This window comes from Meleagris gallopavo, chromosome 10 (genome assembly GCF_000146605.3).
Source record: "Meleagris gallopavo isolate NT-WF06-2002-E0010 breed Aviagen turkey brand Nicholas breeding stock chromosome 10, Turkey_5.1, whole genome shotgun sequence".
In the NCBI taxonomy this organism is placed as follows: domain Eukaryota; kingdom Metazoa; phylum Chordata; class Aves; order Galliformes; family Phasianidae; genus Meleagris; species Meleagris gallopavo.
Window position 1 is genome coordinate 4937317 of NC_015020.2, and position 72089 is coordinate 5009405.

At 38.1% G+C, this 72089-nt stretch overlaps 2 protein-coding genes across 4 annotated transcripts; one reads left to right on the plus strand and one right to left on the minus strand.

The window, feature by feature from the left end:
• Positions 1-1145: 1145 nt before the first annotated feature.
• PLPPR5 (phospholipid phosphatase related 5) lies at positions 1146-22996 on the plus strand (the record flags this gene model as incomplete). The annotated part of the gene is made up of 5 exons (XM_019618358.1): positions 1146-1305; positions 3648-3898; positions 11025-11201; positions 13186-13305; positions 20845-22996. Coding segments are annotated over 5 exons (741 nt in total), but the record flags the coding sequence as incomplete, so codon positions are not given.
• A 27592-nt stretch (positions 22997-50588) lies between these two features.
• SNX7 (sorting nexin 7) lies at positions 50589-71965 on the minus strand. 3 transcript variants are annotated; one of them, XM_010715614.2, is made up of 8 exons: positions 71753-71965; positions 69986-70096; positions 69468-69632; positions 68526-68727; positions 66776-66975; positions 63927-64013; positions 57194-57346; positions 50589-50779 (listed from the first exon to the last, which is right to left on the minus strand). In XM_010715614.2, exons 1-8 carry the CDS (start codon positions 71948-71950, stop codon positions 50699-50701), a joined length of 1197 nt encoding a protein of 398 aa, XP_010713916.1. In that variant the 5' UTR covers positions 71951-71965; the 3' UTR covers positions 50589-50698. The 3 variants fall into 3 exon arrangements, with proteins under 3 accessions (XP_010713916.1, XP_010713917.1, XP_019474036.1); XM_010715615.2 differs by lacking the exon at positions 63927-64013; XM_019618491.1 differs by lacking the exon at positions 57194-57346.
• Positions 71966-72089: the final 124 nt, after the last annotated feature.

Below are 72089 nucleotides of genomic sequence, written 5' to 3' on the forward strand. Positions count from 1 at the left end.
AGTAAGGCCATTAATTGCGTTCTTCTTGTTGACAACAAAATGTGTATATGAGCCGAAGCCCATAGTTTTCTTTAAACTGTTTTACTGTGTGCTCTTTGTTTTGTGCGATGCTATGTGTAGAACTATTAAAATCTATAGTAATACATGGCAAAGTTTATAATTTCCTTTTAGTAAAAAGTTTAGGAAGACCTAGGTGGTTATCTAATTTGATAACAGTATTTCTTGAGTTTGTGTGATGTTAAGACTTTAATTTGCTGATTGTCTTCCTGATTATCCAAGTGCTATGTACCTTGATGTATCAATAGTATTTGCTGCTTTTCATATAGAAGAGAGGAAATACCTTTCCTTTAAGTTCTGCAGTGAATCAAAGTTGAAATATAGTGATTCTTCTATGCCACTTTCAATCATACATGTTCTACTTGCAGTAAAGCTTCAACATCATTGACTTAATATATGTTTGCAGTTTGTAGTTGGCATTAGAGCTGAATAGAATAACTGTCGTAAGTAAATTAGGAGTCGCATTTTTCTCTACAAGTAAATACATGTCTTATAGGGAATATTTTACATTCACTATCTACATTTTTGTTTTCTTATTTGTGAGCCCTTTTAATTTTCCCTAAATGTAACATGTATGATCTATAGACAAAATAATTAAAGTCAGACTTAATAAACTTAGTTAGCAAACTATGAATCAAATCCTGTAGAGTACTTACTGGCAAACCATTCCTTCAGCGTGGGCTGGAGCTCTGCTGTGAATGTTTCCTCTGTGGTCCAAAATCTAGAGTCCACCCTTGTGAAATGCTGAATGTCAGTGAGAGCCATGAGGGGAAGTGCTGAGCATCTTCCAGGATTGGCCCTTACTTTCATTCCCATCCTGTGTGTTATGCAGTTTGTTTTTCTTGAACTAATACCTTTCTTTTTCCTTTCATCCTGAAAACTAGGCTATGTTATGTTGATTTCAAGCCCTCTTAATGCAAATAAAGTATAGAGGGTCATATGGCCTGTTTGCCTCATAAGAAGATTAACATACAGAACTTGGTTCACTTATGTTGTCTTTTGGTTTGGTTTGGTTTGTTTCCTTAAGATGAGATAGCCAACTCTGTAATATTAGTGTATTTTATTTACTGTAATCTGATGTACCATTTCTCTCCCCTTTTTCTCCTCCCCCTAAGATTATCGTTGGAGAAACTGCAGTGTTTTGTCTACAGTTAGCTACAAAGGATTTTGAAAATCAAGAAAAAACAATATTAACTGGAGACTGTTGTTATATAAATCCACTGGTGCGCAGAACCATCAGATTCCTTGGTATGAGCAAAATTAATGTTTTCATTTTCTGAATGCTGAAAGTAATTAAATATGTCTTAAGTTTGACCTGGAGAAGCTTCAGATAACACTACAATATTTCATGTATAGTCCTAACTTGGGTGCAATGAATTCTTTCCTTTTGGACAGCGAATTAAGTGTCTTGGAAGTCTGTATTAAAACAAAGAAACAAAAAAAACACTTTGCAGAAACAGTACTAACAACAGGAAAACTTGGGATCACAAGAGAGGGGGAAAAAAAAAACAACCAGCAGGCCTTGACCAGTGGGAGGTGGAGAGGGGAAAGTATCTTTACACCAGATCTATAGCTAACAGTTCTCTTTTGGCTATGCACACATACAGCAGCCAAAGCTGAGGACATTAGTGTATAATTGTGTGTTTTCAAAGCCTGCCTAGTTTAGGTACTTTCTTAGCCTGGAGCATGTATTATAATCTATAATAGATAGCTGCATGAAAACCACTGAGGTCAGCTGTAAAACCCACCTCCCCTGACTTCACTAAATTTGAGATGTTGTGCTTTCTACTTATTTCATTGTAAATGTATTTTGGAGAGGGAAGTACCACCTCTCAGAATGTCTGCTAAATACTCACAGATGCTGATTTTTAGTACGTGCAGGGATGTTGCAGCCAGACTCCATTTGTCTGCTGTATGTTTCTCCCTCTTGGCTGTATTTGAGGGCAGCAGCTGGGGAGCAAAGCTGCAGGGCAGCTCATCCCGTGTGGCCCTGTGCAGGGGAGGGAGGGCTGCAGCTGGGTCTGTGCATGCTGTGCCTGTGCCACAGCCGTGATGCCGTCTGCCAGCGCAATAGCTTACTGTCACACGGGAGTTCTGGAGTTGTCGAGTGGGAGACTGCCCTGCATAGAGCTGGATATGTGGGCAGTCATACTGAGGAGCTCCTATTGCTCTGTACAGAGGTTGTGTGTGGCCAGAGCCCACCTGGTGGTGGTGGGCTCTCCTTGCTCAAAGAAGTGAAGCCAAAATATGGTGGATAGGGCAGGGATGAGTATGGCTTCCGCACTGTTGCATCAGAGGAGGTGTCACTTCATGTTACTCTCACAGAAGTGATGTGGCTGCCTGTTGTGGGTTTGCACACACTTTGGGGATTGCTGGAGGGCCATCCTGCACAGCACCTGGGCTGGGTACAGGCCAGTGCTCATTACTGTTGAGCTACTCATGGTGAATCAACACTACTGTGACACTGTTGACCATACAGAATCCCAGGAACCATTCTTGGGCCTCCAGCTTTGCAGAGGGAAAAAAAACTGGCCTTGAAAGTTGCACATGCTTCTGTGGTATCACATCTGGTGTGGTGTGCATCCATTAATGTCCTCATTCTCATGGTGCTACGTGAATTGGGAGCTGACAGAATTCACATTATATTCACAGCTAGCTATAGGGTTGAACTAGGGGAAAGGTAAACTGATTTGCCCGTGGAATCCAGGAATCCTGTAGAAAAGGTGGAGTTTGAATATATCTGCTGATTTGGCTTCCCAGTCAGGGTGGTTGCTGTGGTTGTATTTTCTTCCAGAGTTTGCTTTCTGCTTCCAAAAAAATAGAAAGAGACATCAGAATAAGATATATCTAATTTTGCTTTCTTTTTCCTCTAATCAGATAAATGCATTTTTATTCTTATGAACAAATACACATGCTTAATGCTTTGCTGATGTGTCTGATTAAATAAAAAAAAAAAGCGTTAGTATAAGTAGCTCCTTGAATATAAGGATCTTTAACTCATGGTGTTGATATTATGATTAACATGTCGTGCATAGAGATGTGCCCAGTAGCAGGCAGATAAAGACAACTTGTGCATGGCAATATTAAATTATTCAATTTACTTATAACTGAGAGAGAAAGGAAAATGTTTGTCCAGTATGTGCGATGACTTTTCAAGTTACTTCACCATTCAGTGCTTGACTTTTCTGGCTTTCAAACAGGGCAATAGGGTGGAGAATTTGCCTCTGTTATTTCTGTTAAGTGAACGTGGGCAAAGGCTAGATGTTTGGCTAACTGCCCCAGATAGATGGGCATGCATGGCGAGGGGACCAGGAAAGCAGGCTTTTTCATGAAAGATGAGCGTACTCCTCTGAAGAATGGAGACAGAATCAAGAGTGTAGGTATGTTGCAGTGTTGCTTCTGCCATTGGATAGGAAGATATCATCTCCAAAATCATCAAGGATCCTTAGGGCATGGTCTTGTCCCTATGTGCTTGAGGATAGTTCACATTCTTAAATGAAGGGAACTGATTTATTACTGTGATAAATATTATAATGTGTTGTCCTGGACTGAAATTGTCAGGAAATTTAACTCTCTGTTTCCCTCTTTAGGAATTTACGCGTTTGGACTGTTTGCTACGGACATCTTTGTAAATGCTGGACAAGTAGTAACAGGGAATCTTGCACCACATTTTCTTGCACTTTGTAAACCCAACTATACAGCACTTGGATGTAAACAGTATACGCAGTTCATCAGTAGTGCACATGCCTGTACTGGAAACCCAGACCTTATTATGAAAGCCAGAAAGACATTCCCATCCAAAGAAGCAGCTCTAAGCATATATGCAGCTATGTATCTGGCTGTAAGTATATTGTACTGTTTAATATCACTGTATTTTTGGGAGAATATTGACTCAAGCTATTTGGAAGGGGAAGAAAGGAGGGAAGGTAAGACAGCTATTGACCAATTTTATGTATGTAATCCTTCTATGTGTTACTGTGAAAGCTCTGAGAATTTGGTTCATTGGACTTAATTCTGACAATTACAGATGTACTTATCCTTACAGATGTAGTAAGCCTTAAAAGCTAAAAAAAAATGTTTAGGGCCATGCTGAGAGGATAAATTGTTCAGGAATGGTTATAAACTTAGGATAACCAGGTTCTCAGTTTACTTTTTTCCTGTTTCCATCTAGTAGAAGGCTCTGTTGTGTGGCAAAGGGAAGGGGGAAAAGATTGTCTGTAACCAACTGGTAGTAATCTCTTCCTCTGTTTTAACCCAGTTCAAATTAATGGAATTGCATGTGGCAGTATTTGTTGGTGGGGTGAAGCAGAAGACTGGGCATATGCAAATGTCTGATCTCTACAACTTTCCTGAGGAATCATGTATATTCACAGATACCAAAAATGATATCTATAGGTACTGCAGTTCTCTTGCAGTGAGCTTGGCTCTTATTCTGCATTTAAGTGGACTACAGGACAATCCAGCCCTTCTTCCCTCTCTTCTTTTAACACTGACTAATGAGTAGGGCTGGGATAAACTGCTGTTTGCTAGGTAGCATCAGAGCTGCTGCTGAGGTAGTTCAGAAGTGAGAGCAGTAGGAATGAACCTTGCTCAGGTACCTCAGTGCAGTACTCTCTGGCTTAGTTTGGAGTGCAGGTTGTTCCATCTGCAAGCAGCAGCACATGTTCTTCACCAAATTTTCCTTGGGGCACCCTTGTGGATATCTTCCAGCTGACCTGTGCCTGCAGCCATAGGCCTTTATAGCCCAAGGCTTTCCTTATGGTGTCAGTGGGGAGTAGGGCAAGTGTGTGCCTCTAGTAATTTCAGGAGTCAGCCCTTCAATTCTTTCAATATGTGAATAGAGGTGTGTGTGTGTGTGTCTGCATATGTATGTAGACACATGTGAGTGTTCATCAATTTTGAACATGCATATTTAATTAGCTGACTTTTAATTTTTGATTGATCTGGAAGCTGATACATGCCAGCTGATACTTGATATATGGCAGTGCACCAACGTCATGCTTCTGGGTATGGTTTCAGTGCCAGTGCTTAAAATCTGCATCCCTGACAGTAGTATTTACTTAAAGTTCCTTGTGGGCAATGCTTTCTTGGAGATTTAGATTAACAAATCACTCAGGAAGGTGTTAGCTGCAAATTAGAGATGAGCAATAGTATTCTATTCTAACTTGTGGTAAATGTAAGACTGCTAATAGTATCATCTTTATCTGGGAGATATTTGAGGCTTTGCTTCACTGAACTGTACATCCAAATTTGGTGCAAACTATTTTAGAAAATGTTCAGCATTCTACATTTTAATTGTTCCTATTTTTCTCATCCATCTGTAAAGTTGGATTTCCACTGTTGCCATGAGTCACAGAAAACTGAAGGAAACCAACTGTTCAGCACTGCAGAGCAGAAAGGAAAACAGTATTAATACATTTTAAAAATAAAAAGTAGGCAATTACTAAAACTTAATACCTAGTATCATGGCTTTTGTTACAGCTACAGTGCTTTATACAAAACTTATGTTGTCTGTGATAAATAATCAGTTAACATCAAAATTGGAAGCTGGTGTGATCTGTTTCATGACTTTATAGTCTTTCAGTAACAGCAGAAAAGGATATATCCTGTGTCATTAGTGTATCACTGTGATGCATGACAGCGTCATCATTTAACTAAAGCACTGTAAACTGCTGACAGGTCTGATGAGTTGTTCTTGTAGGCTGCCTGATGAACTAATTACTGTGATGTATCTGCTGACTGCTAGCCTACACATTTAGGTCCTTAATGTGATATTGGCAGTCTTTTTTTCTTTCTTTTTTTTTTCAAATCCAGTTACACTGCTGCTGCTAAAAATATTGTTTGTTACACACCAGGCAGAGAAATGCAATGTTCCAGTATCTAGGGTCATGTCCTTACAGTGTCATGATATTTATTGAGAAAGTTGGCTCTGAATAACAACTTTCTCATCATTATTCACTGGAGTAGAATGTTTAAACAGTAGCCCAGTCTTTGTATGAACAGTGGTACAAAAGTTATTGAGAGCATGGACATAAAGACCTTCATATATTACTCAGCTAGTACTTCATAAGCATATAATTTCTGATACAAAGTGTGCTTGCTTTTTGTTTAACTGAAATGTTTGGGTGAGAGGGTGAGATTTTTAAAGAATCTTTCCTGGACATTTCAGCCAGCTGTGCACAAACCAAAACCAGCTTAAATATACAAATAGGCAACATGCACCTAGCATCTTGTTAGCAACAGCTTTTTCATCTAAGTTCTTAAGCCTTCCTTTTTCACTCCTCCCTTCTTTTGAGAGTGGGCGGCTGCTATGGTAACTCTGAATTCCCTTCCTGCTGGAAGTACAGGCTTTTGCGAACAATTATACTGCTAATATTTAGACCTTTCTAGCATTTGCCTCCACTGCTTTTCTGAGTACCTATCAAGAAAGACTTAGCAACTGAAATGTTAAATGGCAGCAATGTGCTTAGGTTTTTTTTCTCTACCCTATCCAAATGTGGATGCTTCCAATGATTCATAACTTATTTTCTTAAGACTTGCAGGTTAGTTTATCCCTTGCATACCTGAAACTTCAAAATGAACTACCATAAATATATTTCAAAATCTCTACCCAAAATGGCTGTTATCTGGTTATTTCCTTAGCTAATTGCTCAGCTAATCTTAAGTCTCCTTTGTGTGTGAATGAGCTGGAATTGGATTACTAAGTTCAGTGCAATCAGTGTTCACTTCTTATCAGCATTGCTGTTCACCCTTTCTCAGTTGGTACAGCATCTGCTGACATGGATATTAAGGCAAATACTCCAAATTCATTAAGTTGATATAACTGTATAAGCCACATTTCAAGATGCGTAAGCTAACACAGCCTGGATGATTAGAGATACATTTTGAATTTATGAAACTGTGTATATATTTCCATGGTGGTTTTGTTTGTTTGTTTGTTTTCCCCAACAACCAACATTCAGAAATGAGAAGTCATGAGTCTTTCCATTGGTAGGGTTTCAAAGTGATCTGTGAAGATGTAGTCAATCTATTCCCATGGATTCAATATGAGACTAGTAACTAACAGTTGTCCTTTGATGTTACAAATATAGGGGATTGTTCATTTCTAGCCGTAGTTTAAAATAAATTTTAATTAATCATGCAAAACTTTGCATTTCTTGCATTTTCTTCTTGGATGAGAAGAATTGACAGCTAACCTATCTGAAGCACAGCTTTTGAACTTGGTGCTATCAGATACATTTTAGACTTGCTTTAGATTTGTAATGATAGAGGAGAAGGTTTCATGTCTTGATAATTAACATAGCCCTTAGATGTGCAGACTGTTTGTTGCTTTGAACTGGCTGCAATTACAGCCTCAGGCAGGGCTAGCGAATACAGCTGACAAATAATTCCTCCCTATATGCAGAGCTTTTGTTGAGATCTTGATCTTCTGCTTGGCAAGGTTCTGGCTTCTAGCATGCTGCTGTATCACCCTTGCTGTTCAGTTTGTTTCTAAGTCACTGGGAAAAGACATCAAGGCATTCTGGGTCACAGTGTTGGCAATACGACACTGCCTACTGTCACTCCTTGATCCGGTCTTTGAGTCTTGAGGTTTCATGTAATCTGTGAAGAGCTTGTTCTTTAAGTGTCTTTATGGGTCCCACTCAGTGGGTAAGTGACAATGGTGTGGTGAGCCTCTGTTTGATAGGCTTTGAATATTGAGATTTGAGAGAATCATCGTATAGAATTTGCTTTGTTGTTGTTGTTGTTGTTTAATAAGTTAAAGATTAAAGAATTCTTTTGGCTGCTTTTCAGGGATTTTCTTTTCACTGTCTGTGTCTCAGTGAGCAAAAGTATCCACTGGCACTGGTTGTACAGCATATATAATGGTCTTCATCTAATAGATGCATTGGTTGCTTTGGATTGGATAGCAAATTAACATTAAATTTTGTTCCAGAGATTTATCTAAAGACCACTGGAGATTTCTTGTCAGTCAGTTCTTTGTAACAATTCAGTTGCTCAAGATGATAACCTCTGTAGCCTGAATCAGTTCTAGTTAATAGTTTGATGATCTTATGGTCTTGATACATCGGAGAATATCTGTCTCCTCCAGTTGTTTCAAGTTGCATCTGTAAGAAACTCTTTATGGGACAATTTACAGTGAATCCCTGCGTTTCTAGAAGTTTATTTTCCTTTTTCTAATCCACAATCTTGACTTTGAAACCCAAGTCTGCCTGATGTTATCAATAGTTGCTGCAAAACATATGAAAGAAAAAGGAGAACAACAAATAAATCATTGAGCATTTTTGGTTGCAGTATGGCTCAAATAATATGAGAATAGGACTGTTCTTTGCTCTGGTAATAATTTGACCAAATAGTTACTAATCAAGGGAGCTGAAGAGCTTTTTCATTGTCAGGCAGGATTCTGACTAACGATTTAACTTGCTTGTAGTCTGCAGTCCACTATACCTACTACTTTTTCAGCTTTTTGATCTCTGAATATCTCTTTTCCTGTACCTATGATGAGGAATGTTGAAATCTGTGCACTTCTAAGGTGGAAGTTGTACAAGTTATGACTTATATTTCTTGCTACTAAATTATACAAGCAAAACAAAACTTGGAAATGTATATTTGGAGCTCTGCCTGGGAGGAATCACTATACAGGCACTGCTCTCCTTTTCACTTGTCACTTCATGAGTCATTGTTCTCTGCCCACTAACAGACTGGTTTGTCCCTTTGTCAGTTTCCCCCGACCACCTGCTTCATGGAGGACCAAAACAGCAAGCATGGAGGACATCTTCTTCCCCATATCCTGGGAACTCAGTCTAGTGAATCAGATAGGAAAACTAACCTTCCTCTTAATTGGTGTGTCCAGCCTGATGACTAGCTCCACTCTAACCAAGATTGGACTCTGGCACTTGCTGCATGTGTGCATGTATTGCATTCCTTTTCCTCTAGAATCAAGAAGAAAACTGCTTTATTATATTTTATTCTCAATGCAATGCAGAGCTTCAACTGAACTGACTGCATTAGTATAGTACTTGAGCTGTAAGTTTAGAAGTGGATGTCTGTAAGTCCTGACTTGCAGAATTCTGTTTCTTATGCAGAGCTTTGCAAGTGTATAGGCTACATTTTTCCAGAAGTTTTGCTGTACTTCTCTCGACTTTTTAGTGGAATACAGTCCTTAGCATCTTGATGGCTGTTTTTTAAAGAAAAATAAAAAGTAATCTGTGCTGTCAGAACCCTCTGATTATTGTTAATAATGAACTGAACATGGCAATCTTGACTATGTATATAGGAAGGGACTTGGCACATGGGAGTCTTTGTTAGTCACCAGAAGCAGGAGTTTCTGCAGTTGTTTCTGCTTGCTGAGTGCTTTGTCTAAATAAGGATTTGAAGGATGAGCTTGACTCTAAAAAGTGGTTCAGAGAATTTTCTGCAGTACTCTTCAGTTTAGTTTTGTATTAAAAATGTTGAAGTTTAACTGAAATACTGAAGAATCAATTACTAGTATTTGCATTGCAATGCATTTTAACTTCATAAAAATTTAGGTCATCATCTTAGGTGATGACTAGTTGTTATAGATAACTGAAACACATTGCTACTACCTACCTGAAATAAACTAACAATTTCTTATCAGTTGATTTTTCCTTCTCAGTAATCATTTTGATTTTGCTTACCCTAAAACAGGATTTCATGCAGGATAGCCTACTGCCAAGTTCTTGTGTCATCTTCACCCAAACAGTATGTGAGATTTGATGATCTTGCTGCCTATTCAAAATGTTTTCTTGAGCACCAGGTGTTCTAATATACAGCATTAATGAGTGTAATGGTGGTATTATCTGGAAGGACAGTGAAACAGAGAGCTGCTGAGTAACTCAGCACAGGCTGCTCTGTAGCTTGAAAAAAAAAAAAAAAAAGTGGGGCTAAAACAGTGGAAGTGAGATTTGAAGTCATCTGGTCAGTATTCCATGTAACTCACTGAGAAGAGTTTGCTAAACTGTAAGGAGCAACGGTAAAAGCAGTGGGAGAGCAATGGGAGAAATACTATGTCTTAAATTAACTAGTGAGAGGAAAGGAGAGATATTTGAAACTTTAGTTCTTCATTTTTTGAACTATAGTACTTTACCTAAACATGAAGCTTAAGGACTTCACTGGGTTAGCTGCAGATGCTGCGGAATGTAAATACTAATTTTCCTCAAAAGCCTATTTAGTTGAAGTGTTATTTTACAGGGTGGAACTTTAAAGCAGCCTTAATGTCAACATTGAATATAAACAAGAGAATGGAAGTTCAGAATTTTGAAATTCATTTCCTCCGTTGGCCTGTCAGAGCTTGGAAAGCACTGGCTCAGACCCTGCTCTTTAATGCATCTGACCTTGGGGCAAAAGAGCTGCTGTACCTCCAGGCACTGCATTTAATCCAGCAGTACTTGTAGAACATAAGACTGCAAGCAGGGCAGAGGTAGAGATCTCAGTTTCTCAGAGGATGTATAAAAAAGCTCCTACACTAGGATTGGTTTTGTTACTGTGGGGAATTGGTACTAAATATCCTCAGATAGCCTCTGTGAAGTATGGGGATGTATTGTTTAAGCACTGGTTGAAAGTGCTGCATTTCATTTTTAAAAGCAGATATTGACACCTAGTTCAATTTTCACTGCATTTTGATAAGTATCAAGCTAATCACATGGAGAAGCTGCATGTGAGGAAGAAAGGCATTTGCTAATAAAACTAAGGGTCTGATGTAGCCCCTGTCAGGATAGGATTTTTTCTATCACTGCCAACACTAGGCAGTGAAAAATTAGTCCCTCTATTTACATCTCTGCATAAATAAATAGCTTGATATGATAGGGTTGTCAAATAAATAAATAAATACAAACCCCAAGATGCATCGTCTATTTAAACTTCTAATATTTCTCTAATATTCTGTTCACCGGTTAGTGGGATGTATTATACACTGGTATTAAACTTGCTTCTTTTCTGATTTTCAGATGTATATCACCAGCACGGTAAAAGCCAGAGGAACAAGGCTTGCAAAACCTGTTCTGTGTTTGGGCCTAATGTGCTTGGCTTTCCTTACTGGAATCAACAGAGTAGCAGAGTATCGAAATCACTGGTCAGATGTAATAGCAGGATTTATAATTGGAATATCTATAGCAGTATTTTTGGTAAGTGTGTATTTGTCACTTTATTCTTTGAAAAATATCAATATATTAGTTAGCATTTCCTAGCCCATGTTGGTAGACTTGACTTTTCAGACAAATGTCCACGAGTGTTTCTATTTTTTAATTATCAATTTCTTTAGGTATATTTATGTACACTCAGAAATGTCAAAAAAAAAAAAAAGATCAAATTATCTATTTTGATTCCCTTATAAACCAAACTGTAGAGCTTCATCCACTAATTTATTTTACATTAAGCCCCACATTAAACAAGTACATATTTCTTAGAATAATAACTATTCATATTTTAAAGTATTACATGCAATAGAGGGATGCCTACACTGATCAAAGAATGAGTAGCGTTTATTCTCTGGCTTTCAAGTAGCCCACTCTGTATTTTTCTTTTTTTCTTTTTTTTTTTTTCATACTAATTCAAGTTTAAATTGAAATTCCATTTTATCCAGTCAAAAATTCCTGTTTAGTCTTCTCATTTTTCTGGAGTTGTGTTCCAGTACTGAATCTATAGTCCCAGTTATTAATGACCAGTTTCTGCGTCAGAAAGCTGCCACTAATGTATTAATCACCTTCACCAATAACTTCAGTGTAAAACTGCAGCATAATGTAGTCATTGCTGTTTACTGTCTCTAAGTTTGTCTGCCTGGCAGTTTGTATTAGTACTAAAAATAACTGATTTTTTTCCCTGTGAAAATACTTTTGATATTGATTCTGGGTTCTCAAGATCTTAAATCTCAAGCTTGCACAGGCATAGCTGAGCTGGACTTTTTCACTTATCTGATAAATGTGAAGGCAGTTTTTAGTCTCCTTTAAAACATACTTGCTTGTGTTTCCAAACGTTCCTTTCCACACGAGGTGTCCTGGTGTAGTATTTGGTTGTGTGCTCCTAAGTTTTTTGTATTATGTTTTTGCCCCTAAAGTCATGAAAGAAAAGAGAGTAGACACGAAGTCTGTTCCAGAACTTTTTCTTATATTTTTTGATGTGTGCAGCATAAAATTCTCTAAGTAGAATGGCATCAAATTTAGTTGTGTTTTAAAGACAATATAATTGGAAAAAAACTGCCTTAGTTGAGTGTCTGAATTAGTAGAGCCCCCTTCCCAAGCAAAAGAATGTTGCACGTCACTTTCCTAAATGCCTGTGTGAGTCTCACTGCTACACTGCTGCTGCCCTGAGCAAGTTTAGAGTTTAGTTCAAACCTGGGGACAATCCTTGCCTTCTCGTCCTCCCTTTCTTACTCTGCTTGAGAAATTCTTTGCCGGTCAAAACTTACATGGCGTTAGCCCTGTGTAGGAGCATAGGATTGCCACATATTTCATACATACCCTGGACATCACTCCCTCATAAGGAAAGACTGAGTCCTGGGGCTGTTCAGCCTGCAGAAGAGAACAGTGGGGATCTTATCAATGCTGATAAATATCAGAAAGATGCAGTCAATTGGATGGGGCCAGGCTCTTTCTGGTGCTGCCTCGTGACAGGACGAGGATAATGGACCCAAACTGAAATAAGTCTTCTTTACTCTGAGGGTGATGGAACACTGGAACAGGTTGCCTAGAGAGCTTGTGGAACTTTTTCTTTGGAGATATTCAAAACCCCCCGGATGCCAACCTGTGTGACCTGCTGTAGGGAACCTGCAGGATGATTTCTAGAGGTCCTGTCCAGCCCCTGATTCTCTGCTTCTGTGGCATCAATTCACGACACTGATGATAATTAGTATTATATTGTTTAGATTGGGTAATGGATTTGCTTCTAGATAAGAGAGATTTCTTGTTCTTGGATGATGCACATATAAAAAAAACTGCTTAAAAATCTTTTGTTTTGTAATATTAATTGTTTCCTATAAAACATGAACTTCACATTTGTATATTTTTGCTGTAAGCAGTGACTAAAGCTAGTGTCAGTTCCGCCTAATTGTGGGTGTCAGGATCAAAGCTCAGTTGTTCCTTAGCAATTCTGTTTATCTTCTAATCCTTCTAGGTTGTTTGCGTGGTAAATAATTTCAGGGGACGTCAGCCAGAACATGAACATTCTCATACAGATAATCTGGCCCAGATGCCCATGATCAGCATACCTCGAGTAGAAAGCCCTTTAGAAAAGGTAATATCTCATTTTCTTAAAAATATTATAAAAAAATGTGATTTTGTACTTCAACATGCTAGCAGTAGTCTCTTGGGCACGAGTAACTACTGCTGTGTGATTAAATGTTTTGGTTTTGTTTCTAGTAGTAAAAAAAAACTGGCTTTGCAAAAATGATGCAAGTGTTAGGCAAGGTTCTGTCTAAATAATACTAAGAGCAAGCAGTCACTGAAAAAAGATAATATCCAAATAAAGAATACATTTCAGGCATTTTTACCAGAAGTAAAGTTAGAGCTACAAACAAAGTTTTAGAGCAGTGTAAATTTATAATCACTTTCCGTCATTACTTATTAAAATCTCTTTTATTATACCCATGCTTGAAGATAGTGAACAACCCTAAACATTTTAGGTTACCAAAAGTATGTTTCTATGGCATTCTTTAAATCCATGTTACTGCTGACATTTTCTCTGATCAATTGTAAGAATAAATGTTTTTAGCCACTTCCTAGTCTGTACTTGTCACTTGAAATGGACAGAAGTTGTCTTTTACTGAGAATTGCTGCCAGAAATAGGTTTTTTATTTATTTGCTTGGAGGGAAAGATTTCTTTTCAGAATAATCCAACATGTCTTTTTGAACCAAATGTGTCTAAGCTACTTCTACTGATGTTTTGTCATAAGGAGGTCACAGTATCATTTGCTCGAACAAGAACAAGCATTTAGATGATGAATGTGTATCTTCAAAATAATCCATTCAGTAAACTCTCTGTAAAATGTCAAAACAAAACAAGATATCAGTTGGCTTAGGACATACCATATTAATAAGCATGTCTTATTTATGTGCTAGGCTTTCCTACAATAAAAACTGTTTGTGTAGCTCAAAAGCCATCATAGATCAAAAGTATACATTCTCAGCAAATTCTGCTCTAGAGCTCGAGTGTTTGGCTGCTGAAATTTATTTTATTTTTATCCTGAGGATTAAAACCTAATGTTAACTTACTGTTTGTACCTAATTTGACACTTTCTCATCCATGACAAACTGTTTTCTATTTCAAATACTAGGCCTAGGAAAGATGACATGATGTGGGGAAAGCAATGGGAGGGAGGCAGAAATAATGTTTGTGAACTTCCCAGAACTCTATTATATGAATGGGAGTTTTTCCCTCTGAACTCTCTTGGCTCCTGTGATAGTGGAGAGTAGCTGTTTGCTGTCATGGGACTTCCCACTTAAATCAGGGAGGGAAGTGCCAGCAAGGTGTTATAGCTGATGAGATCTTAGTGTATGGATTCATCTTTCCTTCTGTTGCAAAGTCTTTGTTCTCTCCAGACCAAGAAGATGAAATGGGAGGATGGTTATGTGCAGTATTTCGGATTACAGAAATCTTGAACTGGAATTAGCAAATAATTGATGAAAAATCTGCTTTTATCTGAGTGCTGCAAGTGGTGAGGTGTTTGTTTATTTGTTTAAATGTCTGGTCTAAAGGTTTGTACAGAAGCCAGAACCTGTAAAATAAAAGGCACTAGGAATAATAACTTATGTGGAAGTAGGGTCTAAACTGAGCCTTCTCAATTAACTACCATCACTTCAAGAATTCATAAGTTGGTCTTTGCTTTTTAACTGTATTCTTATTTTTGTTCTTTATTTTCCTCTAGAGAGAGGCGCTAGATGATTTGTGTGTACTTGTCTTTTACCTACTCTGGTAAAAGACCATGTGCAAATTACTTTTTGCTGCTTCTCAACTGGTGTTGTTCTAGTTATAGAGTCTGAATTCATAAGCAGTCCTATTTGGCTTATTTTATATTTGTTTTTCTCTATTCTCAGTCTGAGAGCTTTTGTGCCAATATTAAAAACAGACTTCATAAATTAGCTACTATTAGCTATTTTAATACTATATTAGCCTACCATAAATTACCTACTAAGAGTTAAGACTGACCAAAGTTAGGGCTGAAGTCACAGGCTAAGGCAGTCCTGGGATGAACAGAGCTGCTCCTCTCTTACCAGTATTTAAAAATAACAATGATACGGGCATTTGAGAGTGAGCAATTCAAAGATGCTGCCCTAAAGAGTAACTTCATTAGAAATGCATACCAGATGGGACCTCTCTCTTTGCTATTTTGTTTGAAAATCACTCATAAATGAATAAGCACGTGATCCATCAAATAGACCTGGAAGCACCTCATCTGTTGCAGTGTTGTTTTCCTGCTGAAGAATGAATGTGCTTGGTATGCTCTCTGTGCTATCACTGTCTGAGTTCTGGAGGAGGTCAGGAATCATCTATGAGGTACGCTTAAGCAGGAATACGTGTACTTGGAGCATTCTGAATTTATATTCTGCTGGTTAATGACAAGAGTAGATCACTGTTTGCATGCCACTTACTCAGTTGCAGTGTATGCAGATGATTAAGTTGTTCTGCAGAGGCACCCACATCTTATGCACTCAAATAAAACATAGTTGCAGAGTGTCTCCTGGAAGTACCTTGCCAGAGCTGGCTCAGCAGTGCAGACTTCAGACATTGCTTTCACCTTAACTACATTCATCCTTAGAATTAATGAAAAGAGTGAAAGCCAAGAGACCTAATTACTCACCCATCTGTTCCTTTTTCTCTTCTGTCTCTGACCTTCATTGTCTCTTATAAGGCAATTTGTGTTTCAGTCAGCTGGCACTGCTACAGATGGGAGGCCCATTTTCCACCACAGTCAAGGTTTTTCTTTTTTCTTTACTTTTTTTTTCCTGTTGCAAGAGTTCCTGGGAAATAAGAATATTCTGGGTGGCACTCAGAAAAGTTTGAAGTTCAGTCAATACATTCACAAACTTTTTTCCTCTTTTGAGGGGCAGTTGCACCTTATTATTTCATGGTCAAAGACACCTGAAATTGGGCAGGATTTACAGAGGGCTGGTACATGTCTTGTAGTGCCTGCTGACTCTGCTAGACTTTATGGAGATAGTATAGCTTTGAAAAATCAAATACAAAAGAAATATGGAGCATTTGAGGAAGAACTGAGGCAGTAGATGAAATAGGTTGTAGAGGTTTTAGAAGAAAGTGTTGGGTTAGGATAGGCACTGTAGTTCATCTCCTATGGGATGTTTTCTATGTCTGATCATCAGGGCTATGCATCTGCTCAGTATTATTTGCACACTGCTCTGTTTAGGTGTTGAGTAGAATTCATCTCCTGGCTCTGCCTGGCATTCTTTTGCATTGTTTCTTCTATTGGCAATGTGCAAGCCATGTCCCCAAACGCAGTTCTTTGTTGTAGTGAGGTTGCTTGTATTTCACTAGTGGGACTGGCTCTCTAGCTGACTGAGATTGCAAACAAGTAGTTTGCAGTCTTTACCTTCACAGATCGGCCAGCTGTGGTAGTGGTGGTTTAGTTCGCCCTTTTTTTTTCTTTCTTTTTTTTTCCCCATTTTTCTGAGGCATGACTTCAGGTTTTAATGATGGTGAGTATTTGGAATTTCTTTCAATGTGAGCTTCTTGATGGCTCTCATACCAATAACCAGAAACTGCTAGGGCTAATTGTTTCAGAAGTCTTGTTGAGTTTGACATTTGTTCTGTTGGAACAACGGTGGAAATGAAACATTTTAACAATAGCAAATATAGATATAGACATGCATTCCTCTTAAATTTCTGATTGTGTTGTAAGATTGAGGAAGATTTTTCCCTTCTGTGTTTAAAAATAATGTTTTTTTTCAGTTTACTCCTCCTTGATTTATCATGAGATACAGAGGTCTTCATCTCTGTGGTACTAAGGAGTCTGTCACTGGTGCACTGTGTGCGCAGGATGGCTGATCCCTGTACCTGGTCCCCGGGCTCTCTGGTGAGGCTGATGCCTTGTCACCAAGCTCGCAGGCTGAATGCAAAACACAAAGATGTTTTAGGTCATTGTGCTATGAGAGAATGGGGGAGAAGACTTGTGTCTAATTCTGCTGCTCTAAGGTATTTTAGTTCAGAAGTATCCAAATACCGTTGTGTTGACATCCACAAGAGTACACAGATATCCATACAGGCTGTGTTTTAGTATGTGCATATGTGTTTCCAGAATAGCTTGACTAGAGCCCACGTGCTGACATGAGCTTGTGGGCTGGTTTTCTGATTTCTGTGGTCATATTGGTTCTCTTTAAAAATACAGTATATTGAAGAAGACAATGTACAACACTGTCTCAACACAAAAAGACTCTAAGCAATTTTGTTCCAGTGTTAAACACTTCAACTGGCATTCATATCCTACTCTTCTGATTCAATCTGTTTATATTAGGGGATTATAAAAGAAGTATTTGTTTTTGAATGCAAACTGTGATCACAATATCTAACTTTCAAATAGAATAGTATTTAAACATAGAAAAAGGAACGATATATTAAGAGTGACCTCCCCAAATATGCATGTTGTAGGTGTTAAAGAATCAAAGTGTTAGTAACAACCAAGAAGATCCCTTGCAACAAAGCTTGCTCAAAGCACGCCTCATTAGGTTCTTCTCCTGGATCTCAGGAATGGACTGTTTAGACCACCTGCACATAAGGCAATAAACGTATGTGCGCAGGAGCGCACTGAAGTGTTTGTGTCTGGACTTAAAGCAGAGGCAGATGCAGTGTGCTGGCAGCGTTCTGTGCAGGTCTGCAATCTTTTAGAAGAGGACTTTCACTTTGAATTCATTATTTTCTTCTAAAAATGTGACTTGTTCAGCAAAATCACAAAGTATGCTTTGCTGAGCAGGAAGATCTTTACAGTAACTAATCTATAGTTACTTTTTGCCAGAAGTACTACTGTACTATTTTTTGAATTAATAAGCACCATAGTATGTAGGACTACAGGCAATTTTTCAAAATCCTGTTTTTGAAATTGGAAAAATCTTAAAGATGATGACTGCTACAAATATTTATAATCGTATTAATGAGTGCACAACAGAAAAAAAAAAAACAGATTAAAAATATTAAATATTTACTATGAAAGTTGCAAACCAGTAAGAAACTCACTATGGTTTTGTTTTTCAATTCTTTAACATTTTAGAATAGCTTGTAAATAGAAATTAATTAAAATCTTAACAGAAGATATACAGATATGGATAATCTTCCCCCAGAAACCTGCATTCAAGGCTAAGCCTTTTAGATTTTTATTTTTCTACTAGTGGTGTGGCAGCATGGTTACGAGGCATGCTTTGTTTGCAGTGCTGACACCAAGCTGATGCTGTCGGTTTAGAAGAAACAATACAAAATCTGACATGTCTGTCTGTGAAACTGTCTGCTAAGCAGACCCTCAGCATGCTCTTCTTCTGAGTGCTGTAGGTTCCCACAGAGTTGAGAAGCCAATGTTTTGTGCATGCTTTTGGCTTGTCTCTTGCACCTGTGTGAATCTTTGGCTGGTGATGGTTAGTATCTCATACTGAAATTTTTCAAGGAAGAATACTTTATTGGTTGTTTTGTGTGTGTGTGTGTGTGTGTGTGAACTGTCTCAGAAAAGTTTGCTTATGGTTTTGCATAAGCATATGAAAAGGCATGAATACCCAGACAGTTGCATGAATCAGTGTCAGTGATTCTCACCATTAGAAAGTCATTACTTTTGACCTAGTTATGCATCATCTTGCTTAATCCATTGGAAATGAATCAACGAGTCTTCACTAGAGTCCAAATCAATTGCTCTCCAACTGGGAGCTTAGCATTTCTTCCTGAGGATTTACTGAGGAATGGGGATTTTTTTTCTGTGTGATTCTGTTCTGCGTTCTGCATATGCTTCCAAAGATGGTGACCTGCTCATTTTGGAGGTATAGCTGGCGGGCATGCCACATTCACCTTTCTCAAGTAATAGCTACCAAACCCTGAGTTAATAGCACTTGAAATACTACTTGGCTCTCTGCATCACTGGAAAATCTGTGCCACTTAGAGAAAGGAGAATTGTGTAGTTGGAAGTGAAATAATTGATTAGAATAAATAATGATCAAAGCATATTTTTTCTTCAATTCCACATTTTTCAATTATTTTGTTTATTAAAAAAAAAAGGAAGAGTAATTTTAGTCTGATGCTGACTTGTCAGGATAATTTTCAGGTCTAAACAATGAAAAATGCGATACTTAATAATAGCATCACAGTAACTCCAGGCTCATTGAGGTTGCCCAACACATCCTCTTTGCTCTGCTGAAAGCAGACCGACAACTGAAATGCTTTGAAATGCTTGTATTTTATTTTCCAATTAGGAAATCTAACTTTGCTTTTATGCTTCAGAATCCAAATCTGTAAACAATGACTAATGGCTAATACTGTTTACTGAAAACATTTTCACAGGAAGTTGCATACTGATTGTTTTCTTTCCTCACACTTTAAAAAATGTCTGCTAGCTATGGTTTAATCATTGCTGCTTCTTTTAAAAAAGAAAAGTTCTGTTTTGGAAGAAAAAGTAGATAGATGCATATTGTTTGGTGTTCCTCACCTATTGAGACTGTCACAAAATGCAGCAAGGACATTGCTAGAGCTAAAATCCTTAGTATACAAAGGAAGAAAAAAAAAAAGAAAGAAAAAAAATGCTCATCCTGTAACCCATACGGCCATGGGAAAGCACGAGGAGGAGAGATTCCTTTCTGTAGTGTGAAAATTGAAGATGTTCATTTTCTTTCCTCTGACTCTTTGAAGACTGGCAGACTAATATCCAGGCAGTTTAAAGAAGAACTAAGAAACAGAAACTTCTGTGGTGGCTAGTGTTTCCCTCCAGCACTTCCTATGGTGTGTGGTAAGGGAAGGCTGAAGGACTTAGAGCAACATCCCTTAAGCAAGAAAATGGAGATGCATCCAGCTCTCTAGGAGTTACCTAGTCCCTGCCTTCTCTTCAGCTGGCACAGACCTTCTCCATTACATTCGAGTTTCTTCCTCCGAAATGTCAACAGAGGCATTTGCTTAGGTTAGAGCAAGAAAAAGTAGAAGAGTTCTCTAGGATTCTGCAGTTTACTGCATAGAGTTCTGTGTAGTATCCCGAGACACATTTGTGTTCATAAGGATTGTTCTGGTGAAGGAAACAGGAGGCTAGCATTGCAAGTGAAGAGGACACTAGTGATTCAGAAGATCAAATTTGGAACACAAGTTCTCAACTGCTGAATGCCATTTAATTGTCCCATGTCACTACTTGCTTCTATGCCATCGAACTCACAGGGAACAATTCATCTTTTTAAAAAACATACATCATTAAAATTGTTTTAACACCAAAACAGAATATTATAGCCTGCTAGAAACTGTCCACTTCTAGGCATTTTGCTTTAAACTGTGAATAAGAGAGGAATAAAATTACAGCGAGTTCAATTTTTCGCATTATTTAAAAGATACATATAAAACTGAAATATTGTTGAACCCTTACATTTTAGTGCTTTCTTCAGTATAGTTACATATACAGTCATTTGACAAGAATTTGCTGTGGAATTGAGTGAGAGCACAGTGAAAACCAGCTTTATTTACATTTGCCTGCAATACATGGCAGGCATGAGGCTGTCACTAGCACAGAAGATGCTACGGTTTTCACAGTGGTGACTGATGTCTACATGTGTGGTTTCTGGGTTTTTATTTCTTTGTTTTTCCTTTAACTTGTAGAACCACATCACGGCCTTTGCAGAAGTCACATGATGTTGATGCTGAGGTATATTCACTCCATTGGACTTCATCTCTTTTCACAGCCCACTCACGATAATTGCAGTATAACAAAATCAAGAAATTTTTAAAGTCCTCTTTCTGACTTGATTTTTACATCGTTAAAATGATACCTACATTTTGAAGATTTCTTAAATATTAGAGCGTCACTTTACTTTCTAGCAAAAATATTAACTGTTTACTTTTTGATGGAATGGGACAAACTAAGCACTAATTACCTTTATCTGACACTACCCTCTATTTTGGCTTCTTGTTGTTTTTTAATGGTTCATGTACCTATTCCAGTAGTACTCCATACTTTGATTTGAAATTGATTTTTAAAATCTGCATTTTTAATTCAGCATGAATTTGTTTCCATTTGAGGCAGTTTTAGTGTATAAAAACTAGAAAAAATATTACCTTCTGTATGAAAATGCTGTTTGCACATTGTATTACGCTGTATTCCATGTAAGATATCATTCAAACAATGTTATATGTAAAACTGGTGCTTCTGCTTTTGAAGAGAGAAAAAATGCCAATTTTTACTGTAATAAGTATTGTATCATAATTAAAAGTTTATTTATTTGGATATTTTCCTGACATAATTGTAGTTGAATTGTTGATTTGTAGTTCTTGGATGTCTTGAATGATATATATGTATCTAGGTTAAAAGAAATGAAAATTATATAGAAATTTTGATCATTGATATATTCTTTATTACTAATGCTATCCCATTGGAGGTTAAGGGCTCCATTCTTAGCTCAGCATATCTGATGGGAAGCCCTGCTATCACATTTAAACAAGTTACTGAAGGAGCCCTGCATCTTCTCATATTTGTTGTACACCCAGATATTATGCTGGGAGAATGGAGTGCTAAGATAGGAAGAGGGTCACTGATATAATGAGGAAAAGTGCACGTGTGTTTCTGCCCTCCTGTTGGAGCATTTATGGAAAATAAGCAATGGCTGCATTAATTTACTTCAACTGGAGTGACCGAGACAGGCAGAATTTATCTCTAGGAATCATCTCTATCCCTGTTTCCTTTTCAGACCATGTTCTTGCAAAAAATCCTCTGTCAGGCTCTGCATTGCTGACAGGATTTTTTCCTTTGACTTCAAGTGATGTTCTTATATCGCTGTTATCACTGTGAAAAATCAAATTGAGCCTCCCCTTTAAAAGACAGCCTCACTTGACTATTCATAGTGAAGTATTGTAGATGCTGAAGATACTCTTAACTGCCAGAATGTTTTCCTCTGGCAACCGCAGTTGTAACACTAGCACTATAGACACGTTTAAGATAGAGAAGTTCAGTGTGGTCCTTGAAACGAGTACAGAATTCTAGGCCTTAAGTTTTCCATAATTCACTGCATTTCCTCTGCATTAGTCATTGGTAGAAGATATTTAAAGCATAACTGTAGAATTGGATATATATTTTTCTATGTCGAATTTTATTGCGTTCCTGCATAGTTATCTGTGCATTTTCATTTTAACTTCTCTTTTCACTAAATGCAGCTACCTAAATATTTCTTGGAAAGCAGGGCAAAGCCAAGTCTTTTTTGAGTGCAGTAGAGTGGTGTATCCCACAAAGTCATTGTACTAAGCTGAGAATTAGAGAATAAAGAAATATATCAGCAGGGAAAAAAGTCCTAGAATAGAGCCCTTAGCAACATTGGTGTTACTTAGGTGATTGAAAATCCACCTTTATTAGGCTACAACTGTGTTTACAAAATTGTAGTAGATCCAAAGTTTGTATCGCCATGCTAGGCACACCTACCCTTCTCTTATTAGTATAGCTTTTTAGGGTCCAAGGTACTAATGATCTCTGTGTGTAGATTTAAAAGAAATTCTCACTCATTTTTGCATGGTAGCAAATCTACTTTTTTAATATCTGATTTATAAGATTACCAAGAGATTCTTTTATGTTAAAAGAGATGACTCTTTTCCACTGTACTGTATATCATCAACTTGTAACTGGTCTCTTTCTCTCTCAGGATCTTTCCCAGTCAAATATTTGGGTTAAATTTATCATATTATCTCTGTGAACCAGCAGTGAGAAAACAAAAAGAGAGACACTCTGCTGTATAATGTATTTTTAAATAAAATAATTTTTCAATCATTTGCAGTGTATTTATTTTAGATATCTGCTGTAGATATATGTTCACAGCATATGTACAATGAAATGATGATTTTAAAGGACAACTGCATTTGGTGATGTATTTTCATAATTAACCAAAAGTTTTCAGTTGCCTTCCCTTAGAGGCTGTTCTGGTAACACTGAAAAGCAGGAAGAGCTGTATTGCAGAAACGTCTTCTGTCTGTTGGTGAAGGACTTCCTCCAGGATGTGGGCACATCAAGCTCCAGATCCTGCCTTGAGTGATTTGTAGAAGAGGCAAGAGTTTACCTCTCCCGCGGTTACAGTGGCTCCGCTGCCCTTGAGCTTGGGCATTCACTCTTCCCCTCTGGACTTTCAATAGGAACAGTGTATTGAAACAAAAGTAAGTTGGTATTTTCTAACTAACATGGCTTTCTTATGGTTGTTTTTTAGAAAAATCCCAGTGAAGAAAACAAGCATCATCCCTTGCTCAGATAAGATTCCAGCTCAAAGTTGTTCCTAGTAAAAATTTGGTATTTGAACTATTTCAGTGGGTTTGAGTGCATCTGTTTCTATGATCATTGTGGACCTTTTATTTTTATGATCCCTATGGATCTTTCTATATGTGCTTCAGTTAAACTGTTCCACTGTATTTATAAATAAGATAAGCATCTCTAATGCTATATGCTGCGGTGTTCCTAAAAGAGGAATTCATAAGGCATATGGGGACACCAGCTGGGCTCATATCCATACCATTTTAGATTCCCTTATACGTATTCTGTTGTTTGTTCGTAATCATGAGCTGCATAAGACATACGGCAATAGCATCTGGGCTCACATCTTTTCAGCTTTTAGAAATGTTCATTTTAACAATACGTATTAAAAGAGGATAATGTTGCTATTTTTCAGCTGCAATTTTCTCTGCTGTTTGCTATTGCTGTCTAATTTTGTTGCTGTCCAAGATCATGAGTGTGACATTTGCATGTTATGTTAGTAGGGAGCTTTTTGTACTATTCTGAAGTTGGATTTTGGTATTTCTGAGCCTTGCCACATTGAAAGAAAAGTGCAGTACATTTTAGAAACAGCCAACCTGAGTCTGTTTTGAGCAAGTACATCTCTTGTCATCTTCATTGCCTTGGCCTCAGGGATGCTCATGAGTGTTTATAGGCAGGAGGGATGAGGGCTGGGATGAGGGAGCAGGCCTCCTCAGCCCTTTTGGATCCCTGCAGCCTCTCTCAAGTGCACCGAGATATCTGCCTTTGAGGGATAATTTGATCTGAGTGCCAGGTTTTCCTGTCACACCCCAGCACCTGTCATCTCCCCTCAGGTACCTCTGGTACTGATGGGAGAAGCTGGACAGATCAGGCAAGATAGCAGCCCTAACCTGAGGCGCTATATGAGCGTGGCTGCAGCTGGAGCCGAAGGCTGCCGTTTTCTCTTGGACCAGCAGGACAGAAGGGTGGGGACCTGTCGTGACTTCGTCTCCTCAGGCCTTTCTCTAGTTCTCTTAGCTTTCAGAGACTTCCACAAAGGAAAGTAGTAAAGGAGAGCTTGGCAGATAGATTGTCCTGTATTGTCCCCCTATGTGGATGAGTCCTAAGCCTCTTATTTTGCCAGAGGAGCTCTGCCGTTCTAATATCTTCCCCAGTGACTGAAGCCACAGTGTGCAGTAACCAGCCTCCTGAAGTGATCTCATCAGCAGAATAATCATCACAACATTGAGCAGCTGCTAGAGGCTTTCTTAGTAGGTGGGGTTTAAAGCACTGCCTGGTGCTTGGAATGGAACTGAATATAGCATTCTGGGATCACCTGTGAGGCCACTGAACCAGTCCTCTGAGATAGGGCTTCACAAGAGCCCCCATCAAGGACTACAGTCCCATAAACCAAATTCTGTGCATCAGTGTTCTCATTCAGCAACATGCAGATTTAAATAAATAGAAATAAGAAACCAAACCGTTCTTTTGGCAAATCTCTCCCTAAATAAGTGTTAAGCATAAATACAAATTCTCTGTACCTATAGGGATCTCATGGTATTGCTAACTATCTTTGATGTGGTTCTGAGTGAGATTCTTGGATACTCAGGATTGATTTGGAGTAGACAGATATCCTTAAGAAAGAGAGTAATCATGTCTACAGCTGTTAAGAACTTAAAGAGCTATAAAATGAGAAAGGGATGAATTTCAGGAGCATGGAAAATGCCTTCTCATACTCATTAGCAAATTTCAGGTAGATTTGCTGCATTTTTCTAATTAAAAATCTAAATTTTGTCATTTCTATGTTTTTGAAATACTGCAGTAGAGAGCTGCTATTCTTAGTGTGCTCTTTCTGCTATTAAATTGTCTGCTGCTTCATCCTCTTTTGCTATTGTTTCTTAAAGAAGCAGCTACTACTCCTTCCTAGCAACCTCTATTTATGCAATAGCAACTGACAACTTAAACACATCTATTCAAATATTCTAAAAATAAGTCTGATGCAAGAATGAAACAATCATTTAGGAAAACAAAATAAAAGCCCTTTTGATCTCACTTGAGGCAGAGGCTTTGAAGTGAGTCCTAATAGGAATACAGCAAGACCCTTGACTTTTGACAGTACTTGCAAAGTTGTCAAGATATGGTGATAGATATTTTTGAGTTTAATACCCTGTTTTGTTTTTTTTTTTTGAGAAAACAGTATTAAGATGTAGTCTTGGAGCATATAGTTTTCCAGAGACAAATAAAGAATGTCCTTGTTTGCATTATACTTTTTCCACAGAGTCACACTCAAAGACGGTGAGACTCTGTGCAGAAGAGGAGGAATAGAAATACTAACCAAACTATGTATTATCAATGGAGGGGGAGAGTTTTTCTACTCTGAGTCTTTTTTGGAAGTAAACCAAGTGAACAGGGACTTAGTATCAGCTGATAATGTGACAGTTCTGTTGTCCTGTGTCTCCTATGGGAGTATTTTCTACTTATAATGTATACATTTCTGTTAACTAACATTTTTCTGATGAGAACAAATACAAGATGTTTGATCTTCAGTTCTTTGTCAGATTAAGAGAAGCTGGTGCTCCCATGGCACTGGACACTAGGTTGCTTTTTATTTTCTGTCTGATGACCTGCTTTCACAGCATATTTAAGGTAAAATGGCTGCATTCTGGTTTTTGAGAGGAATTTTTCTTCAGGAATCTGGTCGTCTATGTGCAGAGGTTAAGAAAATCTCTCTTGTACAATTTATTTTTAACATTTGAATTGAAACTCTTTTCTTCTGTTTAATACTATAAAACTGAAAGTAAAAGGTGCTCATAGTTGAGAGAGAGGGTCGTCTACATGTTGAAAGGAAGAGCCAGCCTTCCTTGAGCATCACAAGGTTTCATTCACCTACAAGGTTCTTTATGGCATGCTTAATCTCAAGTGGTTTGATTTACAGACATAGCACTTCAGTACAATTGTTGTTTCATTTGGAAGGAAAATTGCTGAGAAATATACATGTCAACACAAAAGGAAATAATATTTAAACTTGTCTTCATTCTAATTGGCCTTCTGTATATCTGCTCCTTCTATTGTACGGCTCTGTGCTCTGTCTCCACTTTTTCATTCTGCTTCTGGCATCTGTCTTTCTCATTAGATGCTGCATAGTACTGTGTCACACTTGTAATAACCAGCAAGTGCAGACCCTACAGATAGTGGTCCAACAGTTGTGTTACAGGCATAAAAAATGACCTGAATTTGTCACAACAGCAACAAATTAAGGGGATGGCAAAGTTGTACAGGACCATGTGTATTATGCCTTCTGAAATCAAGCAGAAAAAAAAAAAGGTCAAGAAAGGCCTAGATAATGCTCAGTCTATTCTCATTTGTGCAGCTCCTGGTGGGAGTCAGAGGCCTTGTTCCAGTTTTAAATAGGAGACGTAGTAAGGAGTGTTTTACAATTTTTTATTTGTTACAATTCAGACCATATATTTCTTCATTCTTGGAAATGCATGTGGTGTTTGGAAGCAGAACTCCAGATATGATGAATGGCCCTTTCCAAAGAAAGCTTCTTATGTGGAGCTACTGAAAGGAAATCACCAGACCACTGAAGATGTGCAAGAGACAACAGACAAACCCGAAACGTCATTCCTCCCTTTCAGCCTACTTTTGTCCTTCTAATTTGAGAGGTCCCTGTTTGAAACCCACACCCTACCCTGCTCAGGCTCCAATGCAAGCCACCAGATGTGAATCCAGCACCTCCTCTCCTGTGCAGCTTTCCTCTCCCCAAGACTCCACTCCAGCCTGCACTCACTGGCCGTTAGCAAGGCTCCAAACACAGATTTTGCATTAGCTGTGAAGAGAACACAGGACAGCTACAGCTTCCTCGTCACTGCTGTTGGACAGATGGAGCAGAGATATGCAGCAATCCTCCCTCCAACTAGGGTAAAAGGGATACCTAATGTATGCAGCAAGACAGCAGCCTGTGAGAGACCAGGTCTTAGTTGCTGATGCATATTTACACATTTGTATTCTTACATTGGTATTACTCTTCCTGATAGCTGTGACAGGAGGCTGCAAAGTCGTGCAATCAGTGGCTAGCCCCGGAACAGGGAAATGCTCTTTCACCTGCCAGATGGAGACTGGATTTATCATGTGAATTTATCAGCTGTTTCTCCCAGAAGCTGTAAGATGTCTGGCATAGTCCGCTTCCAGGACAGTATGTTGTCAGAATAGGCTTTTAGTCTGTTCTTTCTTATTCCTTGAGTAAGAGATAGATGTGATTCCCATTAATTCTCTGTAACAGATGCTGTCTTTTTTTATATATATGTGTGCCTGTTTCTTATTCTTGATTACTTTTTGAACTTATTCACTCTTCCACACTGGACTTTTATTGCTTTTATTACCAGATGGCATAAAGAGCTTTGTGTCATACATTAATCTAGCTTTAAACATTTTCCATTTTCCTTCAGTGTCTCTTCTGATTTTTATGCTTCAGCAGCATTTGCTGTTTGTTTGCAGATCAGTATTTGTCTTAAAATATATAATGGACAAATAGATAGCTTTGCTGTCCACATGTAACATCTAGGCTCTCATCTACCTCTGGCAGTGGCAGAACTTGGAAGTTCTGCTATTTTGCATGAGAGTGGATTTGAGTTCTGTTTTCCATGTAGAAGTACAGACAAGAAGTGTGAGACTTGTAAAAGCAAGGAGAGCCCTCCCTGTCCTGGCAGCAGTTTGCTCATGCCTCTTTTTGTGTTTTCTCAGTGTCCTTGTAGCTCTCTGCACAGTCACACAGACAGAGGAAGCTCAGTTACAGGCAAGAATGGTCCTCTGGGAGCCCTTTGCTCCTGTACCAAATGATGGCCACAGTGATAGCTGTATTGTGCTGTTCTAAACATTCTATTTCTTTATCAGAATTAAGTAATGTCGGAAACACAGAGGCTGCCTAATGCTTTTTAATTTTCTGTTTTCTATCTTTTCATGCAAACATGCATCGTTTTCTCCCATCCTGTGGTGACTCCCCTGTTACTGTTAGTCACTGTGACTTCAGTTGCATTTTAACAAAGACCAATATACATCAGCAGTACTGATTATGACTGAGTTTGCTGCCTTACTACTTATTTGGCTACAGTGTGATGTGATTTGTATCTGTTACACTGTAGATTCTTTCCAAAATTAATTGTACCTGCAAGCCACCTCATTGAATTGAGATTTCATCACAAATAGAACCTTTAAATATCAACCAAAATCTTTGGTAGACACATTTGTCTGTCTCACTGCTGTGCACAGTGCCTGCAGACATGGAGCTGAGGACATGGCACTGAGATGCTGCAAGCCAAAATGTGCACATGAAAGAACAGGCCAGGATGCATGAGTACCTTGTTATGCTGCAAAATGGAAATGCTGTGAAATGGATCATGTGCAAAAATAGTGAAAAGTGAGAGAAAGAAATTTAGCTAAAAATATTAAGAGCTATTCTGATATTAAGATAAAATTCTGAGTGTGTAATGAAATTAAGAAAAATAAACAGAAGTTTAAGAGAAATCACCAAATGCAGCTTTTCAAATATTTTCTCAAAGAAACCATGTAAGTGCAATGAAATGGAAATAGATTTCTGCCATTTCTTTTTAGACTAAGCATTTTGCTTTGCCATCCTGTGCAAAAAATTGCAATCTGTCATCAGTACAAGAGTATAAATTGACTGTATTTACAGTATTTATGTATTAGAGATTTGTTTTCTGACCTGCTGTTGCCTGAATGGAGTCCGTCATGCTCACTGTGTGCAATCAAGAAGTGTTTTGCTGGATATGGGTGTGATACTGCTGGGCCTTCTGATATTTGCTAGATAAAAAGTAGCTTCAGGGCTGGAGGTGATGAGTAGATAATCCTTCATTCACTGACTCTTATCACACAGAATTGCTCCACCAAAGAGAGATTATAGCCAAAGCACTGTATTTCCTACCTTAGCAGAAGAAACTGTCTCTGTTGGTAATAACATTATAGTTTATGCAGTTGTGAAGCTTCTAGATAAATGAACAGGCAAAAAAAAACAGGTGGAGTTTGACTCCAAGTATAGCAGTTTTAATGTTTCTCACTGCTCATTTGTTCCTGAAGAGATCTGGAAGATGGATTTGCCAGGCAGTGGCTGAGGGGACCTGAGGAAGGTAGTTCTACAGCTGCACAAGAACTAGCTGAGCATTTCAAGTAACAAGGTAGGTACTCAACCTTATGAGCCTTTGTAAGTGTGAAAAATTGCTATCAGAGCATCCACATTGGTGATCTGTTAACACAAGTGGTCACTGTGGTATCTAAACAGCAGGTGATTTTGACTTGCTGGATGTTGACTAACATGGTTGCCCAAATAATAGGAACATACTGAAGTCTGATTACTTTTTCAACCAAAACAACTACTTTGGCTCTTATTTATTCATGTTGATAGACAAGGGCCTTGTCCCTTGGCTGGTCTTTCCTAATTCCGGTGAAATAATTCTCAACACCTAAGAATCAAATCCTAGGAAACTTTCTCTTTTCAGTAGCAAAGAAGCAGCTCTTGGAATTGAATGCTATTATTGTTTTCATTTCTCTGTTCCAGTTTTTCATGTTTCAGCTACTATCAAAAAAGCAAGGCATTTCAGCAAAAATGAGAACTGACCCCATCCTTTTCTTCCCCTATTCTTCAAAAATGGGATTTTAAGGGTCACCTTTGGTGCAGATATAAGTTTCTAGTAATGTCTCTTGCTTTTCTAAATGGAGTTTAGTCTGAGTTTCAGACCAAGATTCTAGTCATTTTGATGAGAAGATCTGTAGTACACTTTGTTTTCTGGCTAGACTCCAAGTATATTCTGCCTGGCTTAATTTACTCTGTGCTGCCAACAGAATGACATAGTTTTCACTCCCTTTTTCTCCTCTCTGGTATCATGTTGCTATGCATCACTAAAGCAGATAATCTAAGACAGTCACTGGGCAAAAATGGTGATGGCTGAAGTGCTATCATGCGCTCAGTATCCAGTGATGCTGTACTGGATCAGGGCTTGCTAGCTCAGGGGATGTTGTTACCAAGGTCCTTAGATTACTTTCGCAAGAGTGCTAGATGCAGAATCTGTGTCCAGACTGCCCTTTGAGCATGAAATTTGTCTCATGTTTTCCCTGTTTTGAAACGCTTTCATGAACCATGAAGGAGAACTGTGTGGAGAAATATTAACAATAAAGCTCCATCAGTGGGAAAAGAGAGCCGTACATTCATTTAAAAAGGTAGCTAGTAGCTTCCTCTGTTTCCTGTTTGCATACTTAGCAGCATATTTCCAGGTTTGATTGAAATCTGGCAGAAATTGGTGGCTAATATTTCTTCCACCTTGGTTTCAGTCTTGGCAAAATAACATTAACTGAGGGATAGTGAAATAAAGACTTAAAATGAAATACTTATTATTCTGAAAACATAAGGGGGGGAGGGGAGAGAGTACAGAATTGAGAATATTGAAAGTGTGTTTTATGCAGGATGTTTGGTCTGGAAGGTTCTGAACATGAAAACTAGTAGCCTGTGCTTTAAATGCCTTTCCTTATAGAAAAATCACTTTCTAATTCCTATCTTGTATGGATTTGAGCTTTATTATTTTGCAAACTTGGAAGTTCTTTCTCTATTAGAAGATGTTACTTCTGAATGTGTATGATTTTACTTACTAGTTACTTTTATACCAACGGATCTCCTTCTGATTACTCTGGTGTTGTATTTTGCCTGACTAGATGTTAGAACTATATTCATAGAGCTAGCACTGCTGTCTTGGGCTTTTCTAATCTCTTTCTAGCAATTTTACCTTCTTTCTGCATGTTTAGGCCAAAATTCTCAAAGACATTTTAACATCTGAAGGTTAGTAATTTTTTTCAAAGGTATTAACTGCCCATATCTAAATGAATGAAGCTATATCTGGATGGAGCAGTTAATATTAAGCTGAACACTTGGATTTGGGCTTTATGTGCTGGCACTTATGGAATGACTTAACCAACATCAGCTTGAAAGATGATTTCACTTCTTTTTTTGGCTCTACACAGAGAAATATGATTGCAGAGGATGCTGAGCTATGGAAATAAATTATTTAGGATAGGTACAGCAAAGGACTTTCATGCATTCTGAAGAGTTCAACTTGAGATTTTGGATATATCCCAAACCCTTGGTGAGCTCACTGGACACAGCCAGCATGGGCTGAAGGCAGTAAGGGTCTCATCACTGATATAGAGGGGGTAGAAGCAGCCCAAACAATCCATGCAGAACAAATTATCCTGGAAAGATTCCCAGGAATGAAGAGTGTAAAAGCAGAGATTATACCTTGTTCCAGCAATGCAGTGCAAAAATGGGCAGTTCTTCAGGAGGCAGATCCTTTGGGCCAATAAAAGGTGCTTATATACCATAGCTGGGGGATTTGCTAGAAATGTCAGAACTCTTTAGCTTGCAGTTGGAGTTAGGCAGATTAACTTTTAGGTGCCTTTGAAAAGCGCAGTTTGTACTATTCTTTTGAGAATTTTAAGTGGAAGCGTCATGGATTCTGTAGAATCCTTTTGACACGGCAGTTTCTAGTATTTTTTTTTTTTTTATCTATTAAGCCTTATATTGAAATATTGCCTGTGAAGTAAAGAAATCTTCATTTTGCCTCTACTATGTATGGCACTATGTTTACTGTCTAGCCCTTTCCTGCTGCACTGTAAGAGAAGGAAATCCCTTCCTGCAGTGTACTTAGTTTGAGCTACTTAGCAATATTTCTGCTCCTGATTGAATAAACTAGAAAGAATACAGCAACAGGGCTTAATTTTCCTTTGATGTTGCTTTGAAACTTACAGTTTAGGTAGAACAATATCTTTTGGAAGGAGGAGAGAGAAGTTGAAAGAGCTGAATGCCTGTTTGGCATGTAGGCTGAAGGCTGGAGAGAGATATATATATATAAATGTGTATTATCTATGGAAACCTGTGTAAGTCAGTGGGAAGTGAAAGCCTGTGACTCATCCCACATCCAAGAAGAGTTACTGTAGGATGGATGGCCCTTTGGAGGACAGTGAGTCTTTGGTGCTTTACTTGCTCACAAAAAAATTGCAACACGATCATTTATATTTTCCAGTGCCACCATTTTTTCTTAGTGGTGACTTAAAGCAAAAGATGATTTCGTACATTTCATACATACCTAAAAGCAATACTGTTAAATGAGGTCCTCACTGTTAGTTTGTTAGAGATATGTTTCACTACAAGGGATATTTGTCAAGTTACAGAAAATGCTCATCTTGGGGGAAAAAAAAAACAACAAAACAACAATTTAATATGAAAACGCTATCAGGCACTAACTGTGGAAGCACCAATGGTTCTGCTATAACAACTTTATCTTTGTGTCTGCAAGCATTCTTCTAATAGAAAAAAAAAATAATAGTGATTAGGACACACTATGGCATTTCTACCATTATTTCATTACAAAACAATAGTCCTATGTTAGAAAAAAAATCTGTGCTTGTATGCAAGCATGAGAATGTTTGTCTGATGTTCAAGTGTTCATTTAAGTGGCAGCTTTACAGTCCTCACCACCAGTCATTCACAGAAACTAGTGAGCTTTTATTAAAAATAGTTTTAAATACCTTTGTGGTCATTTATGCTTTGTATAAACAATTGACCATTTAACTTACAGAACCCTGTTGCAATTACACTTTAAAACAACCGAATCACACAAAAGCAGACCATGACCATCCTCTGTAATTAATGTAATTAATATAATGAAATTCCTTTCGAGATAAGTGTATCACTTTTTTTCAGGTAACATAAACCCCCATAAACTTCGTTAAAGTATTGTGACTTTTTTTACCCTGGTTATCCTTTTCTGCCTATCCTTTCACCTGCCCATGGTGCTGTAATTCAATACCAGAAAACAATATTTTTGTTTTATTTGATAGGGTGTACACATTTAAAATGATGCAGGAGCAGTACTCCAGTGCTCATAGATGATTCACTGCAATGCTCCAAAGTGTACTTGCAATTCTGTTCTCTTCATGTCAGCTGCAGCTGTTATAATGGCACATTGTGCATTTACAGCCTGAGATCACTTGGAAATAAAAACAAGATTTAGAATATTTCTGAGCAGTAAATAAGCAAAGAATGATGTTCTTCATGCTCTTTACTGCAGATGCTTATTGTTTAACAGATGGTTTCATAACACCTTGGGGCCTACCTAGCAGTTTACAGGTAACAGTGTCCAATTAAACTATTCTGTTTCCCTCCACACACCACCTCCTCGAAATGGTCTGGTGAGTGAGGAACCAAACAGAGCATGTGGAGATTTTGTTTTTATTGACACAGCATCAATACATTTTCTGTGGCACTAAATTTGCTGCCAACTGAATAATATATTTTTCCTTTTCCCCTCTTGAGTAGAAAGTAAAATTCACTTTTTAAGGGAGCTAGGAGTAGAAAGTGCCTTATGGGCAAGAAATGGAACGGGGAAACTATCCTTACTCAATCATCCACCTTTTTGGAGCTATTTCCAACAAATTATTGAGTATTTATTTTAATGGTTATTGCTGGCACTGGTGAGCACAGTGTACATTCATAACCACTTACAGTTCTCTGTACCCATGGATGTCACAACAGTCTTTCTCTCTTCTACAAAGGTCTTGTGGGACTTCTGATTGCTTGTTCTTCTGCTCTGGTGATTTTCCCCTGCCTCCTCTCCCCTCCTGTGGTTCAGCAGCTACTCTACTGTGTGCCATGACAAATAATTTGTCTAGAAAACTGAATTTCTATTCAGAAAAAAAAAAAAAAGGAAAATTATTGAGAGATACAAATAGCACATGGTAAGTCTCCATGCTCGGTGCAAAATCCCCACGGAAATCCTGCTTGCTAATGCTGTAAATTAACACTTCAAGTTGAGATAATGAAATAAGACTATATCAATTTGTCCTCTTCAGAACGTAGTACAGAGTAATTTCACAGAAATGACTGTATAAATTGAAGTGAATAACTCATATAATGAGATTAGCCTTTGTATTTATATGTGGAATTCTCCCAAATATAACCATTTCTCTAGTAAGAATTTTGCAAACCAGACATTTCCTTCCAAAGTAAGTCTGAATTCAATTTAGACTGGCAATAAATGAGAGAGGTCATGGTGAAAATAAGCAAGGGAGAAGAGGAGAAGCTGTAACTCTGAGGGAGTTGCTGTCATATGTACAAAGGATTTCTTCTGTGAGACAAGCTTAAAACTGATGACTTTTTAAATTAACTCCAGGCATCTATTACCATAAGATTTTTCTGCTGCTAAGAGCTTAGTATGATTTAAGAAAACGAATCAGTTGTATAGATGATGAAATTGTTCATGATTATTGTAGATGGAATTTCAAGCTTTTTGCAATATAATTTAACTATTAGGCTGAGGAACTAACCATAGCACTGAAGAAAGGGCTTCTATAGGATTTTATATTTTCTTGTACCCAAGCTTTTATGAAAATCCAGCACTGATACCTACCAGAGATAACACACTGGACTACATGGCTTGGTTTTCGTCTGCATTCTAAATCCTGCATTGGAATTTGGCTATGAAATGAGTTAATAGAAATGTTTACAGTTTGATCTGTTCAGATTGGAAGTGAGCAAATCAATAGCATGGCATCATTTCATCTTTCTGCCTCAGTAAACATACAAACACTTCATACTGATAGATTCTTTGTTTGGGTTGTTTTGTAGAAGTGGTTTTGGTTAGTAATATAAATACAAGCTGAATGGTCACTATAACAGGGCAGTATTGCAAGTTGGATAAAAGTGATTTGTGTAGCTAGTAAATAGTGTATTGTACATAAACAGGTAAAGAGTATAACATAAGTCATAGCAGAGCATCATGTAAGGAGTGGACGTTGGAGTCACTCCTATGGTATCCCATGTTCCCCTGGCCTTTCATGGGATTAGACAACATCCACAGTTGCTCTGCATTTAATTTATATTTGACAATTTAAATATAACAGGTCAGGAAGGAGACTATAAAGAAGTTGGAGGTGAGCACTGTCTGATCTTCCTATATTATCACATTCAATATCAGTTTGGCCTACTAGTCTTCTGCCTAGGTTGCAAGATTCATCTTTTATCTCTGAGATGCTTAGCAATTGCTAGGAATCTCTAACATTATTGCTAGAAAGCTCTAACATTAATGTGCTTTGCACTAGTTAGTATAAGTTGTACAATATTTCCACTTTAAGCAAGAGTAAGAAATGTGGTATGGGGAGACAGACTGGATCAGTTTCTGTATATGTGTGTGCAGTCTAACCAGGGGCCGCGATGGCACCTGGACCTGATGCTTTTCCAATAACTCATAAATGAAAATAATAAACTGCTGAATATCTGATCAACCCTGAATTTAGCTTTGCATGGATTATCATTTTGGTTTGGCTAATTATGTGTACAGTTATAAGCATAAGGAATACTGTTTTGTGCATTCGTTGTTTTTTTTTTGTTGTTTTTTTTTTTTGGCAAAGATTCATCAATGTGTAAAATTGTACAGAGTATCCTGGATTTTCATACATGAGACTTCATTAATTCCTTACTGCATTTTAAAAAACCTTCCTTACTTGTATTTCCCTTTGTAATTGTCTTTACTAAAGGAAGAGTAGTGTGTTCAAAGACAGTCATTTAATTTTGATAAGATCAGAACTGTAATATTTTTGTTTCCCTGTGATCTGATCTGTCTGTTTCTCTCAGGTTTCAGTGAAGCACACTCTCCTAAAAAGTGCCATAGGCTGCAGAGTCCTTGATGTTAAGATGCTGTTCTGATTAATAACCAGGCAGCCAGCAAATTAGAGCTGCTGATCCCCAGATGCTGGGCTGGAACTCCGACAACAATGCAACAGACAAAATGTAGTGAAGTGGCCAAAAGCAGTAAATAGGGGTCCATGAAGTACTATACCGATTACCTAAGAAAATAAAATAATAAATAAATATAAAGTAACTTGCATAGACAACAGCAGCTGTAGCTTACCTGGCAATTAGTTTGTCAGCTTTTTTTTTCTATCATATAACAGTTTTAACAGTGATAACGATGTGAAAAAAATCAGTGGTGTTCTGAACAAAATCTTATTTCAAATTTTAACCCTTAGCTACTTGACTTACTTGCTAGTTCCTGGGAAGTCCATCATGTACTCAATGAGAAAGTACTGTAAATTTGGAGGGGAGGAAAAAAGAAACTGCATAATCCACATAAATAATGGAGTCAAAACTCTGATTTAAATTCAATGCTCAAGTTAGCCTTAAAGTCAGCCTTAACTATAGAGTTGCAGCTGGCACCTCATAACATGAACACTTAAGTGGCCTGTTGTATTGATCCTCAGTGTCCACAAATGAAGCTATAAACTTTCTTTAGAGCTTTGCTTCTGCTTCAATGCCTGCCCGTGATTTAGATCAGCAGACTTCACAGTAGTTCTGTGTTTCCCTGGATGTGTGGAAATTCCCAGAGCAAACCTGCAAACATCCTGTGTATTTAGCTCTGCAGCTGTGCAAACAGCACAATGCATTTTCAATATTCTGGTTTAAACAAGCACATGGATAATTGAACTTCAAAGCAACGGCTCTGCTTACTCTTTTATGAGCATGCAAATTACTGGTGTGACTTCTCACCGGATTGGGAGCTTAATGGAACAATCAGTCTGATCGAAACCCACCTCGAGGCAGGAGTGCAGTCAGGAGGATTTCTGCGAGGCTAATCCGTTCTTTGCTCGCTGGCAGAGTGCAAAACGAATGGCAGCCTGCAGTTAGCAAAGTTTTTATATTTGAATTCCAGTACTCTGTGGTTTCTTCCCTTCATAGCCTACATTACTTCTAGAGCAAGAGCTATGATTCTAGCATTGTTTGCAGAGATCAAGCATGAAAATAGCAGGTTAGATGGGGAAAAAAATCAATGTCTTCTCAAAGATTTAGTGTGGTTGGATGAAGTGTTCAGTTCAGCATCTTTCAGCAAATCTCTGCTCAAAAGTTGTTAAAATGTGAAACATATTTGGCTCCTGTATTTGTATTTCCTGATCTATTTTTCTTTAAAATGAGCTTTAACTTGGTAAATACCCAGTACTTCCTCCTCTGAGTATTACTGTTGTACAGCCAGTTTTTAAGTGAAAGGCTGAAAAATACACTAGGTGTCTCAAAGCCAGCCAAAGCAATTTGCCATCTTCTTTTCTAGTTTAGTGAAACAGATATGAATGTTTAACTTCCTGCTTTTGGGAAGCTCAGCTCTAATTCAATATAGAAAATTAAGGCCCAAGAGAGAGGAGAGGCAAAAGTGTGAGGACACTGTGGAAGCTATCTCCACGTAGACAGACACCTAAATGAACTGAAATAACAGAAATTTAAAAAAAAAGAGATAATATTGTGAATATTTGAAAATAAATGCAAATTTCAACTTTGAGATGCAATTGGAATTTGCATGAAGCCACAAAAAAAATTTATGGCCTGTATTTCCAAGTAGCTGGTCATTTGAAATAAAAGATGATGTTATTTTCAGCAAATGCTGAAGACCCATGGGCTGAAACTTTGCTCCTCTAAGGTATCCTCATCTGAAATGTGTGTGTGTGTGTGTACAGGGAACTGCCTGAATGTTCTTTGGTCCTAAACATGGCAGGAGGATATACCCCACAGACACAGAGGTGCTCTCGTATTGACCTTCAGATGTGATCTGAGAAAGGGAGGCAGATTCCTGCTGGGACAGCACTGTGCAGTGTGTTGGCTGTGGGAGGCAGCCCAGGTCAGTGTCCCACTGCCAGCATGTGTGTGCCCCCATGACAGAGTGCACGGAGCCATCAAATCATTCCCTCAATGGAAAGTAAATGCTAAAAGCCAGTGCAGCCATGTGCAAGCATCCTGAAAGACATGGCCTGCTGGCACGTCTTTAAATCTGGCATTCAAAATTGCTCAGACAGATGGAACAAAAGTATGTAATAAAATGTGACATTTTATTTTATCATCCATGTTTGTTAAGTGAATTCTTCTGATTATTACCACTGTCGGGAGCACTGAATGCGAATCAGATTCTGACAATTTGCAGTTTATAAAAACCAACTCCTGCGGTCAGACAGAAAAAGAATAATTAATTGCAGGATGCACATTCATGCATGGAATCTGGCCACAGTGGGTGACAGCTCAGCCTAACAGAAAAAAAATGACATGATTTGAAAAAGTCACAGTTTCTGTAGTCAGTCATTTACAGACTACTGCTCAGTATTAATTACGTACTTCATAGTCTTCCTTATCTATATATCTGTACATCAAAATATGATTAGAATTTCATGTTAAGAAGCAAGAAAAAAAAAATGCATGTTTTTCATGCTGTCTTCCCAGTAGCTCCCACTTATTTGGTGTGTAACTGGGCACCTTGCTTTCTGTCTTCCCCAAAGCCCAATCGCTGTGCAGAGCTTCTCCCTCGCTTCTTTGCTTGCTGCTGCCCTGATCACACTCCCAGAGGCCAGGAACCCCTCCTAGACCGTGGCAGAACTGCAGGGGTTTAATTTCCCAGTTTTTTTTTTCCCAGAGAAACTAACCCAGAGATCCAGCACTTGCTGCACAGCACTGCAAACCAAAGGAGGAGGAGGGAAATTGGCATCAACGCAGAGCGAGCTGAGACACTGGGAAAGATGGCCCCTCATGCCTCCTTTTCCAGTTTAGTCAGAGACTTTGACAGCAATTATATCACTTAATATTCATTTAGTACTAAATTGGGAATATTAAGCAGTATATGATTGATCTTTTAATTAGCAATTAGATTAAAGCAACCTCTTCATTGCAAGGGAGATGTCATTGAGAACTAACTTTGTATTTGACAATATTTGCAAACAGCTTTACTGAATTTTATAGGTGACAATTTTCTGGGGCCTAGCCCTGTGTTTGCTGTGACTGCATGCTCTTCCTCCAAGCATGAATAGTTTACACCCCAGAGCCATACCAAAAAAACATATGCAGAGGTAAATACTAATTCCACTGTAGCAGCAAACTCAAGCACCCCCCTGGCCATGAATGCTGGCCATCTGAATAAGTGCACTATTTACATCATAGGTACTCACATGAATGCCTGAAGAAAAAACTATGATATTACTAAAATTTTTAGTCATCCTTTTCCTGTGGAAACAATTTTCTCACTGAAGAAGCCAAATCGATGAAGGAAGCACTGCCACCTGTTAGAAAGGTGCAGAAGAAATCCCAAGTCTGGGGACAAAGGCGTTTCCCAGGGGAGGGACCACATTCCCTTGAGTGTCTCAGTAACGGAGAGATTTATAATCAGGGACACTTATTTGTATGTGGCTGTTCCTCTGGTGAGAGAGAGGATGACAGCAGACTGGGCTGCTTTCAGCCAAGGAACATTGCACAGGACCTGCTGATCCTGCTGGATTTCAGCCTCCTGAAAGCTCAGCCCTCTGTATTCCTCATCCCTGAAAATGCCAGACCCAGACCCTGGCTGCAAGTTATGTCTGAAGAATATGTGCCTGAATATTACTGGAGATTCTCATTTGAATCTCCTCAGTCCAGTATTGATGCTGACTTCTTGCTGATGCCAGCATCAGAGCCAACAAGGGGAACAACCAGCAGCGTTGGTGCTTTTAGCAGCAGCATTACCTCATTCAGACTTCCTCAAAGCTGGCTACATAATTGTGCGTACAGCATTTCACTTCAAGGAGCTTGTCACTTAAGTAACATGTGCTGTGGTGTTGGGGAGTGGAGGAAGCACATGAACGAAGGCAGCAGAGGCAGCTCATTGGGTCACAGGACAGGCAGCAGTCTCCTTGGTGATGTCACTGCTAAATGGGTTTCTTTTGGCCACTAGCTCCCATGTCTTTCCTTTCCAAGCAGTCTAAAAATATGCACTAATTGGGTGTGTATATTTTTCTCCATTCCTGACCTTGTAAGTAAATATTTAAGAGCAGTTTCAGCACTGGATCACATGAAGAGTTTCCACTGGGGAATGTGTTCTATTCACTGGTGGATGAAAGTGTTGAGTCATTACCACTTAGGTTTTTGCTAGCACCTCTGAACAATACACAGGCCAAGAACTTTTTGCAAAAATTATTCAGTAACATATTTCAAATAATGAATATTTCAAATAAATTATTAGGAGCCACACTAGACTAGGAAAAGAGGCAAAATAATTGATGAATTTTTCATGCAGCTTTACCATTAATATAATAAATATTATATGGTACTGGAGGGAAATGAAAGATTTTGATATGAAAAAAGAAATTAACTATGAAGAGAAAGCACCTGAAAATTGGTGAAGGTGTATATCCAGATTTGAGAGAGCTGAATAATAATGAAGTGATTTCCAGGAGAAAAAATATGACAAGTACGAATCACTTTGAGAGGCAAAATACTCATTCTCTTCGATTCTTTCTCAACAGAGAATATACAGACGTCCCAAACTTTCTTTGGTTCTGTTTAAAGATAAAGAAGACCCCTGAAGATAGCTGTGTGAGAACACACCTCAATCTGACTAAAGGGAATTATGAGAGCAGAAGAATCGATATACAAAATGGCTGTAACATCTGGGGGGGAGAAGGGAGAGAGAGGGAAAGGGGAACATTTTGAATATCAAATTATGCTTTACTTTTAGTTTGCAAATTTCAGCTTAATACTGAACTAGCATGATAGGGTAGTTTGTTTTTTGAAGACAGACTCCATAAGATTCCTGGTGTGCTCTAAGTAGGTTCATTTTGCAGCATTAGCAGCAGTGCCATTAAGCATGTCTGAGTGGTCAGACAAATCTGCTCTGACATAATGCTTCAAGCAAAAATATCATTTATTTCTCGTTGCTGTTTCACTCAGGTGCAGTGTGTACATATTCTAATTAGTTTTATCAGCTGACTGTTCATTTTAACATTTACAAAATTAAATATCTATTTTTAATCTTATTTTTATGGGAGAGAGGAAGTTAACTTTTTTTCCTTCCAAATCCCCTCCTTGGTACCATCCTTTTTAACAGTGCGTAGAAAGTGGAAGAGAGAAGAGAAGCAAGTTTTAAATAAAGGAACAAAACACATATTCCACATATTCCAGAGTTTAAAAAAAATAAATTCTAAAAGTGGAATGGAAAGGGAGATGCATTACATATTTTTCTCCATTGGAGCACACTCTGATAAATCCCATCCCTCAATTTGATTTAATAAAATAAGTTCCATTTAATGATGTCTATAAATAGTTCTCATGACCTCAAGTATAACATACTAAAATGACATAAATGCTTTACATTCATCATTTCTGCAAATGTCTCATCACAAAATATGTCATGGGTGCATCAGTCTTCTCATTGGACATTTCCCAGCCTTGGCATATCAATCCATGTTTTGCACATCTGCTCCGAAAATGTAATTAGTTATGCCCATATGCTACAGAAGTACATGATAAAACTTAAAATACAGGAAAGTCTGAGAGACCCGACAGACTTTCTCCTTCCTATGTGCATTTGTTGAAGACTAAGAAAAACATGAAGCTTTTTTTGCCCCCTGCCACAGGGTGAGGTTATCATTGTGTTATAGGCAACTTCAAGAGATTAGACGAAGAGATTTGTAGTTAATTCTGTTAGTTCTGGTCATTTTGTTGAGGAGCTTATAACTGAAAAAAGATTGAATATTTACGTATAGATGTACCTTCTTACCCTTTTCATTAGCATAGTTATGAACTCATCTTTGTAAAGCAATAAGAAAGATAGTCAGGATCCTCAAGTTTTGTGAAAAGGGAGATCCGGATGAGAATCTCTTGCTAAATTAAATGATTACCTCCTGTAGCAAATGCAGAAGCTCTGAGTGTGTTGATCAGCTTTTTGACAGCTCTGCTCAGTCTTGCTGGCATGTGGCAAAGGAAATGGGATAAACTAAAGCAAGCAGTGTGCTGCCCACTAAAAGTTGGTTCAATGGCTACTCTGTTTTCTTGTTTTTTCACTGAAATCCAAAACATTGTCGCACTGTTTATGACCCTAAATAATTTGTGGCCATTTGGCATTACAGAAACACCATTTTAAATTAATCTCTGACAGCACGTTTAGTTGTTGCATGTGTTGTTTAATGACTGTGCAACTTTAAAAAAAAAAAAAAGGAAAAAATAAAGCCCTTTCAAATTATTACCATTCTTTTAGTTCAGTATGGGGTACATAGGGTTAATTTGGAAAAGTGAAAAGCTCTCCTGATTATAGAGATTTAGTTTTCTTTATAAGCTGGCTATTTTAAGATCTGTTTACAAGATCACAATATGTAACATCGTTCAAAAACAGTATGAATTGATTACATCCTTCTGGAGAACATGTAGCAGTAGAATAGGCATTTGTAGCTGTTTCACTGCCCTATAATTAACGCCTTATTGCTTCCCTTTTAAACACATGTTGCTACTGCTGGAAAACAGCTGAAATGCTTAAGATGAGACAATGGAAAATATTCCCCTCCCTAAATATGCCCCTAATCTTTTTCCGAGAAATAGCATAACACTGCAGTCACTACCAGATAGAAGAGTGAAGGCAAGATATGCATTACATATTTTTGCTTCAGTTTATTTTTAATGAGCAGTTTTTCCCCAAATACTATTAATAATTTGAGCATTGCTTAATAGGGAGATGATATTAGAAGAGCTAAATAGAAGCTCTGATGTTCTCCTTCATTTCAGTGGATTCTGGATCACAGCATAGTGACGGAATGATCAATAATCACATCAGGAATATTAATGTATGCCAGAATGAATGAACAAACCAAAAAATAGGAGGTTTGCATGGGAAGAATTACTTAGGGAACTCAGTTCTGCTCTGAGCTGGTCTCAAATTTTTGGAAACTAAAAATAAAAAAATATTTCCTTCACAGCTCAGCTCTCCACACAGATGAGGCAGCTAAACATCACCTGCTGGCTTTATGGGAACGTGGTGGTCCCATGTGATGCTCTGCTGGCCATTTTATGAAATTTTAGTTGTGATCCTACATGCACGCTATAAACTAGCTGTCCCACAAGTAATGAATTAGAACAATATAACATCTGGATCTATGTTATTAGGGTTTTCCCAAGGAAAATCTTCAGAACCTCACAATATTGTTGTAATAAATACTCTTGATAAAGTGAAAAGCAGATATGAGATAATACTGTTTTCCATAAAGGTCACCTGTAAAACAAATGATTCTAATTCTATATGTAGCAATAATGTACATCAGCTTTATCAAACTGCAGATGACTTTCTGAGCAGGGAAGCAAAAATTCCCATAGCAACCTTTAAAATTTCAGGTGTAACATGCATTCAGTATATGTAGCAACCTGTATAAATGAGGAACAAGAGCATTTTGAGTTAAGGGTTAAAAAACAACCTAACTGTAATGGAAATCATTAAAGCAAATACCCTTTAATTATATAGGAGGTATATTTCTCCTTTCATACTATTTTTTTTCTTCTGTATTCTGAAATTTATACATAGACTGCAATGCAAGTGATGGATGACAGTTATCTTTGTGCCTCTACTCTGATATCCATGGAGCAATGCCACCAAGTGCTCTTTTGCCCCTCAGCTCCTTCCAGCCCGTGGTATAGGTGCTGCTAGGCAGGATGCCCTGACCCTAGCACACCCTGCTCTCCATGCCACTGCCAGCTCCTCTCATAATGGACCCTATCCTCTCTCCTAGCACAGCTGCCAAAGCCCTGATTAAACCTGGGAGAGGTGCTAGGCCTGAGCAGGAGGCAGTGTGTGACCTGTTGAAAGTGGTTTTGCTCCCTAAAGGCATGTTAAAAGGAGAGGAAAAATGAAATCAGAGATTTTCTCATATTGGTGCCTCTGCATTTTAGCCAGATAGGGCATGGCCCTTTTTGTTAACAAGAGTTAACAAAACTGGTTTGACCCAGAATACCCAGAATACTAGATATTCTGCATAGGGCTGATGCTTTCCTGTATTGAGAGTCTGCTTTGACAGTAACTAGGGAATGGAGATAAGGCATGTAATAAAAAAAAAGTTAGGCTCAGTCTTCAGCAGAAATCTATTTCTTCATCAGCTGTACCAATACCGAATGAGACACAACTGCATTTGTGTAATAATTCTACATTCTTCTAACAATTGTGTGCTCTAAAAATGTGTGCCTCCAACAAGGGCACGATCATCATCACAGAATATAAACTGGTTGCTTTTCCTGTTTTTGCGTCTTCCCTATTGTAATTCTTCATTATTTTTCTTCCACACAATGAGATGGTAACAAAATATGTGCAACCATAGGAATGACGTGCTTGAAGGCACCCGTAAATATTGAACAACTTACTTCTCTACGTTAAGCTGTCACAATTAATTTGCAAATAAAATCTGTACTGTCTTGTTAGTGAATTAGCATATAGTCTCCAAAGAGCCTCAGCTATTTTCTCTTGAACCCAATTTAAAATGGATTAAATCTTTCTCTACCCTTTCTTTAGATTCCTTTTCTGTCAGCAAACAGATTATCTGCCAGGCTTTTGTTTATTGCAAAAAGTATTGCTAGTGGACCAAAGCAGTCAAGATGCTAGATTCCCTTAATGTTCTTAAAGAATTACTCTCCATTTTCGCTTTAGTTTGTGGAATTTCAGGCTGAGTTTTCAGTTCAAAGGGTCTCTCTTTTGCTTGTATTAGAAACTTTGCACTTTTGTGTGAGATACTGCTAAAGACAACTGAATGAACTGAACTATCAAGTGGTAAAAAAAGAGATAAAAAAGCATTAGTATCTTGAAATCTCAAACTGATCACCATTTGTGGGGTCCCAGCAAATCTTATGGGTTCCTGGGCAGGAGACACAGGTGATCAGGATGTCTGCTTTTGGCTTATAACTGAACAGCCAAACACAGCGCACTGAGTATATGAACAGTTCTGCACATGAAAGTAAGAAACTTTGTGATAGTTGTACACATACAGAGTTTCTTGTTCCGCTCTCACTTTAGAGACAAGGTTTTCAACACCTAGTGAAATCATTTGATTTAAATGAACACAATTCCAGACAACGTACAATAATAAATCTTATTTCTTTTCAGTTGCAAAAGAGCCTTCTGAGATGATTTACTTTACATTAATTTTAAGGATGAAATAATATCCTGTTATAAAATTTTGCAAGCATTTATTATTCTTGTCAACTCCAAAGGCAGCTCAGTTGCCCTTTAAGTTGATTTATTACTTGAGGACCAGTGAATCCTCCCCACTACATGGTATCAATGTTGCCAAGATTAAAAGGAAGGAACCAGTTCATTTTGGTTTGGATCTGACAGCTAATGGCTTACTTGCAACTCTTGATTATCAATGCAGACATAATAATGCTCAATTCTTAACTAACCTTGTAAACAATATAATTATCAAAGGAATTAGTTCTGCTGAAAATCCAGTGTCGTGTCACAGTCTAGATAAAAAATGTTATAAGTCAAAGTATGTATTTTCGCCTGTAGGAAAATTGACATCATTCTTTTCATCATTACTCCTGTTATATTTTAAACAAAGACATTCTTTTGCAGTTCTGCATTTCCTTAGCCATGTATCTTTACCTAAACCAGGATGCAGCTTCACTTCCCAGGTCTCCAAAAACTTTCAAGTGCCCAAGAAGTCTGTGGCTGTCCCCTTGAGGTAAGTGGTCATCCCTGATTTCCTGAGAGTCTCAGGTTCTGTCGGGCAGCTTTTTAATGAAGCATTCCGTGTTCAGCAGATGCTGCTGTGGGACAGGGCCCTTCCTTGCATCGAAGTGCTGGCAGGGCTGGGGACAGGCAGCAGAAAGCTCCTCAATGAGTTGTGATGGTCTCAGTGGGAGCCTGAAAGCTGGGCAGTGCTTTAAGTATGCTTCACTATCCAGGTGCTTCCCACTAAGACTGTACAATTTGATCCTTTTGTCATCAGTCAGTCCTACCTGGTACCAAGTAGGTGCTCTTCTATTTGTCAGAACAGGTTTACTTGGCCATTTTCTTTTTCTTTGAGTAATCTTAATAACATGACAGAGGATCCTCTTACATACACTTTTGCCCTCATCTATTCTTCATTAACCTACAAGGGATTGGTGTGCAATGCAAGAGGCAGTGCTGATAAATAATATTATAGTGTGAGTTGGGCATTTGAAAGAAATCTCCTTGATATTCCTCCTAGCCTGCAAAGCTGCTGCTGGAAGGTTGGTTTCATGAGTGATTTGTGCCAGCATTATCTTATTTTAGTGTCTGTCAGTGAAATCCTGCCCATAGCAACCAGGCATGTGAAAGAATTTCCACATATAAAGCCTGAATATTTTGAAAAGTTCCTACTTCAACTGCAGCCTGAGAGCAGCAGAGATCAGCAGCTCTGTTGTCATGCCCACATTCATTTCCTCTTCCTCTGGCCGGGAAACTCTCCACAGGTCACTTCAGGCTTGTCATCCCTAGCAGGCATAGTGTCTGCACCAGGCAGCCACCTCCAGCCTCTCGGTGCCTGCAGCCACTGATGTCTCACAGCAGACTCTGCTGTACCTCTCTTAGTGGCTGTGTGTGCTGGTGACAGCTCATCTGCTCTGTCACTGAAAAGACTTTTGGTCATTTCTTTGCATGTGTTTTCAGTCCAGCAGAAAAGAGAAGTGCATTATTTACAGGCTGTAGCTGTGAAGCACTAACACAGAAAGAGGCAGTGACCTTTTCTTGTCTCTTGGAATTTTTCCCTCTTTATGGTCAAGCCACAGAACACAGATGCTAAATGTGGCAGCCCTGGTGGCCACGCAGTCACAGTGCTGCCTGAGGAAGCTGGTTACCCAGGCCGTGGCTTTCCAGTAGCTGAGGTTCTGAGAAGGCAGCTTAAAAAAAAGTCTTTTAAATAATATTTTGAAGCACATAAGTTGAGAGTGCTGTCACAGGTGCTTCAAAAGCGCCTGACCAGTATCTTATGACAATGAGATGGGAGGCAATGTTCTGTCCCTGGTACTGGGCAGACGGGGCATCACTGCAAAAGCTCTAACTGCTGGCCCCAGCGAGAGCTCTGGGCTGCACAGCTGGCACGCTGCTGGGCAGCCACCTCCCTGTCAGTCCTTCTGCGTGCCAGAACTCACTGCTCATGGTAAACACTTCTAACAGGTCTTGAAACAGTGTGGAAGATCCTTAGGAACTGCAGTTGCCAGAGGAAGTCTGTAAGCTATGGTGTTTATATCCTCTAGATGGTGATTACCTAGCTAGGAAACTGCAGATACATTTTGAATTTTCTTTTTTATGATAAAACAATGACATTGTTTTTAAAAAGTGATCTCATGTGATTTGAGAATAAGCCACACTGAGCTGGATGGGGAACTTTCTAGCACTCAGAGCTGTTGTTTGGGGCTCTCACAGGCAGAGACACTGACATTGCATTTTGCATTGTTTATGCACTGCTTTCTTTAGACATGTAGAATCACTTCTTCACTGTTTAATTAATTTCAGAGGGAAAATCTGCAGAAGGAAATGGAGGTGTCCAGAACGAAGCTCTTAGCTGTAAGCAGCTGAAAGTTGAATTCTTAGTCAGACTCTTGGCACTTCAGTAATCATCTTAAATGGTTGGGCTCTAGCAATCTGCACACAGCTACTGAAAACAGCAGAAAGAATATCCAAACTATCAGGAGATTGACTTTGAGTAATAGAATAGTTTAAACACTTTCCAAGCATTAGCCTAAGGAAGCTGAAATTCCATAACAGATAAATCTTTGGAAATAGGTCTAAAGACACAATACATTTTCTAAAATGGTAAGTATTGGAAGTATTGGCACAACTCAAAAAGAACAATGTTTGATTGTACTTAATAATAGGCCTCATTTTTCTTTGATATTGCTACTAGAAAATCAGAAGAATAACAACTCAGGCTCAAAACCTCTACATGACTACTAAGGTTTTCCTCCATAAGTTATGACCTAGCTAAAGAAGAAAGTAAATGAAAAATAAATCCTCTATCTAATGAACTGTAGCCCACTGTTTTCAGGAAGGATGTATGAAATATCTGCTGCCGCTTCTGATCTCCAAGTGCTTCAGAGAGCAGATCGCTGCTTGAGCAGAACTGGTAAAAATCAATGCAAAGCACATTGATATTCCTATCCCAACCAACCAGGTATTGCCCTTTCTCAGAGGAGCTTAAATTACATGCATGCTACTTAATTTTTGGTTAAGCTTAAACAATTCTGTCCTTCCAGGTAAGCCTGTTGAAGCACCTTCTTGAACATTCTTTTCTCTGGCACTCAGAGTGTTACTGCTGCCCGTCCTGTTGGATTCCTGTTTATAGGACTGTACACTACTGAGAGATTAGGAGCTAAAAACAGCAAGCAAAATTCAGAATTAATAAATGCAAATTAATGCACACTGGGGAAAAGCCAATTCTCCTATATATACACACTGATGGAAATTAAATTATTTAGTAACCTTCAGAATAGCTCTTAGTGTTATGAAATGGCAGCTCAACATTCAGTGGTACTTTAAAAAATAAATCGGAAACAGGAAAGAATGCAAAGTATAATTGTGGCAATGTGTGCGTGTCTGGTGTGCCTGCATTTTGATGACTGGTTGCAGCAGAACTAGAAACTATAGAGAAAAGCAGCATCTATGAGTATGGATGTGAAATGGATTTTGTATGAAATGGTATCAGGCTAAGGCAGTTCCTCTGGGAAAGAGGCAGCGCTTGGAAGTCATACTAGAGGTCTGTGGCATGGGGAAGTTAAACAGGAAACAACTGTCAGCTCTTCTCTCAGTTTAAGATCCAGAGGGCATGACTTGAAATTACTGTAGCTGGTTTAAGAAATCACAATAACTTGATTTTTCCTGCAAATTGAAATGTGAATCCATTGATATGGTGGTAAATCGTAGAAGTTTAGATGCAGTAAAAAAAAAAAAAGGTTTATGGGTTTTAAACATATTGATAGAAGTTGTGATGTAAAAGAAAAAGAGCAGCAAGGATATTCTGGGGAAAGAGGGAAAGAGCACACATCACTGTATTGACCATCTCTGCCCTGTGAGCACTGACCTGTGCACCTGGTCCTGGTTTGTATAAGGAGCTCTTTATGTTTCCCAGGCTAGGAGAAAGCATGCTTCCTGTAGTATTTCACAAGCATCCTAACTGCTATTTTATGGCTCAGAAAATTGAGTCAAACTTTTATTATAGCTTCATGGGGCAGCATGAGAGCAATCTTCTTGTTCTGCCTAAAAGGCCATGCTCATCATTTGTTTCATACAACATTCAGCCTGGGCAGGTCCACAGCCACCCAAGTGCAGCTGAGAGCTGAGGAGCTGTAGACGTTTGCTGAATGACCCAAGCAGGATCACAGATTCTCACCAGAAGAAGGTGAGGGCTGATGCCCTGCTGCTTCCCAAAGCCAGGGCCATGGTGAGGTGGGGTCCGATTTCTGTGCTTCATTCTCCCCAGGTTCAGACTTAGGCTTGCTCCCATTGTAACTGCCAAGGAAAAAGAACCACTACAGCAGTTCTAAGTGCAGTGTGTCAGACCTTTGGTGGAATCATTCAGAATGTTTCAGTGCATTACTGCAGGAGCAAATCGTTTTAGCAGAAAACTCTTTTTCTTTCTTTTCCCTCTCACTTCCATACCATCTCTCCGAAAAGAGAAGTTAAGCACAGTGGGAATGTCAGCTGTGGGAGTAAAAGGCTATTCATTGGCCTCAATCCTGCCAGCTTTGGCAGGATCAGTGCTTTGACTAACATGATGTCTCTGCAGATACAGTCTGCTTCATGAACTGTCAAGTTTTTATCTTTTAAAAAAGATCGAATGAAAGATGCTTAATTGACTTGTAAATAATACAAACTGTAATCTGAATTAACAGCACTTTAAAGCAGGATTAATCTCACAGAACAGCATCTTCCCATGCCATCAGGTGACTAGATCTATTAAAATAATCCTGAACTGCTTCTTCAAATCCATGATACAGAATTTTACAAATACAAGCAATTACTCAGTATAGAGAATATAATATGGAAGCTACAATGCCAAAATAATTCTGACAGAGTAGAATGCAGAATGAAGACAGACTTTCCTTATTAAACTTTTTATTAAAATTGAGCTTTATTTTACATATTTAAAATATTTTATATCCAAGTTACGCAATATGTATGAAAAAAATTGTATGTGAACACTTGCATAAAAATATGTAAAATCATGACCAAGCAATATAAAGCAATATATAGCATGTTCCAAAATGTATTTCAGGAGTAGAATACCTGAGTTTTCAATAAGCTGGTTTCCTGCGTTTCACTGATTTTAACAGTTGTATTTAATAACGTATCTGATCTCATATAAAGCACTTCTTTGGTTGAGAAAAACTTCACGGAAAAGGTGGAGATCAAGCAGAGATATTACTCAAGGCCTGTCTTCAGAATCTTCTTCCCCATGATGATCCACTGTTTGAGATGCTAGGAAGGACTCCCATGTAGCAAGGCACTTAAAAAAATCCACAGATACATATTAATATAGCAACTTCTGTAAAACTGGTAGCCAAGGAGAAAAAGCAGCAGAAAAAAAAAGAGTACGTATGCATTGTCACAAGCTGTTTTTGTGGGACCGTGGTAATAGCAAAATATGGTTTCCTAGGCAGCTCAGTGATATGCAAAATGTTAGCCAACACGCTGGGTGAGCTGTAAAGGTCACTTTTACATAATGACAAGCACACAGTGTGAGCATCGTAATTGTATGTGTTAGCATGGGAGATGCTAACATTAATTATGCTCTTCTTTTATCTCTTCCTTTAGTTACAGGCAAAGATCTTCTCTAAATAGAAAGCACAGTCACACACAGTTCCTTGGTAATCTCCATGGATTCCTATAGCATATCCAATATTCTTTCCAAGTTAAATTAAAACATTTTTTTCTAAATACACAGATAATTTGTTTTTCCCCTGAGTAATGAGAAAGAAATGGGACCAGAAAGGCAGGGGGCTGGGGGGAGATTGCCATATTTACAGCAAATGTATTTCTCTCCTAATGGAAGAACATATTAATAACTGTGCAAACTATATATATGTATATTATTGGAAGCAGTGTAAGTGAAAAAATAATGATAATAAAAACCCCCAAATGAATTGTAGTTCAATTTGGCTTAAATGAGTGTTGGCAGCTTGGCAAACCTTTATAAATCAGAAGTTAGTATTGAGGATCATGGCAAGCCTATTGCTGGGTAACCCATGATATGCTGATGCCTGTTACTCAGCATACCAGGTTTCTGCCATTTCACACCTATCATTGAAACAGTGCAGCCAAACTCATGCAATAATTCTGTTTTGAAATGAAAACATTATAATAAAACTTTGACTTACACACTCATACTTACTGCTATTGATAATGCAGCTTATTTGCTTCTTATGTACAGTTTTTTTATGAAGAATTTGAAATATTCATAATAAGTAACTCTTCTGAAAATCTCAACAAACTCTCTTATATTAAAACCTGAACAGCATACTCAGTTAATTCAAACTTTGAATTAACTCAGCCCTGAAAACATCATTTCCTAAGTGAAAACTTTTGCCATAAGCCATTCAAGCTAGAGTAATGCACTATTGCGCATCTACCTGCAAGGAGACAATTGGGCTGATCTGACAGTCACAACTAATGATAATTTATGAAATTTAAGAGCAAAATGAAGGAGATACATGAATGGAGATTGAATGGAGTTGGAGGAATCTGTGATGGTATGAGGAGGCAGGATCAGGGATGTCAATAGAAAATCTAACAAAAGATGGCAGCAGTTATGCCTCTGAAGACACAAAACCAAAAAGGGGCTGCATGATAATGCAAGAGATTAAAACATCTGATTGATTGAGATCACAAAGAAAAAGTATGTAGGAGCTTGCTTTCACATGGGCTCTTTGTCATTATCAGACATGTTAGAAAGTCATTATCAGATATGTCATGTTATCTGCATGTTCTCCTCCACACTACATAAACCATAAACCTACTCCCCCAAGCTTATTTTTGTGATCTTGACAGATCTAATTTCCTTTGCTTCTTGCACTGCACAACATTGTGATGCTGTTGAGAGCACACTGAAGGTTTGAATTACTGTGAAAAGAGAGGAGTAACTGGATAAGACTCACAAGCAAATCTGCATTTCTTCACTGGCCTTTTGGAGAAATGTTATTTTGCAATGGTAAATCAGGGAGGAGCAGTGAAAGTAACGCTAGCTAGCATGAACAGTGATCTGCAAATGTTGCAAACTGACTTCTGACTTAAAAGGTCTTTTTGACCTTTTGTTGAAAGCCTTTAAGGTTTGTTCAGTAGTCTCCCTTTCTTCATGTGACACTGTGGCAGCTGCATCTATCTGAGGTGTCTGAGCTGGAAGGTGGCTTCTTGGTTTAAAAATGTCAACTAGCCAGCTGCTAGAAATGTGTTTTCACTGTGGTACTCATCCTCAGATTTCTATTTGCTAGAGCCCAGACTGGATTGCCATCCTAGAAAACTGCAAGGCACATCTGTTTTTCCTAAGCTTTTCCTAGGTGTGAGACAAGAAATAATCAGTTTCTTGAACAGTGTTTTGTTGGCAATGAATGAATGTTGCTTGTGTTTTTTTTTTTCTGAGCCACGGTTTAATTTATACTATGTAACTTCATATTTTGTCATTTTGTAATTTCAGTAATGTCTGGTAAAGTACATACATCATATTTACTGTCTTGAATATAAAAATAGATCCCTATTATCTTTGCAACACAGAGCCAAAACACGTGTTAAAATGCAGTCACACTACATTGCTTCTTCAGATAGATACAACTTACCAAAGTCTTTCCACACAAGGATGCAGAGCATTTTTTTCAGTTACACAAGTTATTTGGTTTTTAATTTATCCCCACTTATATAACCAAAACACATTTTCAAAAATGTAAGAGCAATGGTGGCTCATTTCACTGTCAGACATCACAGTGCTGCTACAGCTGACAAGTTTTATAATTAACCGTACCAAAACAAAAGTAGGTCTCTGTGCCTTAGGCTCAAGCTTTTTATAACGTGAAGCATGAACTGCATGAACGACATTTTGTTACTGATGTACACTTCAGCCTTATTACAGAATGCTTTTACAGAGTTCTCCTGGGAGGGTGAAAATGGAGATCTAAGCACAGGATATGCCCACTTTCACAAAAGAGACAGAAAGGAGACAAAAAGAAAAACCAAACCCAGGAAATTAAATGTGCATGCATAGTGTTGAAATTCATAATCCAATTACTTGTAAAAGCCCAGCAGAATACATTAGAAAATCTAAATATACAAAATGAAAGAGCTTAAATAGGCTATTTTACCTAAAGTATTCTGATTACTAGTGTTCTGCACATCTGTTCTACAACACCATTTTTAGAAATAGCAGCAAGAGGTTTCCATATACAATTGCATATTTAACTAAAAAGGAGATTTAAAAATAGAACATGTAGTAGGGATGATAACAGAAGCAATGTGTCATATGCCATGTGTTTCAGTTCCCTGTTTTCCATGGTTAATACCTTAAAAATATCCTTTGTGATGACATTTCCTAGAGTAGAATCTGAAAATGAAGTCTTCTGTTTTTTTAGAGAGAGAGACAGAAATCATGTTTATAGTTTTTGAGTGCAAGAAAACAAAAACTAGAGTGTATACAAATAGAAAATGCTGACTCCCCTTATATATAAAAAAATATTCCTGAAAGTATTTAAAATAAATGTCCATGTCTGAAATGACTGCAAATGTTTAAACAGCTGGACATGGCAAATACAAAACCAGAGGCTACACTTTAAAAGATGTATCTTAGCACAAGGAAAAAAGCATGTTATTTCAGTGCCCAAACTAATTAGATATAATTCTACATTATAGGGGGTGAAGGGGATAAACATTATTCCTGCTTTTATTACAGTGCGTATAAGCAATGGAAAACCAAACTGATGTATTTGCTGGATTTACAGTGTCTGACCAGAGCTTACTCTGGTCTTGTTTTATTTTCTCTGAATATGTTAACAAAGTTTTTTGCTGAGAAAATTAAAAACTTCTTTTTCCTTGATGCAAATATCCTAGAGATTATGGCAAACATGAGGAAATAGGAATTGGTAAATGTTTAATTGCTATTGTTCTTTGATGCCAAAGTACATTCCTAGGTGCCTGGATTGTTGGCTAATATGAACCAGGATGACTTCAGATACACTAGTTAAGTAACAAGAACTTTGTATCTTGTTTTGGATTTAGTAACGCTCTGTCCTAAGGGTGCTGGAGAATATTTATACCTAACTTAATGGAAAGACCTGGTGACAATCTGCTCTCTCAGCTGTATGCTCTGCCCTGTGGTTAGGTTATGATTTCAACCACTGGGAAGATTGTATCTCCCGTGAGCTAAGAGGTGTGCTAATTCAGGCCATTGTGTCGTACCTAGGGCACGGGAAAATGCATAAAAGAAATGGTATGGCATTGAGACACACTTCATTCAAGGACTCTTCTGTAAGGCAAACAAACTGGTGTTTTCTTCTTCAGAATGAGAGGTCCTGATTTCAAATTAAAACGTTCTCTTTTCTTTTTACATAAAATCCTTCTTTTTTTAGCAATGCAATTACACTCATTTTTAATACAGTAAGTTCTAAATCTTGCATAGGGAGAGACTTAGCATGTATTCAACTCTTTTTTGTAAGAAAAGGAAGAAAACTTCATGAGCTCCTGAGACCAACTACAGGAACTGCAAGTGACTGCTCAGTGATGGTAATACTGGGCTATTAAATGGCATCATATGCAGATGTATTATGCAGATTGTACAATATCAAGGAAAGAGTTTGTTCTCATAGGTCTGCATAGGAGCACCCCATAAACTCGAAACATTGGGCTTTAATTAGTATCTGTTACACTGAGAGAGTCAAAGAGACTGAGATTCCATAGCCATAGAAACAAAGGAACACTTCTTACTCAAATGCTAATCTTAAAGGTAGGACTTCATTTTTTATGGAAAGCATAAGAATCATATTCTGATGCTCAGATTTCTGAGATTCCCTTCCTAAAGTTTTACCTCTAGGCAGCAAGCACAGGAAGATGCTAATGTTTTGTCTGTTTGTTTGTTTCCTGTTGTATTCAGGACTGCAGGACCTATCATTTGTAATATAAGGTCTTCTCCAATAATTAACTATCAGCAATAACAACAGATCTCAAAAAAAAAGCACATTTTAGATAAAAATTCCCCAAACTCTTCAAATTAATTTTACCAAAATCTCCTGAATGCCAGAATTGAGATAACGATTTTCTGCTAAAAACAAAGCCAAAAACAACAACAACAACAACAACAACAACAACAACAAACAGAAACAAAACTTGCTAAGCCCTCACATTTCAGCCAGGTTAGCCTAATGTTTGTTATTACAGCAAATATTTTTTTCTAAAATCAGGATCTGTCAGGACATAACAGGACAACCACTTAAAGTTTTCAAGAAAAGTACCAACAAAGAATAATGTCTCAGTGTAAACTAACTTGTCCAGTATTTCAGAGACTACTTAAGAAAAGCCACTGGTACCTGTAGAACCATTTTTCACATATTTGACTTAGTGATAATAATTTCATGTATGAGCTTTGACATTCTGAAATGAAATTCTAATTAAGTGAAAAACATTTTTAGACAGGAAAGAGACAAAAAGAATTATTTTTGTGTTTTAACTTAGCTAATCATTCATGAAGAAAATATTCCAATATATTTAGCACTGATTTAATATACATATTCATGATATAGAAACCAGAGATCATCAGTAGCTGTAAAAAATGTGAGAGGATGCCAAAAGTTTGCTGCTTGATTTCAGAAAATATTTTGATCTTCATATGTAACAACAGATTGTCAATGTCCGCACATCTCACAGGCTGCATCCTAATTAACTAGACTTGATGATCAAGAGCTCTGTCTTTTCAATTATGTTCTAACAAAATGATTTGTAAAACCAGGACACTGATTTTACATTGAGGCTAATGGACAACCCATAAAAAGACTGGAACGTGAGACTGGAAGACACAGATATCAACATATATCTGTGAAAAATACTGTTTTTTGATTAGTAGATGGGCAACTGCTTTACTACAGGAGAGCCTGAAAAAAATCAAGATACTGAGATACTTTCAAAACAAGCACAACATAAGCAACATGTTGCCTCTGAAGAAACTTCACAGAATGCTTAAGAGATTTTGTTACATGTATTCAAGTTCTGTTAGAATATCTTACTTGGAATTTTTACTAAGAGTAATAGCTATGCCATTTGAATTGAAATTAAAATTGTATTTCAACCATATCGCTTTCTTTCCAAAGTAGTCAGTTTCAATTATAAAAAGATTTGATTTAGTAACTGTATCCATTTGTGCATTTTGAAAAACGTGCCATGAGCTTTTCATACTGACTTCTCAAACTTGTATTGCTGTTATCACAGTGAAGTCTGACTTGTTCACATTCCTCAGAGAAATAACAATGAGAACTGTCTGAGTGTGCTGTTTTAAAAGGAACCATTTAAGTGTTTTTCTCATATAAAGTAATTTATAAATGTGAAGCCTTCCAGGGGGCTTCTTCACACAGTCACTGCAAAAGGCTTCTAAGCTGAATTAGAGCAGCTGACATGCAACCCAAAAATATCTCCCAAATTCTTGTGGTTAGTAAAACAAGACTGCCCTCTGTTGTTGATGAACTCAGGATCAACCACTTGGGCATGAATAAAATATGTTTTGCTTAAAACAATTCAAGTTAATGGAACTGTGTCTTTCTTCCCACAAAAACTGATTCTGAAGTTAACACAAGTTTGAACTAAAATGCAACATTTATTCTTTAGATACAATGCAATGATTTCTCTGCTGAAATAATCAGTCAATAATAACTATTGCTATGAGAAAGGGTTTTACCTCTTCATAATAACGGAGATTATTGTCAGCCACATTAGTGAACGCTGATCTCATATCATACTGCATGTTTTGCTTCCACCTGTCCCAGTCTGCTTTCAGAGCGTTATTGGCACATTCCACTTTATCTTCAAGTTTCCCAATCTCCTCTGAGAACTAAATACAAATTGTAAACATAAAAAATAAAAATATAAAAATCAGTAGAGTTAGCATTTTAAAATTGATTGAAACCAAGTGACTGTAGTGCAGTAAAGTGAACAGAACTGCAGAAGCAAGGTTGGTATTAAAATTAGCACATCAGTTCCTGGTGATAAATAATTTAAAATTTGATTCCTAATGAATAGCTCAGTACAATTTCTGAAATATTAATAGCAGGAATTTGAGAGAAGAACTAAAATGTTGCTGAAAGTATTTTTTGTTGACTGGGAAGTTACAGACTCTGGCACTTCTTTGCTGGCACCCAACAGTAATGCATCTAAAAAGGAAAACACTGAGGGCTTTATTGGAGCAAAATCAAGTTTACAAATGAGATTTGGCCAGAAGACTGAGGAAATTCTGACAACTTTTGATGACTTCAGGAGAAATCAGAATGAGGGGGAAAACAGCAGAAATTATACTCAGATTTCTTGCCCATCACCTTGCTGTCCTTTGGTGTGGAACTAATCCTGGTGTGACAATACAAGGGAGCAAGAAATACCGAAGTAGAGAAAGAACTTAAAATGGAGGATTTCAGCAAAGCAGGGACTCTTTGAGAGATCCAGAATCAAAACCTTGAGGGCAGCTGCTATGCAGCCATTATTTTCCTCTAATTGCTGGAGATGCACAAAGTGACTCCAAGCTAATGGGAATTAGAAATAGATAAAGGGCCTCTCTCTAGCGAGTCTTCTAGTCCTGTCACTAATTTTGTGCCTATTGTCATTTGCTAATCAGCTGTGTCAGTGCTGGCTGGCACCCAGTTGCAGAATGAGACAAATCTTCTGCAGCTACAGTGTGAATTAATGCCTTAGGACTGCATAGCATCTGTCTGAAGCAAACCTAGGGAGGTCAGGTACAAGCACCATCTATAAGGATCATAAAGCAGAAAAAGCTGATCTTCTTATATTGTTTCCATTGCAACTCAGGTACTGTACACCTTCCTCTTATTCTTTTTACTCTTCTATAAGGCAAAGTGTTCTTTCATCATACTTCTCTGTGAAGTTGGATAGCTCTCCTGTTAAGTGCCACAGAGCTGGTGCTTACATTGATAGGAACTTCCAAGTCTTCTACAAGATCTTCAAGGGATGCTTAGGCTATTCACACACTGCAAGAAAACCAAGCTTCAGAAAAGGACATGGAAAGCTGTGGTCCACAGCCTTCAGATCTAACCATACACAGAGGGCAGCTCACCAGTGCCATAGCTGGAGGTGCTGCAAACAGCAGAAACAAGCTAAGTGACTCTATCTGGAACAGGCATGGAACCTGAGCCCAATCCTTAAAATTGGAGGTATCAGGGGAAGATGACAGCTCATACACGTTGCTGTGTGACTGTTGTGAAGAAGAGACACGTATGTTTTAACCAAGTAACTCTTGTTTGTGTACATTTTCACTACGCAATGCTCAGAAGTCCTGTTCACAGTCCATATAGCCAGCATAAAACCAATTCAGATTCTGACAAAATAAAATCCTTATGTTCAAATTAGGCAAAAACAGAGTAGCTAGGAAAAATGAAAGAAATTTCAACCAAATGTTTTTTCCCACACTCCATGATACAGAGAGGAATAAATTTTTAGTTAGACTTTATTTCTACATTGACTTTCCTTGCTACATTTCTAGATTCATGAAATATTGGACACTATTTAAGAAGAAAATGAAAAAACATTATTTCTATTTCACCGAAAAGCCGAAGTTCAATTATCCAGCTAGACCAGTAATCAAACTATGGGCAAGAGTAATTTCATCAACTACCAAAAGTGTATTCAACATGAAAAGGTCAATCCAAAGATTAAATATGGGGAAATTACCTTTAAAGATATTACAGGCAACTGGATTAGGTATCTTGGGCATGCCCCAAGTTAATTGCCTTACCTTCTAACACTAAAAATGAATGCACACAGAATACTGAAAATAGTGACTATTTGTAGATGATTTAGAGTAAGAAAGGCAATTGAATCCATTTTTCTGCTTTTGCAAGAAAAAAAAAATCTTATATAAAAATGAGCTAGACTGCATGCTTAAAGAAATCTGGCTTCAAAGTCCTGGAATCATCATCCTCCCTTTATCTTGACCTTTGTATCTTTAAGGCATTTATTTTACAGTTTGTTTTTGTCTTGCCTTTTCTAGGAACTACAAATTTCTTCTATGGTGTAACTACAGTATGATGTGGGCAGGCAGACTGTTCTACATCCCTGCCTGGATATGCGGTTTAAGCACTACCCTCTAAAGCCCCCCAGTGTATCAAGGTGGGGGCTGAACTTAGGGTCTAAAGACAGAGTTATGCCACACTTCATCTCAACTAGAAAGGTTTAAAGTCTACTTTTTCACAGCTGAAAAGAAACATACATACTATCTATCTTCTTCAGCTGAAAGAAGAAATCAAGAAATGGCTTGGTTTCTGAACAAGTACATCCACGTAGTGTGTACTTGTTTTACAAGGTTTACATTGTTACAATTTATCCTACAAATTAAATATGATCCTAAATCCATTTTCTTACACTGACCTCATTGAGGCAGCTAGAGCAACAAATTAATTCTTACACCAGTGCTTCCTGCAGGAGGACAGCACGGTGCTCACCAGATGTTATACCACTGGACAGAAGCAGTAAGACAGGCCTGCCAGGGCAGAGCACTACCAGCCATGAACAGGGTGACTTGTAGCCAAAGGGACTTGCAGCAACAGCAAAATTACCTGGTAAGTGACATAAAATTGTATAGTATCTCAATATGCCAAACAGCATGACCTTGTATCTACTACACGAATTAATCCTTCACTTGGACATACAAACCCTGCTCAGCCTGAAGTAAAACATAACATACATTCAGAATGTGATAGATTTAGCATTTGTTTTCTTCACTTCAAGCTTGAATAGCAGAATCCATAAGTCGGCATTTAAACCTGTCAGGTTCTGTCGGAGCAGATTATACCAACCTTTTGTCAGAATTAGTATTAGTACTCGCAGCAGTATCAAATCTATAAAATAGCTCCTAGACACTGAAGGAGGCACTGGCTACTCCTTCAGAACAGAGCATAGGAGCAATGAAGCCAAAATGGTAGCCTCTTTACAGCCAGAGCTCTGGAGGAAAGAAAGGCCTAGATGAGTGGGAGGGCATTCAAACACCCCTCCCAAAAATCTGTCAGGAGGCTGCATCCAAAATCACAATCTTCAGATCTTCCGTACTTTGAATAACAGCCACCTTCAACACCTACATTTTGATGGGGGAGGATAATTTTGGGGTTTTTAGAAGCATCACAAATACCTGTCCTAAAAGCCCATTAGGAGAAGCATGTCTCAAGAAAATGTTTATTCCTAGCTAATGAACCTGACCTCTTACAAGGTTTAATCTGTGATTCCAGTCTGTCAGCTGCACCGACCTTGGGAATGTTTTGCACTCTCTTGCTGTATAACTGCCTGCTTGCTAAATCATTTAATGTTTGCTGTGACCATTGCTAAAGATCTCACTGCCTTTTATCAGCTCTACGGACAGGCTGAGATTCCTTATCTATGGTGGAAGTATAATTCAAATAAGATTAGAGTTCTTGCAAGTCATTGTCAGCAGAATTTCTGGCTACCAGATTGCACTGACAAGACCAATCTGATGTCTGTGAAATCATTAGAAGCTACACAGGGTATGTCTAAAAACAGAAATGTGCAAATAAAGCCAAAGTCAGCATTTGACACCAATTCCAATAACAGAACCTCTGTTTTCAGGCTTTTTTTCCAACCTCCTCTCATTCTGAAAGCAGTCGGGATAGAAGTGTCAAGAAAATAGGTCAACATGTAATAAAAATTAAAAAACAGTAAAAAACGTTCAGGAAACAGAAGTTACTTGAATAGTTAAAAAATAGCAGTGCAAAACTCTCTGTGGACAAGCTACCATTAATGGAGAAAGTCTTCCATTTTTAATGAAGAAAAAAGTTAGCAGGATGCAGCCGCCACTCAATTAGAGAAGACAGGATTTTATGATCAGACTAACAGACTTTGCTTTGCTGCTCTGATGTGACTGTAAGAAAAGTCAAGATCTCAGCATTTTTTGAAATGAGTAAGAAATAGAGAGCCTGGAAAGACAAAGCAGAGATCTGAACTCCTAGGTAACCACACAACCCACAGGCTTTTACCACAGTGGTACCAAGGGAATGCAGGAACAGTTAAAAAAGACCAGGTTCAGTGGAAGCAAGGACAAACATCTCATTACGGAGCACAGAGTTGTCAATATCAAATCAATGGTACAATCAATGCAATGCAAAAGGGAAAATTATTCCTTTTTGTTTATAACTGCTGAAGAAAACCAAGTGTCAGCATCTTGTCTGAGGACTCCATCAGATTATACCAGAAATGCTTTCTTAGAAGGCCATGTCCTGCCAGGCAGTGTCCCTGGGACACTGGTAGACAGCAGTAAGGCCAGCTGCTAACTAAGCTTTATGAACTGCATTTCAGCACTGAGTCACTCTGTGCAAATACAACTGTTTTTAGCAACAAACTATACAAGTGGGAAGTACTGATAAACGGGATGCAATGTTGATGCAAAATTGATTTAACTAACTGCATACAAATAACTTGAGCAATGACCTATAACACGCCTTCTGGCCAGATGAAGTTCTTAATATGTACTCTATCTTCACATGCAGCGCAACTAAGAGACCTGATCCATGATATAGCCAGCATGAGACCTCACTTACCAGTTAATTGGCCAGTACATAGATACATATATTTTGTAGATAGACTGAGAATAGAAATAATTAAGTAAAGATTTGCTTGAAGATGGTCTTTGCTGATTCCTACAGATGTGAAGTTAGTGTTATGAAACTTGTTAATTTATTACAAAGAGTAGTTTGTAGTTTCCCTATAAATCTTTGGAAGCAAAAAGCAGAAGTGGTTCTCCTGGCAGCCAGTGACCTTTCTGAGCCCTACCGGCTGGTTGCCAGACATGGTGATACCCCTGCACATCCCATAACCCCAGGCCAAGGAAACCATACGAGCCCCTGCTCTCCTTCATCCTCCACTCTGTGTTACTCAGAGGCTGCCACCATCCCTGCCCTGCAGATTCACAGGTTTTGCCTGCACCCACTGAGCCTTTAGCACTGTTCTGCCCGCAAGGGTAAGCAGGATGTCTGGGAGGCAGCCAGCCTGGGGTCACGGCTGCCAGCTGGTGGGGACACCATGCCAGGGAGCTGAGAACATGGTGGCCAGGTGAAGAGTGGGCAGCGGGCAGTGGGTCAGCCTGTGCCCTCTAAGGGTAGCATGGCAATCTGCTGGCTTTGCTGGCAACCACAGGCAGCAGAGGACCAAGACCCATCCTTGCTGCCCAGCTCCCAGCCTGCTGCAAACTGTGTCCCAGACTAAGGACAGGAGAAGCAGCAGGAGTAGAGAAACAAAACAGATAAGAGAGCAGAAAGGCAGTAAAATGAAAGGACAGTGTAAGCAAATAATTTCTGTTTCAGGAAAAAAACATAAGTTTTTGCTGGCTGCTGCATTATGCAGAGGCAAATTATTATGAAATACAGTGCAGACATCACAGATACCAGATAGCAATAATATATTCCTACTTATTCTGTTAATTGACAGAAAATCAAATGAAAATACACACCTCATCTGCCAAAAGATATCTAAATGGCTCATCTGCTAATTGCAGCAACTAATAAAAAATATCTGAAATGTCAAGGACCTTCTTCAATGTACTAAAAAGCTGCAGTGAATAATCACTAGTCATCTAGTCATTTTTATATATTATTTACACTGTAAGATACTTGGTGCTAACAGTGTGTGGAGGACATTTAGGCGTTAGAGATAAAAAAGTTTTCAAAATGCCAGTTCTCTTCTTCATCGGATTTGTAATGTGCACAGGTGATAGCAGAGCAGTGTGGGAAACCATCCCAAGACCAGCACTGCATTGTGCTGCATTGCACACGAGTTGACCAAGACCAGAAGCAAGCTGGTGGCAGTGGCAGGAAGGCGAGCTGCTGAGGCTGTGCAAACTCATCCCATTGAGCTTTGGTGATGGCTTAGAGGATGCTCAAGTCCATGTGCTATAGGTATGACTGCATTAGAATGGAGGTGTCAGCTAGTAAAAAATATCCTAAAAAATAACCAATCCTGAAAGAATAGGATGCAGAAATTTTCATTTTAAATATGTCTCATGAATGGCTTTGCTCTTTCTACCTCCTATTCCTTTCTCATGTCAACAGAGCAGCAGCTACAAGAGCACTGCAGCAAGTCTTACTTTAACTCTCAGTGTGGAAGAATGCTAAAAATAAGCTGCTGTGCCATCTGCATTGACAACACATGCTCCACGAACGCCCACTATTCCCAGTCCTTTGCTGTAGCTACCTATCCACTGAAGTTCTGCTTTTTTCTCAAGGTTGCCTTTGCCTGGCATGTGTAGCTGCAAAGTCCCCTGGTTTCCCAGAGGAAGTACAGGACACAGAGACACCATACAGTTACAGTGCATGGCTTCACAGGACATGCATTGTTCAGGGGATTCACTTTCTGCAATTAGAGTAAGGCCTGGAATATTTCAGCATTCTGTACAAAGACATACTCACCAGATCCTTGTCTGTCTTTTTATTGGCTAAAGCATCAACTTTGGAATCAAGCTCGCTTTGAATTTGGTCTCTCCTTTTCAAAACACCCTTAATATAAAAAAAAAGAAACACACAAACAAAAAAAAAAAAAAAAAGAATAAACTGAATATATTCAGAAAACCATGGTATTACAGGTGAAATTTTCATTTCTGATGTTCATTTGCTCTGTGACCTTGAGCAAGTCTTGAACATTTCTCTTTACCTGAGTTTCCGCATCTGCAGAAGTACACTCAGGTGTGATTAACTCACAGAAGGCATTAGTTCTTTTCAAGAAATAATCAAACGAAGGACAAATACAATTACAAATCTAAAATACCTCCTCTTACACTACTTTGCTGCAACTGATTTTACTTCTTCATATAACTAACAGATTTTCGGTATCTACCTCTAGCATAGGGCATGTTGAACTAGCAGAGGACCCAAGCAGCTCTACCTTCTCTAGCCGTCTTGTCTGACTGTGTTCTCTCTGATATCTTCTCAGTTCAACACGAACGACATAAAAAATGGAATAAAAAAATAGGAGCTGAATTTTCAAATAATTTTTCAATGTTTCTTCTAGAACAGATACTCACTAGAAAAGCTGGTAAACCTGGCTTTGGACAGCTCTGAGTAATACACTGGCAGTATGTACCCACATAAGTCTACCTTTCAGTAGCTCAGAAAATCTTTTATTTAGATAAATATAGAAAATGTTTAGCTGTAAGCACAGAAGCAAAATAAATAGCTCTGGAAGAGCTGTCCATCACATTACAAATGCTTTCTTTTCCTTTTTTTCTTTTTTTGTATTTCTTTTAGCCTTTTTAAAAAACTATTGTTTTGATTATATGCTGAATTTTATCACAAATACTCCTTAAATTATAAGATAAAACCCAATGATTTTAACGTTGGTATGTTACAACCATAGGCAAGTGCTGACTTCCAACTGCAAATAGAAGAACTGTTTTATAAACATATCATTATATTTTAATAATATTTTGTATAATTAATGCTATTCTGACACAAAATCCTCAAATAATTGCGTGTGGACCCATAGCTAACTTACTGCTGCAATCTGTATGCTGAAGCTCAGCAGGACAGAGTTACACTCTCCAGATTTGCTCTGCTTCTGTTGTGAGTCAGCTAGAAAGGAGCCTGTCTCGATGTAAATATTTAGCTACAAATTCATCTCTGCCCTCAGCTTTCGGCTGAACTCACAGCACTGGAAAATACAAAGTCTAATCCATTGTACTGATCACACCTTCTGTACATATGCCAATTATGTTAGTGCAGCAGCACATAAAGGTGCCTGCAGTGAAGGGTTAAACACACCCCAGAAGTCAGGTTTTATTAGTGTGCGACTTCCCCTATTGTATTTTTAATATAAGCAGCCCCCTCTCCAAACTGTGAGAGGCAAGTAAGTTATAGGAAAAAGAAATCCATGGTGAATGAAAGGAAAAGAGCAGTGGTTGAAAGGAATGAGCTAGAGGAGCAAGACTTTCCTCATTAATCCTCTGGCAACTTAACATTGTGTTGCAAGCACTTGGACATTGCAACCAGAAATAAAATGAAAACAAACAAAACAAAATAAGCAACGAGCAACAGAAACTTGCCACTGTGCATTAAGAGCTTGGGTGTTATTCTGTGATTTGTACAGAGAAATCTCCCTGTAGGCACAAAAGGGAGGACCTGTACAAAGGTGAGCCAAGCTGTAGAGAGCATGTCTTAATAACATGAGGGATGGAAAGGCTCACAGGTAACAGACTTAGAAGTTCTGAAAAATAAGAATTGAAGGAGGAAATACTGCAATTTGCGAAGATATTCATCTCTTCATGCTTTTAAGTACATTAATACCTATCTCGACCTACCTGCATGTACATTTAAATAATATGGCCTGTGAGATATGGGATATTTTCTATGGTTTCTCTTTCAATGAAACTAGTCGCTGCAGCACTAGTTTCTAACTTTCAGAAGCTAAACCTATTGAAAAATGGACAATGTTCTGCCCAGTGCCAGTAAAGGCCTTTGCTGGCTGAGTTAGCTTGGCTCTTGCTGTACACATGGCCTGTAGCACACTCAGCTCCTGCTGCCCTGTGAGCTGGGTTCCTAGCAGAGACACAAAAGCAGACACTGCAGCTTGCCTCGGGATGGCAAATCCCACAAAGATGTGTTTGTAGACATTTTTTGCTTTCTGAAGGCAGCAGAGTGGGAATTATGACATGCTAAAATCAGTTTTGGAATTATGTTGATTATCAATCAGGACAGATTTTTTATATTCTCTCCAAGTGTAAGAAAAATACATCCATAGAGGTAACTGAGAGCATCAGCTTATGGCAGAGGCTAAAACAAGCTTATGACACAGGGACTGGAAGCTCCCTGCTGTTCTAGAAAAAGAAGAAGTAATTTAGGAACATCTCCTAGAAAAGGAGAAACCTCTCCACTCCTTCTCCCCCGCACAATCTGTTACTGCATATTTTAGCACCCTCAGAAGAGGTCTTTCTAACTGCTTTTCCTTGAACCTTTCTGTGCTCCAGCCCTACCACACACAGCTCTAAAACCAGACTTTTGTACTGCTACCACAGGCTCCCTGCCACACAAACTACTAAGCAGTTCTTGTCTGAAATGGGTGCCTCTTGCCTGATTGTTAATCAGGAAAACAGGACAAACCAGATTCTCTGCTAACGGACAGCTCTCCCATTGCCATGCACATTTACTAACAGCAGAAGGGTGGCCACAAAATATTTTTCATCAGTTACGGACTTGCTTCCAGAATCTGTCAATGGCCTAAGACAAACTTCACATACTGCCAAAAGCAATCCTTAATGAAACCTTACCATCAGAATTTCACTGTAGAGAACATACTCATGTATGATTGGTAGCAGATTTTCAGAGAGCCCGGCCATTCGTTTCTCTGTAGCTTTGCAACATTTGTCAATGCAGCTGGCGACGCCTTTTAGGGAGTCTGCTATATCTTCTTCTGATGCTGACCAGAGTGTGTGGATGGGGCCATACTCCTTCATCTCATTAAAATACTCTTAACGGGGACATAGACACAGATTAGTCTTTTGTTCACTAACAGATGTCTAAGTGATACTAACCACAACCTCCTATTTACTGTGAACACAGCAAGGAACCAGCAGCTTTATTTTAAAGTCCCAAAAGGTGCAGACAACACAAGGAAGTTCATTCCAGTTCTGTTTTTGATATCTCCTTTAGAAGTTTTTATTAATTTAAATAGATGGATACCACAAGAGTTGCTTCTCTGTGTCTTTATATCAAGTGATAATTTGTGGAAGGCACAGAAGTCACTGTGATGTTTGGTAATACTTAGCTTGGGCAAGCCTGAATATGACCTGAAAACAGGACATATTGAAAGCATAATTTTAACACAATTGAATTTATAATGAAGAAATGTCCAAAAAAAGATGGACACACACACAGCTGTGTGCTGTGAAGAATCCAACATCTACTATGAAAGCATTTCAACAAAAAAGCATCCATGCAAGATGGAACTGAAAATCACACGTTAAGATACTACAAACATTCTCAAGTCCTCATCAGTGCAACCTGCACACTGGTGTTCTGCCTCTTGCTATTTGGAAAATCTAGAAAGAAGATTTATTAAGCTTTTGGGATCACGTCAAAATTCATAAGGTTTTCCAAGAAATATTTTGGTGCTGATGACTTGAATGTAAAGACCTCAGCCAGCTGGTTCCACTGGAATGAGCCGTATCAGAAAGAACGCTTTTCAGCAACATGAATTTTCATTTATTAAGACCCCTCTAACTTGGCATGGATGTGCTGAGATCTGGCTCTGCACACTAAAGCACAAAGTATCAATTATTAGAGAATACAGTGTAGCACTTCCAACTTCTACTATATATAGAGTAACGTCCCTTAAGTGCTGACCAGTAGAATCAACAGTAATCAACAGACCTAGACTGAGATCAGTGTTAAGCTCAGAAAATTAATAATTTAGAGCTACAAGTGGGTGTGCAGGCTGCTGTTATGTAAGGAAAAATATGAGCTTAAGTAATCCTTCTCTCTAAAACTCTTAACAGACACAGTTTCCCATGACAGAAACTACTGCCAACAGTAAAGCTCTTGAAATTAAAAAATAATCTACTTGGCCAACATGTGGGAAAAAAAAGAACGCAGAATGAAACTAAAAGAGACACATACAGAGTTCCAGAATCTACACAGCATTATAACAGTATGAGACAGCACAGAAAACTGACTCTTTACATTCCATTCAAAATGCAAAATGTCACACAGCTCTCCAATAAGCACAATAAAAAGATAGCCATACTTGTTATGTTTCTTATTTTTAAGTTCCTTTTCAAGCAGGTCAATGATGTGTTAAAACCCTCCCTATTACCACGTTGCTGTAGTTAACTTGAAGATCTGCCAGAACAATGACCATTTTGGAAAACATGGTACAAATACAAATCTCTCTTTTCCCCCGTTTGCTGAAAATAACTATTTTGCTTGGCACAATGAAAACAAATTTACTGTTTACAGCAAGTCATTTGCCAATATATCAATTTCTTAAACCCATTAGAAATATATTTGTTTTCTACTTACCCCTTTCTTCCTTGTAAATTCTATGAGCTATTTTGTCCAGTATGTTTATTTTGTGACTAAATGTTTCCATATATTCATTCATTTCTGCAAACATTTCAGGACGATTTTTAACTCCTCCTCTTACTGAAGATGCTACGGCTCTTACGGTCTGTCCCATTCTGCTCAGCAAACCTGGACCCTGCTTCTTGTGCGAGGAGAGTTCCTAAAACCAGAATGTACTGTGTTTATTTGCACATACATATTTAAATTCTTTAGAAATAATAATATATGATTTAAAGCTTTTTGTCTGTTTGTTTTTAAACAAAAATTGCATACACCTCAATGAAAAAAAAGACAATTCAGATGTCTTTTTAGAGGCAAAATCTTACTCTAAGACTTTCTGAACAGACATAAAGATACTGTGCACTGTGCTCTTACAAAGAATGACCGAAGATGCCAGAAAACCTTTACCCTTTTGTTCTGTACAGTGAGTTGACTACTTTGCAATTTAGCCTCTAGAACAGGAAAACAGAGGTAAAGATTGCATTGGGAAAAGCAAACAATGATCCTACAGGAAGAAGTAATCCAGCTATTTTTTTGGAACTGTTTTTACATCTTGATAGAATAACCTAAAGTTCAGAGGATGGCTCTGAATACAAAACTCGGATCTTCACACACATCATATAGTATTGTGAATTTGTCACAGAAATCCAAACACAGCAACAAAAACTGCTGTGAAAGATACAGTAATACTTATGGCCACACACAAGATAGCCAAATGCACAGAAGAAAAGGCTTTCTCGGGGAAAGAATATTCCAGAAATTCCACATCTTCTTCTGACCGTTTTGCAACAAGCCATCAGAGGATGCTGTTGAGTACTGATCTAGGGAGGCTCCTCATACACCACTACTGACACACCATGTGGTTCCATATAACTGTAGATAAAAATAAAGCCATTTTACCCAGGCTTGTGCAGTAAGAAAAATTTTGAAGTCTTCATTAAAAGTTAAGGTTGGGTGATCAGCAATACGGTTCAAAAATTTATGTAGAGCTTTTCTTCGAGTCTCGATGAATTCATCACTAAATCGTTCCACCATTCCTTTCATCACAAATTTTTCTGGCAATGGCTAAGGAAAGAAAGAAAGAAAGAAAGAAAGAAAGAAAGAAAGAAAGAAAGAAAAAAAAACATATTATATAACTTGCATACTATCATACATATTATAATAGCTTTTCTACTTGCTGAAAACATAGCTATGACCTTGTAAAATTCACCACATGAAAACCAAATTGTTTCAAAGACAAACGTAAGAAGTACCCTTGCAGAATTTTTAATTATCACATATACATGCATATAAAGCTACTAATGAAAAGGTTAGTTTAATGTTTGTCAGATTTCAGAAACCCCAGAAAGACCTCAAACATCTTTGTACAAAGCCAGAAAACAAATTAATAAAAATAATATAAGTTTTAGCAAACAAACAGGAATAATTAGTGTTGGATGTGCTTCTTCAAGTTTGCTCTTCAACCAAAGAAAATCCTGATATCGTCGTCGGACCTCATATTCACAGGAGTCAAATTCACCACGAGATGTCTGAAAACAATGAGCAGAAAACACAGGTCCAGGAAGTTAGAATAGTGGCTAAAAAGCACAATATCATTTTACATCTTGAACAGATGTAAATTCTAGTTTGCTCATGCTATTTGCTTGCAGTTTTTAAAGCACAATGATTAATTGTTTTAGCAGATAAAACATAATTTTTTCAAGAAATCAAAGTTCTACTTAAAAAAAAAAGAAGACAACACAACAGATTGACTTCAAATAATCAGTCTAACAGTGTTTCCAAAAGATTTCAATCATTACTTTAGTGTGGTGTTTCCCTTTTAACAATCACAGTTATGTTCATTTCATTTAGGGCACTTCCGAAGGAGTTAAAAATCAAAGAGTGAGGAAAGCCCATTTTTTAGCATTTTGGAAAAACCAGAAAGAGCTGATATATGTCCTTGAGGCCTGCTGACACCACCCAACAATCCCTGCTTTCAACGCATGAAAACTTCAGCATATCATAGCACATTGCCCGTGCTGTTTAATGGATTCTTCAATCCATCAATCCCAGTTTTGTAGCCCTTTGTCAGAGCTCGCCAACAAATCTTTAGTACTTAGAAAAAATGCTTATTACAGCATTGCAAAATTGCCAAACCATGAGATTTTATCCTTGCTCCATCTTCTGGAGTCAAGCTACAAAGAGCCCAGGTGTTCAGCAAAGCAATGCACTGTTTAGCATTCATTGTTGCACAGCGATTTACAGCGTGACGCAAGCACATGGCAAAAGAACTCACTCAGACTCTCCAACCTAAACCTTTTTAAGGACTGAATAAACTTTTTCAAGGTATGTGGGAGGAATGCTTTTACTTTATCATCAACAACCAGCACTTCAAATTAAATATGATAAGGAAGGATGAAAGAGATAAAGAAGCAAAAGCAATCCACCTTACAGCCCTTCCATATTTGCCTGCAGAAAAAGATGTTCATTCATCTACAAAAAGATGCATGAAGTGAAAATTATTGCTCACAACCTAATGAAGATAGCTCTCTTCCTACTCTTTTAAATATTTTATGAGGAATTGATAAGTTCTCTATTTAAAGACGAGTAATTCCCATTTGAAAATTTGGTTTTAAATGTATCTTTTAAAAAGAACTCAAAGTCAAATAAATGAACACAGTAATTCTCAAACCACTGCCTGCAGAATATTTGCTGGTAATCCCAAAAGAGCTGGCTGGTCTCACAGCGCTGTCTTTCTTCCTTATTTCCAGTAAACAATTTGCATTCAGGACAGCTGAAAATGCACTGTGTTGTTTGCTAGTATTACTTTTTCACTTGAGAACTTTGGGAAATCATATGCAACTGCAGGTTGGAAACAAATTTCCAGGTGACAGCGGGTACTACTACAGTTACTGAAGAATGGAGCTGAAAGACTTTGCAGCAGCTGAGCTTCAGGCAAGGCAGCTCTTTTCTCAGTATAAAAAAATCATGCCCATATACATGTGTGTATATACTTACACTGATTTTTTTGTTTTCAGAATCAACTGCACAATTACATATGATTACAGTGGTCATAGCAGAGTCAGAGCACAGTTTCAGTTGGGTAGTAACCCAGAGAATGGTTCACAAGAAGGCTGAAAATGCTATCGCTGTTACCTCCGTGAGGCTCTGAGGTTTACCCTGATCCTCATCTAATAGATGCTTACCTTTGTGACTACTCTGTACGTAATAAATGTTTCAATGGCTGTAATGTGGCTTTCAGGGTCATCAACAGTAACGAAGAGATCTTTTAATTCTGGTTCATCTTCAAATTTATACTGGTTTATCATAGATGAGGGGGATATTGGCATTGAAGGACTGAATGAGTTCGCCTCAGCCAGTGACGTATCCTGCAGACAGGACATGAGAACATCCACGCTGAAACATATTTATACACAACCAAACACATCTTGGATGCTAAAATGGTAAGTTTTAAAATAAAACTTAGGACAGACAAAAGAAGTGTATGATCTGTAACAAGTCTATTATTCTCTTCAGTATTTG

Coding starts and splice junctions, on each gene's coding strand:
- SNX7 (XM_010715614.2), bottom strand. CDS start 71,950: ATGTCCTGTCTGCAGGATACGTCACTGGCTGAGGCGAACTCATTCAGT. Junction 68,728..69,467: donor TTCTTACTGCACAAGCCTGG/GTAAAATGGCTT, acceptor TTCTGGTTTTAG/GAACTCTCCTCGCACAAGAA. Junction 66,976..68,525: donor AATTTACAAGGAAGAAAGGG/GTAAGTAGAAAA, acceptor GTCCCCGTTAAG/AGTATTTTAATGAGATGAAG.